This window comes from Bufo bufo, chromosome 2 (assembly GCF_905171765.1).
Source record: "Bufo bufo chromosome 2, aBufBuf1.1, whole genome shotgun sequence".
Lineage (NCBI taxonomy): Eukaryota > Metazoa > Chordata > Amphibia > Anura > Bufonidae > Bufo > Bufo bufo.
In genome coordinates this window covers 101,516,239-101,588,327 of record NC_053390.1, presented here as the reverse complement: position 1 = coordinate 101,588,327, position 72,089 = coordinate 101,516,239, and positions in this window count along the sequence as shown.

Sequence of the window (72,089 nt, the reverse complement as noted above, 5' to 3'; positions counted from 1 at the left end):
CTCAGAAGATTAAAGGGGTTTTCTGGGAGTATAATAATGATGACCTATCCTCTGGATAGATCATCAATATCTGATCATCGGACTCTGACTCCTGGCACCCCACTGATCAGCTGTTTGAATAGGTTTGAAGAGATGAGTCAATGTGCGAAAATTTGCTCACTCAGAGTTTCACCAATGAGGGAGCTAAAGGCCAGTTTCACACAGTCAGTATTTGGTCCGAATTTTACCAGTAGTGGTACCTACGGAAAAAAGGTATTATAGAAAAATGTATGCCCCTTCTGTGTTTTGGTCCCACTCCTAGTTTTAGCTTACAAATACTGATGCAAAAATACTGACCGTGTGAAAGAGGCCATAGTAGTTCTCAAATTAGACAACAGGGGCTCAAATATAAATCTGCATTTCATTATCAATCTTTTCTGTCTATGTGTCCTCTGGATTTTGCCTGCATAGCACACTGACCCACGCAGTGGAGCCATTATGACCAAGAGAGTGATGTGTTCCTGAAGAAAGGCACCTCAGATGCTGTGGTCGCAATTCACTATGACATCTGAGGGGTTTAATGTCTGTGATTAGCATTATTGCCAATCGCAGACATTAATACCGTGTGTCTGCTGTGTGAAACAGCAACCACCCATTGGCAACAGCATTCACTCTGCTCCAGAGAGGGTGCTATGATTAAAGATGACATTAGCCATGCACATATGGCGCATGTTCCTCAAGGAGATAAAGGTGGAACGGTGCCATTGTCCATTTTTCATCAAGTTGAATGGGTCTGGGAAAAATAACTGTTGTTATTCAAATGCCACAATCGGATTAGCCAACTTAATCTGACTGTATATGTGGGTCTGTAGTAGGACATTTTTCCCATAGGTGAAACACTGGTAAAGGTACTTTCACAGATTTGCTTATCTTTACTAGAGTTGAGCGAACACCTGGATGTTCGGGTTCGACGAGTTCGGCCGAACTTTCGAAAAATGTTCGGGTTCGGGATCCGAACTCGACCCGAACTTCATCCCGAACCCGAACCCCATAGAAGTCAATGGGGACCCGAACTTTTGGGCACTAAAAAGGCTGTAAAACACACCCGGAAAGGGCTAGAGGGCTGCAAAAGGCAGCAAAATGTAGTTAAATCCCCTGCAAACAAATGTAGATAGGGAAATGATGAGTTAACATAAAATAAATAAAAATTAAACAATATTAATTGGAGTGAGGTCCCATAGCACAGAATCAGGCTTCAAGTCACCCACCAATGGAGAAGGTCACTTACTATTATTTTGACCACAGCACCCAGACAAAGGAGAGAGGTCCCACAGCAGAGAACCAGGCATCATATCACCCACCACAGGAGTAGGCCACCATTTAGTTACTTTGACCCCTACACCCAGACGGAGGAGAGAGGTTACACAGCAGAGAATCAGGCATTTAGATCACCCACCACAGGAGTAGGCCACCATTGAATCAGACCCCGGCAACCATGTCAGATGGCACAAGCATAAGCTTTATATCAATCAGCACAGGAGAAGGCGACTTTGACAGACTTTGACCCCTACACCCGGACGGAGGAGAGAGGTTTCAAAGCAGAGAATCAGGCATTTAGATCACCCACCACAGGAGTAGGCCCCAATTTAATGGGACCCCGGCAACCATGTCAGATGGCACAACCATCAGCTTCATATCAATCAGCACAGGAGAAGGCGACTTTGAAAGACTTTGACCCCTACACCCAGACGGAGGAGAGAGGTTTCACAGCAGAGAATCAGGCATTTAGATCACCCACCACAGGAGTAGGCCCCCATTGAATCAGACCCTGGCAACCATGTCAGATGGCACAACCATCAGCTTTATATCAATCAGCACAGGAGAAGGCGACTTTGAAAGACTTTGACCCCTACACCCAGATGGAGGAGAGAGGTTTCACAGCAGAGAATCAGGCATCATATCAACCACCACAGGAGAAGCCACCATTTAGTTACTTTGACCCCTGCACCCAGGAAGAGGAGAGAGGCACCACAGCACATATTCTGGCATCATATCAGCCACCACAGGAGAAGCCACCATTGAGTTACTTTGACCCCCGCACCCAGGAAGAGGAGAGAGGCACCGCAGCACATATTCTGGCATCATATCAGCCACCACAGGAGAAGCCACCATTGAGTTACTTTGACCCCCGCACCCAGGAAGAGGAGAGAGGCACCACAGCACATATTCTGGCATCATATCAGCCACCACAGGAGAAGCCACCATTGAGTTACTTTGACCCCTGCACCCAGGAAGAGGAGAGAGGCCCCACAGCACATATTCTGGCATCATATCAGCCACCACAGGAGAAGCCACCATTTAGTTACTTTGACCCCTTCACCCAAACAGAGGAGAGAGGTTCCACATCAGAGAATCAGGCATCATATCAACCACCACAGGAGTAGGCCACAATTTAATGGGACCCCGGCAACCATGTCAGATGGCACAACCATCAGCTTCATATCAATCAGCACAGGAGAAGGCGACTTTGAAAGACTTTGACCCCTACACCCAGACGGAGGAGAGAGGTTTCACAGCAGAGAATCAGGCATTTAGATCACCCACCACAGGAGTAGGCCCCCATTGAATCAGACCCTGGCAACCATGTCAGATGGCACAACCATCAGCTTTATATCAATCAGCACAGGAGAAGCCACCATTGAGTTACTTTGACCCCTGCACCCAGGAAGAGGAGAGAGGCCCCACAGCACATATTCTGGCATCATATCAGCCACCACAGGAGAAGCCACCATTGAGTTACTTTGACCCCCGCACCCAGGAAGAGGAGAGAGGCACCACAGCACATATTCTGGCATCATATCAGCCACCACAGGAGAAGCCACCATTGAGTTACTTTGACCCCTGCACCCAGGAAGAGGAGAGAGGCCCCACAGCACATATTCTGGCATCATACTAACCACCACAGGAGAAGCCACCATTGAGTTACTTTGACCCCTGCACCCAGGAAGAGGAGAGAGGCCCCACAGCACATATTCTGGCATCATATCAGCCACCACAGGAGAAGCCACCATTGAGTTACTTTGACCCCCGCACCCAGGAAGAGGAGAGAGGCACCACAGCACATATTCTGGCATCATATCAGCCACCACAGGAGAAGCCACCATTGAGTTACTTTGACCCCTGCACCCAGGAAGAGGAGAGAGGCCCCACAGCACATATTCTGGCATCATACTAACCACCACAGGAGAAGCCACCATTGAGTTACTTTGACCCCTGCACCCAGGAAGAGGAGAGAGGCCCCACAGCACATATTCTGGCATCATATCAGCCACCACAGGAGAAGCCACCATTGAGTTACTTTGACCCCCGCACCCAGGAAGAGGAGAGAGGCACCACAGCACATATTGTGGCATCATATCAGCCACCACAGGAGAAGCCACCATTGAGTTACTTTGACCCCCGCACCCAGGAAGAGGAGAGAGGCACCACAGCACATATTCAGGCATCATATCACACACCACAGGAGAAGGCCTCTTTCAGTGATTTAGGCCTTTGGACCCAGACAGAGGAGAGAGGCACCACAGCACATATTCTGGCATCATATCAGCCACCACAGGAGAAGCCACCATTGAGTTACTTTGACCCCTGCACCCAGGAAGAGGAGAGAGGCCCCACAGCACATATTCTGGCATCATATCAGCCACCACAGGAGAAGCCACCATTTAGTTACTTTGACCCCTGCACCCAGGAAGAGGAGAGAGGCACCACAGCACATATTCTGGCATCATATCAGCCACCACAGGAGAAGCCACCATTTAGTTACTTTGACCCCTTCACCCAAACAGAGTAGAGAGGTTCCACATCAGAGAATCAGGCATCATATCAACCACCACAGGAGTAGGCCACAATTTAGTTTATTTGACCCCTGCACCCAGGAAGAGGAGAGAGGCCCCACAGCACATATTCTGGCATCATATCACACACCACAGGAGAAGGCCTCTTTCAGTGATTTAGGCCTTTGGACCCAGACAGAGGAGAGAGGTCAGAGATTAGCTTCATATCCCCCAGCACAGCAGAAGACCGCTTTATTTGACTTAGGCCTCAGCACCCAGACAGAAGACAGAGGTGGCATGGCAGAGGTTATGGCTTCATGTCACCCGTTAGTTTAACCGGCCACTTTCATCTGGTTAGGCCCCGGCGCCCAGACAGAGAAGAGTTTCATTCAACTGTGGGTTTCATAAAATTTGTATCAAATAAAGAAGTGGCCCGTAGCACAACAAGACATGTTTTAGGCAGTTAATAAGGACTATTCTGCACAAGGGAGGGACAGGTCCTGTGGGATCCATGCCTGGTTCATCTTTATGAAGGTATAAGAGAGAGAGAGAGAAAGTGTGAGGGTCAAACGGATCTCTTGGAATGGCTTTCCACTAGATCTGAAAGACTTGAGGCGCCTCGGGTGGATAGGAGCGGGGTGGAGAGAAAGTAGGGTGATAGATGCTAGAGGCTGCTCCGGGTTTGGTCAGGTCGACAAGGGAGTCTGCCTGTATAGGGTGAGGTAGTGAGCCAAAAAAAGGGGGAGTGGTGGGTGGGGATACCCTCCAAATCTCGCCTCTTATTTATATAAACCCTTGTGAGCGCCAATAGAGGATTAGTGTTGGGCTGCTGGAGTGTGTGATAGCTTGTTGTTGGGGTTATGTTATATTAATATGTAGAGGGATATCAATTGTGTAGGAAAAAATTGTACAGGAAAAAAGTTGTACATACATGTATGTAAAAAAAATTTTTTTTTTATTAAAACAAGCGAAATAAAACAAAATCTGCATACAAAGAGCGAGTGAAAAGTATACACGTATAAAATCTGCTGAGAGAATAAAAGGATAAAAATAAAAAATAGATTGTACGTAAAAGTGTGATCACTGCATACAGCCTCTATTGCCTAAGAGGCCGTGTTCTGCAGCGTCGTACACAATAGATGTGGTACAGTAGGATAGAGCAATGGATAAAAGGTTTTTTTGTTTAAAATACCGACATATATATTATAATATCGTGGTATCATAAGTAAGTTTACTCACTTCACGGGGGGGGCGGTTTACCAGGATAAGCATAATACACCTGTAAACCGAGTACCCCCCCAGCCTGGATCGCTTCTAGAGTTATAACGGATGAAGGCAGCCAAACAACACGGGTGCTTCTCTTCAAAGGTCTTTATTTGCAAGTAAAAAAATCCGGCTCAACGCGTTTCGGGACAGGCACGTCCCTTCTCCTGATTGCTCCTGATGAAGGGACGTGCCTGTCCCGAAACGCGTTGAGCCGGATTTTTTTACTTGCAAATAAAGACCTTTGAAGAGAAGCACCCGTGTTGTTTGGCTGCCTTCATCCGTTATAACTCTAGAAGCGATCCAGGCTGGGGGGGTACTCGGTTTACAGGTGTATTATGCTTATCCTGGTAAACCGCCCCCCCCGTGAAGTGAGTAAACTTACTTATGATACCACGATATTATAATATATATGTCGGTATTTTAAACAAAAAAACCTTTTATCCATTGCTCTATCCTACTGTACCACATCTATTGTGTACGACGCTGCAGAACACGGCCTCTTAGGCAATAGAGGCTGTATGCAGTGATCACACTTTTACGTACAATCTATTTTTTATTTTTATCCTTTTATTCTCTCAGCAGATTTTATACGTGTATACTTTTCACTCGCTCTTTGTATGCAGATTTTGTTTTATTTCGCTTGTTTTAATAAAAAAAAAAATTTTTTACATACATGTATGTACAACTTTTTTCCTGTACAATTTTTTCCTACACAATTGATATCCCTCTACATATTAATATAACATAACCCCAACAACAAGCTATCACACACTCCAGCAGCCCAACACTAATCCTCTATTGGCGCTCACAAGGGTTTATATAAATAAGAGGCGAGATTTGGAGGGTATCCCCACCCACCACTCCCCCTTTTTTTGGCTCACTACCTCATCTTTATGAAGGTCAGCTTGTCCACGTTGGCTGTGGACAGGCGGCTGCGCTTGTCAGTAATGACGCCCCCTGCCGTGCTGAATACGCGTTCAGATAAAACGCTGGCCGCCGGGCAGGAAAGCACCTCCAAGGCATAACATGCTAACTCTGGCCACGTGGACAATTTCGAAACCCAGTAGTTGAATGGGGCCGAACCATCCGTCAGGATGTGGAGGGGTGTGCAGACATACTGTTCAACCATGTTAGTGAAATGCTGCCTCCTGCTAACACGTTCCGTATCAGGTGTCGGTGCAGATAGCTGTGGCGTGGAGACAAAACTTTTCCACATTTCTGCCATGCTAACCCTGCCCTCAGATGAGCTGGCCGTGACACAGCTGCGTTGGCGACCTCTTGCCACTCCTCTGCCTTCACCTTCCACCTGTTCCCCTGTGACATGTGTGAATGCTCTCAAGAGCGCCTCTATCAGCGTGCGCTTGTACTCGCGCATCTTACGGTCGCGCTCCAGTTCAGGAATTAAAGTGGGCACATTGTCTTTATACCGGGGATCCAGCAGGGTGGCCACCCAGTAGTCTGCACACGTTAAAACGTGGGCAACTCTGCTGTCGTTGCGCAGGCATTGGAGCATATATTCGCTCATGTGGGCCAGGCTACCCATGGGTAAGGACAAGCTGTCCTCTGTGGGAGGCGTATCGTCATCGTCCACCGTATCCCCCCAGCCACGCACCAGTGATGGGCCTGGGCTGCCACCCCGCTGTGAACTTGCGTCATCCTCATCCCCCTCCACCTCCTCCTCCTCATCCTCCTCGTCCTCCAGTACAGTGCCTTGGCTGGCGACTTGTGAACCTGTCCTCTGCTGCTTAAACAAACCTCCCTCTGAGCCACTTCGAACAGACTGGCCCGAAAGTGTTAGAAACGAGCCCTCATCCTCCTCCTCCTCCTCCACCTGGGCCACCTCCTCTAACATCATTGCCCTAAGTGTTTTCTCAAGGAGACATAGAAGTGGTATTGTAACGCTGATAACAGTGTCATCGCCACTGGCCATGTTGGTGGAGTACTCGAAACAGCGCAGCAGGGCACACAGGTCTCGCATGGAGGCCCAATCATTGGTGGTGAAGTGGTGCTGTTCGGCAGTACGACTGACGCGAGCGTGCTGCAGCTGAAACTCCACTATGGCCTGCTGCTGCTCGCACAGTCTCTCCAGCATGTGCAAGGTGGAGTTCCACCGGGTGGGCACGTCGCATATGAGGCGGTGAGCGGGAAGGCCGAAGTTCCGCTGTAGCGCAGACAGGCGAGCAGCGGCAGGATGTGAACGGCGGAAGCGCGCACAGACGGCCCGCACTTTATGCAGCAGCTCTGACATGTTGGGGTAGTGGTGAATGAACCTCTGCACCACCAAGTTCAGCACATGCGCCAGGCAAGGGATGTGCGTCAAACCGGCTAGTCCCAGAGCTGCCACGAGATTTCGCCCATTATCGCATACCACCAGGCCTGGCTTGAGGCCCACCGGCAGAAACCACTCGTCGGTCTGTTGTTCAATACCCCGCCACAACTCCTTTGCGCTGTGGGGCCTGTCCCCCAAACATATGAGTTTCAGAATGGCCTGCTGACGTTTACCCCGGGCTGTGCTGAAGTTGGTGGTGAAGGTGTGTGGCTGACCGGATGAGCTGGTGGAAGCAGTGGAGGAGGAAGCCGAGTAGGAGGAGGAGGCTACAGGAGGCAGAGAATGATGCCCTGCGATCCTAGGGGGCGGAAGGACGTGCGCCAAGGAACTGTCCGCCGGGGGCCCAGCCGCCACTACATTCATCCAGTGTGCAGTTAGTGAGATATAGCGTCCCTGGCCGTGCTTACTGGTCCACGTATCTGTGGTTAGGTGGACCTTGCCACAAATGGCGTTGCGCAGTGCACACTTGATTTTATCGGACACTTGCATGTGCAGGGAAGGCACGGCTGTCTTGGAGAAGTAGTGGCGGCTGGGAACCACATACTGCGGGACAGCCATGGCCATCAGCTGTTTGAAGCTGTCTGTGTCCACCAGCCGGAATGACAGCATTTCAAAGGCCAGCAGTTTAGAAATGCTGGCGTTCAGGCCAAGGGCTCGAGGGTGACTCGGGGGGAATTTGCGCTTCCTCTCTAAGGTTTGAGATATTGAGAGCTGAACGCTGCTGTGTGATATAGTGGAGACGCTAGTTGACGGTGGCGGTGGTGGTGGTGTCGGTGGCACATCCTCTGTTTGCTGCTCGGCAGGTGGCAACATTCCTCTCGAGGCGGAAGCCGAGGCAGCAGCGGTAGAGGGAGCAGGGGGAGCCTCAGCGAGTGCCTGGTTTTTAAGGTGTGTACCCCACTGCAGTTCATGCTTTGCATGTAGATGCCTGGTCATGCAGGTTGTGCTGAGGTTCAGAACGTTAATGCCTCGCCTCAGGCTCTGATGGCAGAGCGTGCAAGTCACTCGGGTCTTGTCGGTAGGACATTGTTTAAAGAAGTGCCATGCCAGGGAACTCTTTGAAGCTGCCTTTGTGGGGCTGGGTCCCTGTTGGCGATGTCCAGTAGCAGGCGAACTCTGGGGGCGGCGGCTCGTCTGCTTTGGCCCCCTGCTCCCTCTTTGGCTTCGCTGTTGTCTCGGTCTCACCACTACCTCTTCCTCTGAACTGTGAAAGTCATCGCCACGACCTTCAGTCCATGTGGGGTCTAAGACCTCATCGTCCTCTGCATCGTCTTCCACCCAGTCTCCCTCCCTGACCTCCTCCTGTTCAGTCTGCACACTGCAAAAAGACGCGGCAGTGGGCACCTGTGTTTCGTCATCATCAGAGAGTCGGTGACTCTGCTGTGGTGGTATTCCCATGTCCTCTTCATCTGGAGACATAAGTGGTTGTGCGTCAGTGCATGGTATGTCTTCCTCCACTGGGGAAGGGCTAGGTGGACGCCCCTGGGAAACCCTGGAAGCAGAGTCTTCAAACAGAAGAAGAGACTGCTGCATAACTTGTGGCTCAGACCGTTTCCCTGATATGCTTGGGGGTGATGTGACAGACTGATGGGCTTGGTTTTCAGGTGCCACCTGTGCGCTTTCCGCAGAAGACTGGGTGGAAGACCATGTGGTGAACGTGCTGGAAGCACTGTCGGCCACCCAATCGATTAATGCCTGTACCTGCTCAGGCCTTACCATCCTAAGAGCGGCATTGGGCCCCACGAGATATTGCGGTACATTCTGCCGGCTAGTTGAGGGAGTTCGTTCCCTACTGTGTGCGCCTGGGGCCGAACGGCCACGTCCTCTACCAGCAACAGAGGCTCCACGGACACCACCACGACCGCGTCCTCGTCCCTTAATAGTATTTTTCTTCATTGTTGCAATTCAACTCGCACCACAATGAAATATATTATTTTTTATAAGCAAAATCCCCTCACTGGAATACTTTCAGTCTTTTGACTGTATGGATTACAGATGGAATGACTGTTATATGTGAGTACCGCTTTCTTTGACAGATTCTAGTATGGGTACATATATGTTTTCCCAACCCCAGCACATTAGTTTGCTAATTCCAGATGTATGAAACGCAGGCCTAACTGTATCTAGTATATTGAACGCCAGATAAACTAACTTGGCCTTTTTTAAATAAAAAAAATCCCCTCACTGGAATACTTTCAGTCTTTTGACTGTATGGATTACAGATGGAATGACTGTTATATGTGAGTACCGCTTTCTTTGACAGATTCTAGTATGGGTACATATATGTTTTCCCAACCCCAGCACATTAGTTTGCTAATTCCAGATGTATGAAACGCAGGCCTAACTGTATCTAGTATATTGAACGCCAGATAAACTAACTTGGCCTTTTTTAAATAAAAAAAAAAATTCCCTCACTGGAATACTTTCAGTCTTTTGACTGTATGGATTACAGATGGAATGACTGTTATATGTGAGTACCGCTTTCTTTGACAGATTCTAGTATGGGTACATATATGTTTTCCCAACCCCAGCACATTAGTTTGCTAATTCCAGATGTATGAAACGCAGGCCTAACTGTATCTAGTATATTGAACGCCAGATAAACTAACTTGGCCTTTTTTAAATAAAAAAAATTCCCTCACTGGAATACTTTCAGTCTTTTGACTGTATGGATTACAGATGGAATGACTGTTATATGTGAGTACCGCTTTCTTTGACAGATTCTAGTATGGGTACATATATGTTTTCCCAACCCCAGCACATTAGTTTGCTAATTCCAGATGTATGAAACGCAGGCCTAACTGTATCTAGTATATTGAACGCCAGATAAACTAACTTGGCCTTTTGTAAATAAAAAAAATCCCCTCACTGGAATACTTTCAGTCTTTTGACTGTATGGATTACAGATGGAATGACTGTTATATGTGAGTACCGCTTTCTTTGACAGATTCTAGTATGGGTACATATATGTTTTCCCAACCCCAGCACATTAGTTTGCTAATTCCAGATGTATGAAACGCAGGCCTAACTGTATCTAGTATATTGAACTCCAGATAAACTAACTTGGCCTTTTTTAAATAAAAAAAAAATTCCCTCACTGGAATACTTTATGGCTTTTCACTGTATGGATTACAGGTGGACTGGTATTAGTAGGGGTGACACAAGCACACCCAAGTCCCTGATGTAGGATTTCTATGGCACAGACCACTATTACAAGTGATTAATGGACGTTGGGAGAGATTGTGCTGCAGCACTAGTCCCAAGATGGCCGCCGCCTATCAGCCCAGTAACATGTGCCACAAAATGGTCTGCACAACCTTTAAAAAAAATAGCCTTGGACTGTGCTGCTAAATCGCTATTGGTCTGAATCCCAGGTGTAGATGTCTGACTTGTTTGGAGCTTTGGAATGCACACTGTGGCAGCTTCTGCTGCAGCACTACAAGTCGCAAAATGGCGGCCGGCGGTCAGCCCAGGTACATGTGGATGGAAAAATCACTCTGGCCACTCTAAAAATAGCCAATCCCTATCAAAAAAGCAGCTCAGCTGCAGTTGTTCAGATGAATCACAGGTGGAGGAGAGAAATTTGCTTCCAGTTATTCAATTATCCCTGCCTATTCTCGCCCTAGCATCAGCTGCGTCTATCCCTGTTCTATTCACATCGGGAGTGAGCACGTCCCGACGTGCGCACAAGCTTATAAAGAGGCTGAGTCACATGCTGCACTTGGCCAATCACAGCCTTGCCAATAGTAGGCATGGCTGCGATGGCATCTTAGGGCAAGTAGTATGATGCATGTTGATTGGCTGCTTTGCAGCCTTTCAAAATGCGCCAAAATACATGCCGAACGACGAACCCGAACCCGAACTTTTACGAAAAAGTTCGGGTTCGGGTCCGTGTCACGAACACCCCAAAATTCGGTACGGACCCGAACTATGCTCGAACTGTTCGCTCAACACTAATCTTTACTTGTAGTGAACATCAGCTATAAGAATGCTCCATGTTACATAGTTTTGCATTACTTCATTTCTTTTTGAATTACTCACTGTCATTTCCAAAGAGGATTTCACTGATCCCTCAGGACATGTGGGAGTTGTTATGTCGTACATCTCTTCTGTGTGAGGGTATCTAAGGGAAAACATTCATACATCTCATAACACATTCTTCTGCTATCCTAATACCATCCTAACATGAGTCAATATGAAGTTTAACTTACCCAACTCCAGAATAAATTTTTTGCTCCTCTCGGCCGCTGAAAATAGGGAACATTAAGATTAGGTAATGTAAAGTTTGTTAAAGAAGTCCTTATCTATTATAACAGAACATTTCCTCCAAGTGGTAAACACGGCTGCCAAAAAAACCCAAGGGAGGATTGCTTGCTTGCAAATGCTGTGTAAGCAAGTTTATTTTTGAAATTTGTGGTATTGTACCACTTAAACCACAGCTGTTAGAGCCATAATGACCATTTCATTCCTTGAATAGGAGCTGTAAATATATATTTCTATATACAAAGCAAGCAGCCTGTAACATGTATCCAACCGGCATTCCAGCCTACACATACTGTATGATTTACGCGAAGTCGCTGCAGAATCTGGGGTCATGCTCTGACATTGGCAAGCAATGAAGTCAAACAGTATGTGTTGTCATGAGCCAGGAACCATGTGGCCACTGTCATATACCATAAGCCGCAGTCTAATGGAAGGTGCTTGAAATCAATTAACCTTAGTCTGAGACGCATTTTCAAGTGAACAGCTGGAGCACAATTTGTGCAATGTTTGGTAAGGTTTGCCCGCCCTTCAGTTATAGGATTGCATTGGTCCATATTATTTTATAAATAAACAATACGATATTTATAAATCTCATGATATAGTATTACTGATTCCCTAGTCTGATGTGTCACATTTCCAATCACAGTATTATTCTTGTCCATTGGGTAGTAGGATATATAATGGTAGTGAAGCAATCCAGATGGGAGCAGTAGTTCTGGATCTGGTCGCAGTGTTCTGTGAGAGCTGGGCTGTCTCCACCAAATTCCATCAATCCCAGGGTTGCTGCAGTAAAGTAAGGAAATTGCAGTGGGACTGTTAAGAATACTAGTTTCCCCTATACTCTAGTCTCCTAGCTGGAGGATGGTGGGTATGCCTTTGATGTAGAGGTCTAAATGATAGGTAGGAGACCAAGATGAAGGTGAAACAAATAACATACGGTCTTTTACTGATGGAGGCATACAGTACTGGCTAAAAAGTTCCATAAAGGTTCTGGCTGAACAAGGTTCCAATGTCCTCTGATATGTAATTCCTCATATACTGTAGTTAATCCTTTCGATTTCAGCTGAGGATTGTACAACAAATCCAAATTGTAAAAAAGGACTGGTGGGAGACCATTAGAGCCTCGTTGCTGGAGTGGGTTTAGATTTAATTGTTAAACTTTCCCCAAAATCGACACTTTCATTATCATCTATCCATAGGATAGTTGATATGTGCCAGATTACTTGGGGTCTCATGTACCCTGTTTGAATAGAGTGGTGGTCAAGTGCAGCGAACCACTGAAGAGCAGGTGCGGAGGATGGGAGTGGTAGTAGCTCTGATAATAATGTGTGATGTTAGGAGAGTTAGTAATCAGGCCAGATTGAACTTTTTACTGTGCACAAAATAGGAGTTGTAGTATATCCAGCAGTTATCTGTACACAGTGCAAATTCTCCCCAGATGTCCAAGCATGAGCTAAGCAAATAGTTGGAAACAATGGCCCTCTGATTACTCTTTCTCTTGCTAAAGTGTCTAGTACTGGGATCTCTGATTAGCAACTTGTCACTACCAGAGCTTTGGGACGTTCTCACAGCTCTGTTTCTCCACCCCTGTGATGATGTCACTACTAGAGCTGGGAGGTGTTCTCACTACTCTGTTTACTTCTGGTTTCTTTCACCACAGCTGTCCTTCATGTGTTTGATTTCCCTCTCTTTATATCACCCCTCCTCCTATGATAGGATGTGGATTATAGTTCTCACTTCAGTTGTGGCTCTTGCTTTGGTTTCTTCACTTGTAGCTATCAGTCCACTGGACCTGTGTTCTGCTGCAGCTAGCACTCCGGATTTTGCCAGCCTGTCCTTGGATCCGTCTTCTCTGCGGCTACAACACCTTCAGCTAAGTCTGCAGACTTTGTTGTATTCCTGTTTGTTTTCTGACTGGATCTGAGGTGGCCACGGTTCCCTCCATATACTGAGTAGGGCACTGGTGGCCGTGCCCCTTCCACTATTGTAGGGGTTACAGTGGTCATTAGTCTTAGGCACGTGGGCATGCCTCGTTCCGCCTTTTGGATCCGGGCATGTGCTTTAGCAGAATAGGGAAAGCGTTGAGGGTCGGACAGGGGTCACCCTTTATCCTCCCTAGTTCTGGGTCCAGTCAGTTGCTCTGTACTGTGAATTACTATCGTTGCTCACACACACCCGTGACATTATAATCCACCAAAACCGTCCTTTTTTGACATGGATCCGCTTTCTGACCTGGTTGACCGCATGCAGGGTCTTTCTTTGGAAGTAGCGGATCTCCGTCAATCTATGACCCAGCTTCAAGCATTGGGCCCTGCTCCGGCTCATGGAGTCTGTTGCGAGCCAAAAGTCTCACTTCCGGAGACGTTCTCCGGGGGCAGTGAGAATTTTGTTCGTTTCAGAGAGGCATGCAAACTCCATTTTTGCTTGTGTCCTCACTCTTCTGGTAATCAAGAGCAGAGGGTGAGGATTGTCATCTCCCTGCTCAGGGGTAATGCTCAGACTTGGGCTTTTTCGCTGCCATCAGGGGATCCCTCCCTTCGATCCGTGGAGGGATTTTTTGTGGCCCTGGGGCAGATTTATGATGACCCGGATCGTGTTGCTCTGGCCGAATCTAACCTACGTGTTTCATGCCAGAACAAACGGTCTGCGGAGCTTTATTGTTCTGAATTTCGGAGATGGGCAGCTGATTCGGGTTGGAATGATGCTGCACTCCGGAGTCAGTTCTGTCATGGTCTCTCGGAGAGATTAAAAGATGCGTTTGCTTTCCATGAGAGACCAACGTCCTTAGAGTCTGCCATGTCATTGGCGGTACGCCTTGACAGGCGTCTAAGAGAAAGAAACGAGACCTCTCTGTCCAGCCATTGTCAGTCTAGGGGCAGTGGTGCGGACTCATTCAGTGTGCAGGGGCCTCATCCTGTCTCGCTCCCCTCTGAGGAGGAGCCCATGCAGCTAGCTCGACTTGCCCCTGATAAAAGAGGATTTAGTCCTCAGAGTATGGTCTGTTTTTGTTGTGGGGGCATAGGTCATTTGGCTAATGTTTGTCCGTCTAGGAGATTCTTGAACCGTACTAAGAGCGATAATAAGAGAAAAATCTCAAAAGGTAAATCATCAAGTTCTGCTTCATCTGCTACTTTGGGCAAAGTTGATGTAGGATTTGATGCTTTTCCTCTGACCTGCAGTTCCCGTTTTCTCCTGTCTGCCAGGGTGGCGCTAGAGAGCAAAGTCATTTCTTGCGAGATTTTTGTCGATAGTGGAGCGGCCGTCAATCTTATTGACACTCAATTTGTAGCCATGCATGGTTTTCAGGTTTGCACATTAGATAAAGATATACCTGTTTTTGCTATTGACTCTGCTCCACTCTCACAGAGATCTCTGAAGGGCATTGTTCACAATATCCGGCTAGCTGTAGGTGACACTCATGTGGAGGATATATCTTGTTTTGTCCTTAACGGATTGCCGTCTCCTCTAGTTTTGGGGTTACCCTGGCTCACTAGACATAACCCCACTATTGATTGGCAAGGAAGGCAAATAAATGAGTGGAGTGATTTTTGTAGAGAGAATTGTCTCACAGCGACTTTTGCAGAGGTGTCTACTAAAACGGTGCCATCATTTCTCTCTGATTTCTCGGACGTGTTTTCCGAGAGCGGTGTTCAGGAGCTACCTCCTCACCGGGAGTTTGACTGTCCCATTAACCTCATTCCCGGCGCCAAGCTGCCAAAAGCACGCCTCTACAATCTCTCACAACCGGAAAGAATCGCAATGCGAACTTACATCTCCGAGAGTCTCGAAAAGGGGCATATTCGTCCCTCAAAGTCACCTGTGGCCGCGGGTTTTTTTTTTGTTAAAAAGAAAGATGGCTCTCTGAGACCTTGCCTAGATTTTAGGGAGCTGAACCGTATCACGATTCGCGATCCCTATCCCCTTCCTCTGATCCCGGACCTCTTCAATCAAATTGTTGGGGCCAAGGTGTTTTCCAAATTGGATTTGAGAGGCGCGTACAACCTGGTCAGGGTCAGAGAGGGGGATGAATGGAAAACGGCCTTTAATACCCCTGACGGGCATTTCGAGAATCTCGTTATGCCTTTCGGCCTGATGAATGCTCCGGCCGTCTTTCAGCATTTTGTTAATAGTATTTTCTATCATTTAATGGGGAAATTCGTATTGGTATATCTTGATGATATTTTGATTTTTTCCCCTGATGTTCAGACCCATCAGGATCATCTTTTTCAGGTTCTGCAGATTCTGCGGAAAAAATAAATTGTACGCCAAGCTGGAGAAATGTCTTTTTATGGTATCGGAGATTCAATTTCTGGGTTTTCTCCTTTCTGCTTCTGGTTTTCGCATGGATCCCGAGAAGGTCCGTGCTGTACTTGAGTGGGAGCTTCCTGAGAATCAGAAGGCATTGATGCGCTTTCTGGGTTTTGCGAACTATTACAGAAAGTTCATTTTGAATTATTCCTCTGTTGTCAAACCCCTCACTGACATGACAAAAAAGGGGACGGATTTTTCCTCTTGGTCGGAGGAGGCGCTTGCAGCCTTTTCTAAGATTAAAGAGAATTTTGCGTCTGCTCCCGTCTTGGTGCATCCCGATGTTTCCTTACCTTTTATTGTTGAGGTGGATGCTTCTCAGGTGGGTGTGGGTGCGGTTTTGTCCCAGGGCCCTTCCCCTGCCAAGTGGCGACCCTGTGCCTTTTTCTCTAAAAAACTCTCCCCGGCAGAGAGAAACTATGATGTGGGAGATAGGGAGTTGTTGGCCATCAAGTTGGCTTTCGAGGAATGGCACCATTGGTTGGAGGGGGCCAGGCACCCTATCACCGTTTTTACCGACCATAAGAATCTGGCATACTTGGAGTCGGCCAGGCGTATGAATCCGAGACAGGCCAGATGGTCTCTGTTCTTCTCCAGATTCAATTTTGTTGTTACATTCCGACCTGGGATAAAAAATGTGAAGGCTGATGCTCTCTCTCGCTGTTTTCCGGGAGGAGTAAACTCCGAGGACCCGGGTCCCATTTTGGCGGAGGGGGTAGTTGTTTCTGCTCTATATTCCGATTTGGAGGCCGAGGTCCAGGCTGCCCAGACTGAGACACCTGCCTGTTGTCCTTCTGGGAAGTTGTTCGTGCCTCCTGAGCTACGTCACAAACTCTTTAAGGAGCATCATGATACGGTTCTTGCTGGTCACCCCGGGAGTAGAGCCACGGTGGATCTCATTGCTCGGAGATTTTGGTGGCCGGCTCTTCGTAAGTCGGTGGAGGGTTTTGTGGCTGCTTGTGAGACGTGCGCTCGCGCTAAGGTCCCTCGTTCACGGCCTTCAGGTTCCCTTCTCCCGTTACCCATTCCTTCCCGTCCTTGGACACACCTGTCCATGGACTTTATCACGGATCTTCCTCGTTCCTCGGGGAAGTCGGTGATCCTGGTGGTGGTGGACCGTTTTAGCAAGATGGCTCATTTCGTACCTTTCCCTGGTTTACCCAATGCTAAAACGTTGGCGCAAGCTTTTGTCGACCATATTGTTAAATTGCACGGCATTCCCTCTGATATTGTTTCCGATAGAGGCACGCAGTTTGTGTCCAGGTTCTGGAAGGCTTTCTGTTCTCGCCTGGGGGTTCGGCTGTCCTTCTCTTCTGCTTTTCATCCGCAGTCGAATGGTCAGACTGAGCGCCTCAATCAGAATCTGGAGACATATTTGCGCTGTTTTGTTTCAGAGAACCAGGAGGATTGGTGTTCATTTCTCCCTCTTGCTGAGTTTGCTCTGAACAACCGTCGTCAGGAATCTTCTGATAAGTCACCATTCTTTGGTGCATATGGGTTCCATCCGCAGTTTGGTACATTCTCGGGAGGGGCTCTTTCTGGTTTACCTGAGGAGGAGAGATTTTCCTCGTCTTTGTCTACCATTTGGCAAAAGATTCAGAGTAATCTTAAAAAGATGAGTGAGAGGTATAAGCGTGTGGCTGATAAGAGACGTGTGCCTGGTCCGGACCTGAATGTGGGTGATCTGGTGTGGTTGTCTACTAGAAACATTAAGTTGAAGGTTCCCTCCTGGAAATTGGGTCCCAAGTTTATTGGGCCTTATAAAATCTTGTCAGTCATCAATCCTGTTGCCTTCCGTCTTGATCTTCCACGGGTTTGGAAGATACATAATGTATTTCACAGATCTCTCTTAAAACCATATGTCCAGCCCACGGTACCCTCCTCTTTGCCTCCTCCTCCGATTTTGGTTGATGGCAATCTGGAGTTTGAGGTTTCCAGAATTGTGGACTCTCGCATGGTCCGCGGTTCTCTTCAGTACCTCGTTCATTGGAAGGGTTATGGTCCTGAGGAGAGGATGTGGGTTCCGGTGTCGGACATTAAAGCCACTCGCCTCATCAGGGCATTTCATAGGGCTCATCCTGAGAAGGTGGGTCCTGGGTGTCCGGAGTCCACCCGTAGAGGGGGGGTACTGTCACTACCAGAGCTTTGGGACTTTCTCACAGCTCTGTTTCTCCACCCCTGTGATGATGTCACTACTAGAGCTGGGAGGTGTTCTCACTACTCTGTTTACTTCTGGTTTCTTTCACCACAGCTGTCCTTCATGTGTTTGATTTCCCTCTCTTTATATCACCCCTCCTCCTATGATAGGATGTGGATTATAGTTCTCACTTCAGTTGTGGCTCTTGCTTTGGTTTCTTCACTTGTAGCTATCAGTCCACTGGACCTGTGTTCTGCTGCAGCTAGCACTCCGGATTTTGCCAGCCTGTCCTTGGATCCGTCTTCTCTGCGGCTACAACACCTTCAGCTAAGTCTGCAGACTTTGTTGTATTCCTGTTTGTTTTCTGACTGGATCTGAGGTGGCCACGGTTCCCTCCATATACTGAGTAGGGCACTGGTGGCCGTGCCCCTTCCACTATTGTAGGGGTTACAGTGGTCATTAGTCTTAGGCACGTGGGCATGCCTCGTTCCGCCATTTGGATCCGGGCATGTGCTTTAGCAGAATAGGGAAAGCGTTGAGGGTCGGACAGGGGTCACCCTTTATCCTCCCTAGTTCTGGGTCCAGTCAGTTGCTCTGTACTGTGAATTACTATCGTTGCTCACACACACCCGTGACACAACTGTATTCTGTCACAATGTCTGCAATTCACACTGTGGCGTATGGTTTATAATAATACGACTGGGCAAATTGTACCTGAAGTGTGCAGGGAGTCTTAACTCACTATCCCTCTACTGCAGCAGGGTCTAAAATTTTGCACACTGATCACCTTGCTGACTAAAATGTTGTAGCCCTTGAATCGACTAATCTGGGGTGCATCGAGTGTCTTAACTTGTTTCTCCAATGCAGCAGCAAAATCTGTAATGCTCTAGGCTGGTTACCTTTTTATCTCTCACACTGTAGACATGAAAATTCTACAATTCTTTCTTTCTCTCTCTCTAAAGGTAGCAGAAGACACACGGGGATCCTATGCTCCACTCCTATGTAGCTTATAAGCAAGAATCGTCCCTGAACCCAGAAAACCCTTTTAATTGGCAGCATGCACTTGCACAGTATCCCAATGGACAGGGGTATCTGTATTTTTTTGTTAATGTACTGTACTGTAATGTTATGCACTGCTATGTAATGTGACACACTCAGTAGATTCCAGCATAAGACAGGCACGGCCAGAGTTAACTATCCTGGTCCAGCCCTAATTGAAGCTTAGGGTGTGGGATGGCCACATTACCTAGGTACAGGAATTTGAATTCTGCTAGGAGTAGGCGGTGTGAGTATGGGCCTGGGGAAAGCATGGAACAAACAGCAGGTGCTCCTCTTCTCATGCATTCATCTTCAATGCTTCCAGAGCCTAACAGATCCCCAAGTGTCCTCCTCTACCATTAGAGAGAGAGAAAGAGAGAATTAGAGACCAGCCTAGAGCATTATAGGCTTTGCAGCTGCATTGGGGAAACAAATTAAGACACCCGATGCACCCCAGATTAGTGGATCTAAGGGCTACAACATTCAGCAAGGTGAATGTACACAGTCAGCAAGGTGATCAGTGTACAGCATTTTAGACCCTGCTGCAGTGGAGGGATAGTGAGTTAAGATACCCTGCGCACATCTGGTACAATTTGGCCAGTCATATGCAACTATGCAAATTGCAGACATTGTAACAGACTATAGTTGCTAATCAGCATCAGCACAAAACAAACAGATCCTTGCGATGCACGATACAGGGTGACAAGGGGCAGCATCGGAACAAGGAAACGCTCCTATTCTTCACTCATATGTATTCTTTAAAAATAGGGCAGCTTATAACCAAGAATTGGCCCTGAACCTGGAAAACCCCTTTAATTCAAAGTCTAAGGGACTGATTAAGAAAGCCATGCTCCATAGAATTTGAATGGAGCAGCAGTGTGGATGTTCGAGCATCACTGAATTCAAACAGGGGAAATGGGAACCCCATTTTGGTGATGCATAGGGATCCCATTAATTAGATCCCCAGTCATTAGGCACTTATGAGTCATGACCTATCCTGTGGATAGGTAATAATTGATTTAGGTAAGCCCCTTTCTTAGCTGTGAATTTTTTAATTCTACAGTATATCATTTCCTGCCACTAGTTTTATTTTTTTATGGGCTTAAAGGGAATGTGTCATCAGAAAATGATTATTACTTAAATCATGGTTTTGTGTTAAGCATATTTTTAAACAGTTTTTTTAATTTTCCATGCTTATATCTACTGTATAGTGAAAGCATCATCATGCCTGGCCCTGTCAATCAAAGTGGAGAGGGAGTGGCAGTTACAGAGACAGCAGAGCCTCTAGGTGTATGACAACACCCATGTTGCTGTAAACTGCAGAAACAGGGTAATAAATATTGAGGTTTGGTTGGCTGTTAACCTTTGCCGCCTTACAGGAAAAAATGTATTAAAATGTAAAATCTGTAAAAAAAAAAAGTGAAATTATGAAATTTTCCTTTAATCCTTGTGAAACATGTAAAGGGTTAACAATGTTTGTAAAGTCAGTTTTAAATAACTTGAGAGGTGTAGTTTGTAAAATGGGGTCATTTAGAGGTGGTTTTTGCTATGTAAGTCTTACAAAGTGACTTCAAAACTTAATTGGTCCTTTAAAAAAAATTCATTTTTCTGTCACTAACTTACCTGTCCAGACTCCAGCGCTGCCAGACCACGTCCCCTGTGACGAGCTGCATGAGCACGTCCCCTGGTGACAGCAACAGGATGAAATGCACTTTCTCCCAACAGTGGGCATGTGCTGGAGGAGACTAGCAGTGGGCTGATTGCTCAGCTGATCTATTCTTGTTTGCTAGTGTTCTGACTAATGGAGAGCTGAGTCTTGACCTATCAGGTTCTGATGCTGGGACTGGATGCTCTATTTAAACCCCTTCCTGGTCTTATATCAGGGCCAGTGATACTCTGTGACTTCCTACCTATGCTCCCTCTTCCAGTTCTGCCTGTGCATTTGAATTGCTTGTATTATTGACCTCGGCCTGCTTTTGACCACTCTCTGCCTTGTGATTTTGGTACTCTGTCTCCCGTCTGGTTCTAAACTCAGCTTGGTTATTTGACTACCCTGTGTCTCTCGATTTGTTACTGTATCATCCTTCTGGTTCTGACTCATTTCTGTGCGACTCTGCTTTTGTGTGATTTTGTCTCTGTGTTTCGTCTGTCTTGCACCTTAGTAGGGTAGGGAGCATCAACCAGTTGCAGACTTGCCTCCCAGGGCTTACACTGCAAGAATGCAGGGAAAGCAAGTGGGGTTCCAGTTAGGGCTCAAAGCATTCCATATCCTGAAGGGGTTAATAAAAACTACAATTGTCAGTAATCAATTGTACTTTAAAAAATATGAGAAGGCAAGAAGTAATATAAATATTGTAATCTATCTTTTCATCACAACACTCACATAATGAATGTGCTCTTCAGGCACTCTAGGATTACAACGATAGCTGCAGGCTTTTACAAAAAGAAGATTAACATGAGCTGTGTGTTCAGTTTTGAGCTGACAATCTGATGACCCGTCCAACAAGCCTTTACTCGAGCAACACTTCACACATACTTCTAGGAAACAAGTATCTTTTTAGATTCATAGAAATGGCCATTATTTACTGTACAGATGAAATAGCAAGTGGACTTAAAACACGTATGTAATCAGAAAATGGATGATTGTTTAACCCCTCAAAGGAGTGATCCCACAAGCATTACTCTGTAATACAGTGGGATGTAAAAGTTTGGGCAACCTTGTTAATCGTCATGATTTTCCTGTATAAATCATTGGTTGTTACAATAAAAAATGTCAGTTAAATATATCATATAGGAGACACACACAGTGATATTTGAGAAGTGAAATGAAGTTTATTGGATTTACAGAAAGTGTGCTATAATTGTTTCAACAAAATTAGGCAGGTGCATAAATTTGGGCACCACAAAAAAGAAATGAAATCAATATTTAGTAGATACTCCTTTTGCAGAAATTACAGCCTCTAAACGCTTCCTGTAGGTTCAAATGAGAGTCTGGATTCTGGTTGATGGTATTTTGGACCATTCCTCTTTACAAAACATCTTTAGTTCATTCAGGTTTGATGGCTTCCGAGCATGGACAGCTCTCTAAGTCACACCACAGATTTGCAATTATATTCAGGTCTGGGGACTGAGATGGCCATTCCAGAACGTTGTACTTGTTCCTCTGTATAAATGCCTTAGTGGATTTTGAGCAGTGTTTAGGGTCGTTGTCTTGTTGAAAGATCCAGCCTGACGCAGCTTCAGCTTTGTCACTGATTCCTGGACATTGGTCTCCAGAATCTGCTGATACTGAGTGGAATCCGTGCGTCCCCCAACTTTGACAAGATTCCCAGTCCCTGCACTGGCCACACAGCCCCACAGCATGATGGAACCACCACCATATTTTACTGTAGGTAGCAGGTGTTTTTCTTGGAATGCTGTGTTCTTTTTCCTCCATGCATAACGCCCCTTGTTATGGCCAAATAACAAAATTTTTGTTTCATCAGTCCACAGCACCTTATTCCAAAATGAAGCTGGCTTGTCCAAATGTGCTTTAGCCCTCCTCAAGCGGCACTTTTTGTGCTGTGGGCGAAGAAAAGGCTTCCTCTGCATCCCTCTCGCATACAGCATCTCCTTGTGTAAAGTGTGCCGAATGGTTGAACGATGCACAGTGACTCCATCTGCAGCAAGATGATGTTGTAGGTCTTTGGTGCTGGTCTGTGGGTTGACTCTGACTGTTCTCACCATTCGTCGCTTCTGTCTATCCGAGATTTTTCTTGGTCTGCCACTTCGAGCCTTAACTTGAACTGAGCCTGTGGTCTTCCATTTCCTCAATATGTTCCTAACTGTGGAAACAGACAGCTGAAATCTCTGAGACAGCTTTCTGTATCCTTCCCCCTAAACCATGATGGTGAACAATCTTTGTCTTCAGGTCATTTGAGAGTTGTTTTGAGACCCCCATGTTGCTACTCCAGAGAAAATTAAAAGAGGAGGGAAACTTACAATTGACCCCCTTAAATACTCTTTCTCATAATTGGATTCACCTGTGTATGTAGGTCAGGGGTCACTGAGCTTACCAAGCCAATTTGAGTTCCAATAATTAGTTCTAAAGGTTTTGGAATCAATAAAATGACAACAGTGCCCAAATGTATGCACCTGCCTAATTTTGTTTAAACAATTATAGCACACTTTCTGTAAATCCAATAAACTTCATTTCACTTCTCAAATATCACTGTGTGTGTCTCCTATATGATATATTTAACTGACATTTTTTTATCGTAACAACCAACGATTTATACAGGAAAATCATGACGATTAACAAGGTTGCCCAAACTTTAGCATCCCACTGTAACTAGGACACTCCAAGTGAAGCATTATTGAAATTTACACGCAATAAAAATATTGTTTGGTTTTCTAATATGGTTATTGGTTTTCTAAACCTAATATTTAAAGGGGTTGTCCGGGTTCAGAGCTGAACTCGGACATACCCACATTATCACCCAGGAAGCCCCCCTAGTATGTGCCTTTGCCCTGAGCTGAATCGTACCGGACAAAGGCATTTTCTTTTGGAGATCCAGTGACGTACAGAGCTCTACATAGGAACTGCTAGACGGAGGCCTCCGCCTAGCAGTCCATGCCCTGTGTGGGGCAAGGGAGAGCACCGAAGCATGAAATGCTGTGATGCTCATATTAGGGGGGGCTGCCTGGGTGAAAATGGGGGTATATCCAAGTTCAGCTCTGAACCCGGACAACCCCTTTAAGGTTAAATATTTGTTAGGAATAAAAACAAATTACTTATCTGTTTTAAACATTGTTTACTCTTTTACTGTTATTAGAGTGGCATTTTATTCATTATTAACAATGTTTAATAAATGGTGTATCAACTACTAAGAGAGACATGATTCCTGGAAGGGCTGTGGTCTTTCTTCTAAACACTCGATCCTGAAATGTGGTCTGGACAGTACATTCAAATGTGTTAGATGGAATAGTAGTGCATCTTGTGGATCATCTAGGATCTACTGTTCAGAGCTACACTAAAATTGGCAGCTGTCTCCTTCCTGTCCCAGTTCCTTCAACAGGAAGTAGTCCACTTCCATAGGACTGCTTTTCCAGAGGTTGATAACTGTCCCTTTCTAAGATCTCCCTGACCTTCAATCATAGTGAGTAAAGACAAGTCTAAGGTACACTTCTTTTAGAGTCAATATTAGTGTTGATCAAGCACCATAGTGCTCGGGATGAACACATCGGGATGCTTGGGTGCTCTACCGAGCACTTGAGTATAATGGAAGTCAAGGGGAGAACCTAAGCATTAAACCAGGCACCCCCTGCTTTGAAGAGAGAAGGGTGCCTGGTTCATAGTAAAAGGTCAGAAATTGATAGAAACACCACCAAAATGGTTTTGAAAAAGCATGGGCAGGACATCTGGATGCATTTTGGACTCCTATAATCTATGACATACAGTGGATATAAAAAGTCTACACACCCCTGTTAAAATGTCAGGTTTCTGTGATGTAAAAAAATGAGACAAAGATAAATCATTTCAGAACTTTTTCCACCTTTTATGTGACCTATAAACTGTACCACTCAATTGAAAAACAAACTGAAATCTTTTAGGTGGAGGGAAGAAAAAATATAAAAATAAAATAATATGGTTGCATAAGTGTGCACATCCTTAAACTAATACTTTGTTGAAGCACCTTTTGATTTTATTACAGCACTCAGTCTTTTTGGGTATGAGTCTATCAGCATGGCAAATTTTGACTTGGCAAGATTTGCCCACTCCTCTTTGCAAAAACATTCCAAATCTGTCAGATTGCGAGGGCATCTCCTGTGCACAGCCCTCTTCAGATCACCCCACGGATTTTCAATCGGATTCAGGTCTGGTCTCTGTCTGGGCCATTCCAAAACCTTAATCTTCTTCTGATGAAGCCATTCCTTTGTTGATTTGGATGTATGCTTTGGGTCGTTGTCATGCTGAAAGATGAAGTTCCTCTTCATGTTCAGCTTTCTAGCAGAAGCCTGAAGGTTTTGTGCCAATATTGACTGGTATTTGGAACTGTTCATAATTCCCTGTAGCTTAACTAAGGCCCCAGTTCCAGCTGAAGAAAAACAGCCCCAAAGCATGATGCTGCCACCACCATGCTTCACTGTGGGTATGGTGTTCTTTTGGTGATGTGCAGTGTTGTTTTTGGGCCAAACATATCTTTTGGAATTATGGCCATAAAGTTCAACCTTGGTTTCATCAGACCATAACACCTTTTCCCACATGCTTTTGGGAGACTTCAGATGTGTTTTTGCAAAATGTAGCCTGGCTTGGATGTTTTTCTTTGTAAGAAAAGGCTTTCGTCTTGCCACTCTTCCCCTTAGACCAGACATATAAAGAATACGGGAGATTTTTGTCACATGTACCACACAGCCAGTACTTGCCAGATATTCCTGCAGCTCCTTTAATGTTGCTGTAGGCCTCTTGTTAGCCTCCCAGACCAGTTTTCTTCTCGTCTTTTCATCAATTTTGGAAGGACGTCCAGTTCTTGGTAATGTCACTGTTGTGCCATATTTTCTCCCCTTGATGATGACTGTCTTCACTGTGTTCCATGATATATCTAATGCCTTGGAAATTCTTTTGTACCCTTCTCCTAACTGATACCTTTTAACAATGAGATCCCTCTGATGCTTTGGAAGCTCTCTGTGGACCATGGCTTTTGCTGTGGGATGCGACTAAGGGTGGGTTCACACTAGCGTTATGGAGTCCATTATGGCTTTCTGTTATAACAGGGTTATAACAGAACATAATGGAATCCATAGGATGGAATACAAAACGGAAACCTTTAAGAGGCATTCCGTGTTGCTCCGTTCTAATAGAAGTCTATGGGAAAACATAACGGATCCATCTGGGTCCCGTTTTGCAAGACTGAAAACAAAGTCCTGTCAACAGGACTTTGTTTTCTGTCTTGCATAACGGGACACAGACGGATCCGTTATGTTTTCAAATAGACTTCTATTAGGATGGAGCAGATGAAGGGGGGGGGGAAGGGAGAAGGCCGGGAGAGCACCCACATAGTACATCCAAATCTAGAAACACCTTAAATTATATCATTGCCCACATTGCAAACCCTAATGGGAGCATACATTTGTATAAGGATTACCCCATCATGGCTTTATTATGTAATAATGGATCTCTTCCGATCCGATACAGAAAAGCATGGCATTAATTTCAAATATTGGGATCCCTACTTGAAAGCTGACAACAAAGGAAGGGGGAATTGGAGAAAACTCCAGAGGGGGAATTGGAGTACATAACTAGTATATAGAAGAACATATCTAAGGGAGTGAGGAGGGAGGAGCATATTCATTCACTAGAGAAAGCAACCAAACAATAATTGTTCATTTAGGCCATCAGGAGAAGATGTTTTTAATCTGTAGATCCATTGACATTCTTTTTGTAATATCCTTCTGTCCCAATCACCCTTTCGTGGTGAGGGCGGTATCACCTCAATAATCTGAAAGCCTAGGGAATTGGCATTTCCTTTATGAAACTCATGAATATGGTTGGCCACTGGTTTGTCACGTCTGTGTTTAATGTCTCTCCTCCTCAGTTCTCTCTTTGTCTTCCCCACATAGTTTAGGGGGCATTGACAGGTAATAAGATATACCACCCCACACGTTCTGCAGCTGGCAAAGTCCCTCATTTCAAAGCCTCTCCCAGTTGAGACACTTCTAAGGCCCCTTTCACACGGGCGAGTTTTCCGCGCGTGTGCAATGCGTGAGGTGAACGCATTGCACCCGCACTGAATCCGGACCCATTCATTTCTATGGGGCTGTGCACATGAACGGTGATTTTCACACATCACTTGTGCGTTGCGTGAAAATCACAGCAAGCTCTATTTTATGCGTTTTTCACGCAACGCAGGCCCCATAGAAGTGAATGGGGCTGCGTGAAAATCGCAAGCATCCGCAAGCAAGTGCGGATGCGGTGCGATTTTCACGCACGGTTGCTAGGAGACGATCGGGATGGGGACCCGATCATTATTATTTCCCCTTATAACATGGTAATAAAGGGGAAAGTACAATAGGGCTGAAGGGGTTAAAAAAAATAAAAAAAATTTAACTGACCTTAATCCACTTGATCGCGCAGCCCGGCTTCTCTTCTGTCTTCTTCTTTGCTGTGTACAGGAAAAGAACCTTTGATGACGTCACTGCGATCATCACATAGTCCGTCACATGATCCATCACCATGGTAAAATATCATGTGATGGACCATGTGATGAGTGCAGTGACGTCATCAAAGGTCCTATTCCTCAAAGAAGAAGACAGAAGAGATGCCGGCAGCTCGAACAAGTGGATTAAGGTGAGTTAAATTATTATTATTATATTTTTTTTAACCCCTCCAGCCCTATTGTACTATGCATTATGTATTAAGAATGCTATTATTTTCCCTTATAACCATGTTATAAGGGGAAATAATACAATCTACACAACCTTGAACCCAAACCTGACTTCTGTGAAGAAGTTCGGGTCTGGGTACCACATTCAGTTTTTTATCACGCGCGTGCAAAATGCATTGCACCCTTATCCGGACATGCTCGTGTGAAAGAGGCCTAAATGATTTTAATGTGGTGATAAAAGGACAAGCAACACACCCACTGCATCTAAACATTCCCATCGGTCTTCTTTCTAGCCACGTTCCTTCAGTCTTTAGTGTAGTGTATCGGTCACTGATGATTTTCCCCCTTCTAAAGGTAATACCCGGTCTCAATGGGAGAACATAAACTAAGTCCCTATCAGTACGTAAAATACCCCAATATCTCTTGAGAATTTTGAATATTCTATCATTGGAATTATCATATGTCCCAATCAATCTTATTACCTTGTCATGCGATTCTTTTTGTTTTTTTTGGGGCCCCAGGAATAGGTTTCTATCCGTGGCCATAGAATTCTTTAAAACTTTTTTAACTGTCTCATCCGGGTATCCTCTCCTCAAAAATCTGTCCCTAAGATCTCTTGATTGCGTAACAAAGGTAGATGTGTTTGTACAGTTCCTTCTAACTCGGATATACTGGCCCTTTGGAATACCCTTTTTCACCAGATTTGGGTTAAAAGTCCCCCAGTGTAAAAGGCTGTTAGTGGCCGTGGGCTTCCTGAAAGTTTCAGTGCATAGCATACCCTCCTTTTTTGAGATTTTCACATCTAAGAACGAAATTTCCTTGTTACTGATTTCACATGTAAAGCTTAGTCCAATGGGGTTTTGATTCAACGATGTAACAAATGACCTGAAGGAGACCTCTGGACCATCCCACAGTATAAAGATATTGTCAATATATCTTCCCCAGAAGATAATGTGAGTGGTCCAGGGCTCCTCCACGTCACTAAAAACCAGATGGTCCTCCCACCAGCCCAGGATCAAATTTGCGTAAGTCGGTGCACATGGGCTACCCATCGCGGTGCCCCTGAGCTGGTGGTAGAACACATTCTTAAACAAGAAGAAATTATGAGTAAGAACGAATCTGAGGAGGGACAGAATAAATGAGTTATGAGCTCTATTGGATACCCCTGGTCTCTAGGAAAGAAAGCACCGCTTTGATCCCCCATTCATGAGGTATACTGCTGTAGAGGGCCTCAACATCTATAGATTACAAAAAACAAAATGGCTGCACACCATTATATATACAAACAATAGAGCTAAGAAATGGGAGTCATTCTAGATAAAAGTGGTACAATACCGACTATAAATGTATAATGGAAGCTCTTAGCGCACATACGTGTCGGGCCCACGTATGTGCAATATATTGAGGGTAGCACCTCTTTTAGACTGAACACGCCCATCTACCCTGGACTTCTGAGCAGAGTACGTTTGTAGCTGGTTCCTACACTGCCCTGAATATTGTAGGCTTAAGTAAGTCCAAAGTGAGGCAGTATATTTAGTGATAGGGATCCATCTGCGGAAGCCACCTTGACGCCTGGTAGATTGGCCCGACACGTATGTGCGCTAAGAGCTTCCATTATTCATTTATAGTCGGTATTGTACCACCTTTATCTAGAATGACCCCCATTTCTTAGCTCTATTGTTTGTATATATAACGGTGTGCAGCCATTTTGTTTTTTGTAATTCTGTTTGCTTCATGGATATGCACCTGTGATTCTGAAGGTTCTAGTCTAAATTTTCTTACAATATATTGAGGGTAGCACCTCTTTTAGACTGAACACGCCAATCTACCCTGGACTTCTGAGCAGAGTACGTTTGTAGCTGGTTCCTAGACTGCCCCTAATATATTGTAGGCTTAAGTAAGTCCAAAGTGAGGCAGTATATTTAGTGATAGGGACCTATCTGCGGAAGCCACCTTGATGCCTGGTAGATGGGCCTGACACATATGTGCGCTAAGAGCTTCCATTATTCATTTATAGTTTGTATTGTACCACTTTTATCTAGAATGACCCCGATTTCTTAGCTCTATTGTTTGTATATATAACTGTGTGCAGCCATTTAGTTTTTTGTAATTATGTTTGCTTCATGGATATGCACCTGTGATTCTGAAGGTTCTAGTCTAAATTTTCTATCTATAGAGGCCAACAACGTACTCTCCTCTACAGCAGTATCCTGAATCCTTAGTAATAGATCCATTGTATCCCTGATGTAAGAGGGCAACGAGGAGACAAAGGGTCTAAGGACTTTATCTATATAGATACTTGTGTTTTTGGAAAGTGAGTCTACCCCCGACACTATTGGTCTCCCTTTTAGTGGGTCTCTTACCTTATGGATTTTCGGGAGTGCATAAAATGTTGGGATTTGTGGGGTTTTTGGAGTCATAAACTTCAGTTCCTCAGAGGAGATCAATTTCTGCTCAAAGGCCTCGAAATAGCATTTGGTATCATTAAGGAGGGAGCCACAACTTCCACTGTAAAGGGAGTGATCCATTATGACTATATTTCCCCCTTTGTCTGAGAGTTTTACAATAATACTGTTATCCCTCTGTAGTTTATTCAGGGCTTCCCTCTCTCCCCCTGTCAGGTTCAATTCCTGATCTCACTGCGGACGTATTTTTTCTATTTCTTGAGACACTAACCTTGAGAAGATATCAATTGTTGAATTTTCCTGTGGTGGGGGGGCATCCTTTTACTTTTGGGACGTAGATCTGTAAAGGGACCCAAACCATCTTGTTGGGTTAATCCTTCATTTAGAGCTAACAGGAGTCTCGTATCTTTGAGGCAATCCATTGAGTTACCAAGTCAAGTGCACTCTTCCCTATCATTATTTTTATAAAACTTATGCCACTTTAGTTTTCGTGTGAAAGGCTTAGATCTTTTATCCATGAGAATGTATCAAAACTCACAGTCGGTACAAAGGATAGTCCTTTAGAAAGGACCTGTAATTCATAAGGTGCCAAAATTTTACTTGTCAGATTAATAATAAATTTTTAATCTATTTGCGCTTTTCCTCCTTCTGTGTAGGGTCTCTGTCCCTCAAGTGGTAGGGTGGGCCTACTTGGTCCTCCCCTCCTTTCTCTAAAAATCCCATAGATGCCCCCCCTACCAGCAACAACAGTATCTGATGAGGAAGATGCATATCCCCTGCCATTTCTTTGCCATCCCCTTCCTCCTCTCGGCCGAAAACCACCTCTACTCCGTCCTCTATACGGTACCTTCTCCCTTGTGAGCCTCTCATTGTCAGAGGAGTCGATATCTGTGCTAGAATCCTCAATACCTTTAACTTCTGATTTCTCTTTTAAAAAGGCAAATGCTCTTTTCTCCCTGAATGTAGTTAGGTCAGTGATGAACTGTGTGTGTTTTCTTTCTTTCAGCTGTGTCTGAAAGTGTTCGACCGAGATTTGTAGAGTGGCCTCCCTCCTATTAAAGTCAGGATCACTTTTAAATGTTAGTGCTAGTTCTATTTATTTATTCAGTTTAATACAGGTATTGTTGAGGATTTCATTCTCCTCTTCTAAAAGTACTCTCATAAATCTAATAGAACTCTCGATAGATTCCTTTTCCCACTTCTCCAATAATCGTGGGGAGCTAGATCTAAAAGCTGGAACTATTCGGATCCTCAGACCCTTTGGTATGATCCTGTTCTTGATATAGTTCTCTAAAGTTCGTGTCTCCCACCAAGACTTCAGATTTTCTTTGTAATCAGCATATAAATCCTTAAATATCGTTTTAAGGCGACAGATGACCACTCCTATCATGTGTACCCTCCTGCTCTGAAAAAAACTCCTCCTCCAACCAGCTATCTGTATTAATAGCCCGCGGTCTGGGTGTTGTGTCAACCGCAGCTGGGGGCACTTAGTTGTTTGCCTCAAGTGCGGTTGCCGCGGACAACAGGTATGCGTGCGGTTGCCTCTGGTTTTGTGTGTGTGTTTGTGTGCACTTTCCTTGTTTGGTGTGCACTGTGTCATTTCCCTTCACTGGTGGCTGTCCGTGGCAGCGTGTGGTGTGGTGTGTTACATGTGGTGGCAGTGTCTCGGCCTTCTGGCTGTTTCCCAAGACATAGTTGCCACGCATGTCGTTGCCTGCGGTAACAGCTGCAGTGTAAGGTTTGTTTGGACATTTCTCCTTTAAGTTGCAGTATTTCAGTGTCTGGTGTAGGAAGGGTTAACTTCCTTCTTTGTGTGTGTACACTGGGTGTGTCTGTGTGTGGGTGTGGCAACTTTGGGCTATAAAGCCTCAGTAATGACCTGTAGTCTGAGGGGTACTCCAGCTTTGTTTGTAAGCTGGAGTCATCCTCCTGGTTATTACCATCTGCCAGTGTGGGCCACCCTTGTGGTCATAAGTTTTTACGTGATGTCAAATGTTTATATGTGATGTTAAGTTAATGTTGTTTTCTTTTCATGTTTAATGCAGCTATGGATCTGGGTTCCTGTGTGTGTATGTGTGTTTGCTGTGTCCATTTATTTATAGTGTGGACATCAGCTGTGAGCACGGGATCCAGTCAGCAAGGCTGTGGCAGGTAGGTGTGAACTAGTGTAGTTCTCCTGCCATATCCATAGGCTGTTCTTGTTCCTATCCCCTTGCAGCTTGGCCACTTTAGACTCCTGTTTCTCCGCGTCCAGGAGGAACGGGCTGTCTACCCAGCTCCTAGCTCAGGGATCTGCGGAGGGTTACTAGGGATCCGAGGTTCCGGAGCATGAGCCCTCCTACCATCAAGGTCGGCTCATGCAGCTAGGAGTCAGGGTCAGATTAGGTATGCGATAGGAGGTGACCTGCTCCCTGATTCTGTGGTCCTGGCCAAGTAGCGACCTACCATCTCCTGGCATCGCACGGCTGAGGGTTTCCCCCATCCTCAGCCATGACAACCTGCCATGCTAAATTACCATAAACTATAGTAGGGAGGCCACTCTACAAATCTCGGTCGAACACTTTCAGACACAGCTGAAAGAAAGAAAACACAGACAGTTCATCACTGACCTAACTACCTTCAGGGAGAAAAGAGCATTTGACTTTTTAAAAGAGAAATCAGAAGTTAAAGGTATTGACGATTCTAGCACAGATATCGACTTCTCTGACACTGAGAGGCTCACAAGGGAGAAGGTACCGTATTGAGGACGGAATAGAGGTGGTTTTCGGCCGAGAGGAGGAAGGAGATGGCAAAGAAATGGCAGGGGATATGCATCTTGCTCATTGGATACTGTTGTTGCTGGTGGGGGGGGAAGGACATCTATGGGTTTTTTAGAGAAAGGAGGGGAGGACCAAGTAGGCCCACACTACCACTTGAGGGACAGAGACCCTACACAGAAGGAGGAAAAGCGCAAATAGATGAAAAATGTATCATTAATCTCACAAGTAAAATTTTGACACCTTATGAACTACAGGTCCTTTCTTTTTCTTTTTTTAAATATCCATTTTATTTCATTTTCTTCTCTATACAAAACAACACATAATATGATAGAAAAAACAGCCAACACAGGATAGTTACTATAAAACAGTAGCAAACTACCCTATCGCATAACACAAAATCCTACACAGATTATAAATATGACTGTAAATTCACCAATGATATAAAAAATAAACCTATAACCTCCCACCCCATCCCCCCTAATTGGCTGGCGTCACTACAGCTCTAGTACGCACAGACATAATTACACTAGTAGCTATGTCTGAACAGTCACACGTGCCGCTCTCCGTTTCCTTTCCATATCCTCATAGACTTTAATTTGTTGGAGGTACAAGATCCATTCGCTTAACGAGGGTGGGGAGACAGACCCCCAATATTTGACCAGAATAACTTTTGCCACCATCAAACCCCTCATCCAGCTCTGTCTGACCCGAGCCGGAACTTCCATGTCTATAGCATAATTTCCAGGTATCACTGTCAGCGTCCCAGGGCTATATGTTGAAGAAGACTCCTTTTGTAGAGCTGCAAAGATCTGTTCCCAATACCTTTTTATTTTACTACATTCCCACAGTAAATGCCTAAAATCCACGTTCACATACCCACATTTAAGACAGCCACAGTCTCGACCTATATTTTGGGGGAATTTCGCTTGGGTTTTTGGGGTATAGTACAGCCGATGCAAGATCTTAAATTGAATTAATCTGTGAGCATTAGAGATTGTGGCCTTTCTTACGTTCCTATAAATACTAGTCCATTGTAATGGTTGGCAATGCAACTCTTGCTCCCATTTATTTGGGCTTTTAAATAGAGTTACAGTTGCCAGTGCCGTTCGAAGTTTACTATATAGACTGGCTATCTTAACCCTCTGATCTGTCTGGGCATAACAATAATCAAAAAATACATTCTCCCGTGGAAAAATATACCCATTATTCCTAGAAGCCTCATAAACGTGTTTTAAACGTGCATACATAAACACATCTAATGATGTGCTAACAGTGGATTTATAATCCGAAAAGGATTTAAGGTGTCCAAAAACAAAAAGGTGACACACACGTATCCAATATTCATAATCTGTGATTTTGAAGAATTCCACCAGATTCCTATTCTCCCACAAAGGGGAAAAAGCAAAAGAGTAGGAGACTTTCAAAATGCTCTTAAACTTATTCCAAACCTTCTGTAGAGTCCAAGGGATCAATAGGGACTTCCTCACTCCCAAATGACCCGATTCCAAACATGTAAAAACCAAAATCAATTGGTTTTTCCATAACCTGCGTCAAATATTGTGCTAGTAAACTCTCTTTAAATTTACAACGTTGAACCTGTGCACATAAATAATAACCTTGAAAAAAAGGAAATGATAGTCCACCATCTGAGTCTGACAGCCATAAATAACTCTGTTTAATCCTCACCCTCTTCCTTCCTCATATTAGATCATTAATGAGCGTCTCCAATCTGTAAAAAAAAATATCATCGATCCAAACAGGGGAGGCACACATCGGGTACATCACAATAGGCAGAATAATCATTTTGACCAGCGCTATTCGATCCGTCTGTGCCAATATCAGTTTCTGCCAAGCGCATATTTTAGACTTAACTTTGTTCAACACCGGTGCCAAATTAAGCTCATAAAACCTGTTTATGGGAACCCCAATCTTCACCCCCAAGTAGTCCAAGGTTTCGTTGGGAGCCAGGACCCGGACTCCACTCCCCTCATCTACGGCCTTGCGGTTCATCGGGAGGAGCGATGACTTGGTCCAATTAATCAGATAGCCCGATAATTTACCAAAGTCCTCTATTGTTGCCATCACATAGGGGAGGATTTTCCATCCCTGGTCCAAAAACAAAATAACATCATCGGCATAGAGACTTATTTTATCGCTCACTCCTGCCACCCCAAAGCCGTCTATGAGGTTATCTGAACGAATCTTACAGGCCAATGGTTCAATAAATAAAGCAAAAAGAAGGGGAGAGAGAGAGGGCATCCCTGTCTCTTCCCCCGCCGCATCATAATGGAAGAAGAGCCAATGCCATTAATATTAATACGTGCTAACGGCTGTTCATATAACATTTGAGTCATTTCTATATATGCAGTCCCCAAACCAAAATGAGACATAGTGGACCACAGAAAAGACCACTCAATTTTGTCAAACGCCTTTGCGGCATCTAAAGACAGATACACCCTATAGAGACTCATCTGTATTTGCCGGCCCGGGATGAATCCCGTCTGATTGGAATGTACCAGAGAGGCAATGACTACAGGTCCTTTCTAAAGGACTATCCTTTGTACCGACTGTGAGTTTTGATACATTCTCATAGATAAAAGATCTAAGCCTCTTCACACGAAAACTAAAGTGGCATATGTTTAAAAAAAATTATGATAGGGAAGAGTGCACTCGACTTGGTATCCCAATGGATTGCCTCGAAGATAGGAGACTCCTGTTATCTCTAAATGAAGGATTAACCCAACAAGATGGTTTGGACCCCTTCACAGATCTACGTCCCAAAAGTAAAAGGATGCCCCCCCCACAGGAAAATTCAGCAATTGATATCTTCTCAAGGTTAGTGTCTCAAGAAATAGAAAAAATACGTCCGCAGAGAGATCAGGAATTGAACCTGACAGGGGGAGAGAGGAAAGCCCTGAATGATCTACAGAAGGATAACAGTATTATTGTAAAACCCTCAGACAGGGGGGGGGGGATATAGTCATAATGGATCACTCCCTTTACAGTGGAATGTGTGGCTCCCTCCTTAATGATACCAAATGCTATGGCCGATTGCAGGGGGATCCCTCGGACACGTTCATGGATGAATTGAACCGAATCCTGATCAAGGCTTTTGAGGAGAAATTGATCTCCTCTGAGGAACTGAAGTTTAAGACTCCAAAAAAACACAAATCCCAACATTTTATGCACTCCCGAAAATCCATAAGGTAAAAGACCCACTAAAAGAAAGACCAATAGTGTCGGGGGTAGACTCACTTTCCCAAAACACAAGTATCTATATAGATAAAGTCCTTAGACCCTTTGTCTCCTCGTTGCCCTCTTACATCAGGGATACAACAGATCTATTGCTAAGGATTCAGGATACTGCTGTAGAGGAGAGTACGTTGTTGGCCTCTATAGATGTTGAGGCCCTCTACAGCAGTATACCTCATGAATGGGGGATCAAAGCGGTGCTTTCTTTCCTAGAGACCAGGGGTATCCAATATAGAGCTCATTACTCATTTATTCTGTCCCTCCTCAGATTCGTTCTTACTCATAATTTCTTCTTGTTTAATAATGTGTTCTACCACCAGCTCAGTGGCACCGCCCATGGGTAGCCCATGTGCACCGACTTACGCGAATTTGCTCCTGGGCTGGTGGGAGGACCGTCTGGTAGTGACATGGAGGAGCCCTGGACCACCCACATTATCTTCTGGGGAAGATATATTGACAATATCTTTATACTGTGGGATGGTCCAGAGGTCTCCTTCAGGTCATTTGTTACATCGTTGAATCAAAACCCCATTGGACTAAGCTTTACATGTGAAATCAGTAACAAGGAAATTTTGTTCTTAGATGTGAAAATCTCAAAAAAGAAGGGTATGCTATGCACTGAAACTTTCAGGAAGCCCACGGCCACTAACAGCCTTTTACACTGGGGGAGTTTTTACCCAAATCCGGTGAAAAAGGGTATTCCAAAGGGCCAGTATATCCAAGTTAGAAGGAACTGTACAAACACATCTACCTTTGTTACGCAATCAAGAGATCTTAGGGACAGATTTTTGAGGAGAGGATACCCGGATGAGACACTTTAAAAAGCTTTTAAGCATTCTATGGCCACGGATAGAAACCTATTCCTGGGGCCCCAAAAAAACCAAAAAGAATCGCAGGACAAGGTAATAAGATTGATTGGGACATATGATAATTCCCACGATAGAATATTCGAAATTCTCAAGAGATATTGGGGTATTTTACGTACTGATAGGGACTTAGTTTATGTACTCCCACTGAGACCGGGTATTACCTTTAGAAGGGGGAAATTCATCAGGGACCGATTGGTACACAGTCTATACACTACACCAAAGACTGAAGAAATGTGGATAGAAAGGAGACCGATGGGAATGTTTAGATGCAGTGGGTGTGTTGCTTGTCTGTTAATCACCACATTTAGAAGTGTCTCAACCGGGAGAGTCTTTGAAATGACGGACTTTGCCAACTGCAGAACGTGTGGGGTGGTATATCTTATTACCTGTCAATGCCCCCTGAACTATGTGGGGAAGACAAAGAGAGAACTGAGGAGGAGAGTTGGGGAACATCTAGGAGACATTAAACACAGACGTGACAAACCAGTGGCCAACCATATTCATGAGTTTCATAAGGGAAATGCCAATTCCCTAGGCTTTCAGATTATTGAGGTGATCCCGCCCTCACCACGAAAAAGTGATTGGGACAGAAGGATATTACAAAAAGAATGTCAATGGATCTACAGATTAAAAACATCTACTCCTGATGGCCTAAATGAACAATTATTGTTTGGTTGCTTTCTCTAGTGAATGAATATGCTCCTCCCTCCTCACTCCCATAGATATGTTCTTCTATATACTAGTTATGAACTCCGCTTCCCCCTCTGGAGTTTTCTCTAATTCCCCCTTCCTTTGTTGTCAGCTTTCAAGTAGGGATCCCAATATTTGAAATTAATGCCATGCTTTTCTGTATCGGATCGGAAGAGATCCATTATTACATAATAAAGCCATGATGGGGTCATCCTTATACAAATGGATGCTCCCATTAGGGTTTGCAATGTGGGCAATGATATAATTTAAGGTGTTTCTAGATTTGGATGTACTATGTTGGTGCTCTCCCGGCCTTCTCCCTCCCCCCCCCCTTCATCTGGTACTTTTTTTCACCTCTATTTTCTGGCCTTCTTCCTAAATTAATCCTTAACAATGGGGTTCCGATTGCTGGAACGCAGTAGTAATTAAAAGATGCTGTGGGCATGACATTTCCTGTCCTTGGAACGCACGGATGTGATGTAAGTTCCGGTCTCTGTGCCCGGCGATGAGGTAAGTTCCGCTCTGTGGAACGCATGTGCATCCCAGAGCGGCGTCCTTAGTCTATGTTTCCGGCTCTGAGGCGCCTTTTTTTGACATAATATCCTCTTTATGGAAAGCATATGCGTTCCAAAATGGCGTCTTTTAGTCTTTTAATAACTATAGGTACATGCATCATATACTACTGGTAATCTACAACACAGATAAGATGAACAATTGATATTTGCCATTTAAAATTTGGAGAAGTATGTAGACAGGTTGAGGGGCTGGTTGGTGTGGGTGTGTATGTGGAAGGGAAAGGAAATGGGAGGAGAGTATTTAAGGCGCCAGTTTTGAATCAGAACTGAGACACCTAACATCCCAAAATGCCTGCATCCTGGCTCTAGTCTCCCAGAGGGTCCTGATTGAGGGGCACTGAGTGATAGTCTCCATTGTGAGACTGAAAGTTAAGTATTATCTTTCCTCTGACGAACCGGTCGTGATATTTTCCGACTGGGGAAACGCAGCGTCGGGAAATTGTTTGTTTTTGTTACTTTGTTTGTCCTTTAGTGGGATGCTTATGTGTACTCAGTAATTCTTACTCATATTTATCTTCTCTGTTTAGGGTAGGGTCTAATAGGGGTATTCAGAAAATGTATGAGGGCAGGGAACCCCTACCATCAAGGGGTGTCCCTGGGTTGAGGCCTAGGAAGGGACACATAGGGAGTAATAGGATCTTATTGTTTATCCGTATGTTGCGTTGCCCTGGAATTCCTACCAGTGATATCGTCATCAAATCCCTCCTAACTACGTACCTCATATGAGTCCCCTGTAATCCTCAATTAAGGGACATTGGGCTATTTCAGCAAACCGTGAGTAATTCTGGAGATTTTTTTCTTGATCTGCGATATTAAGCATTCCAATTTGTATACATGTTGTCTTTAACCATGGGATATGAGCTTGCTCTGAGCTAATGTTTTAATAGAATATTAAAAGGTATATTTTAGATTTATGGGAAGTTGTCCTGGATGTTTCTGATTTATACTTCCCTTTGTCGCTATATACTGCTGAGGCAGTTTTTGTGTTGACGAGTTTATGGTACAGATTATAGGTTACATTAAAGGTGGATAAAGTTCTGAAATGGTTTATCTTTGTCTCATTTTTTTACATCACAGAAACCTGACCTTTTAACAGGGGTGTGTAGACTTTTTATATCCACTGTACAATAGACAACCACACAAATGCTATATGCCAAAAGCCAGGTATGTGCAAGCCAACAATCTATCCATGAGACAGTCAGCACACCTTACAATGGTAGCCTTGTGCACTATGAGACACTCAAACCCAACTCTCATCTGACTGAGAACCAGTAAGCCTCAAAGTTGCTTCATATCTGTTGGATGGCTTGGGTGGACCTGTGCACCTAGATCATTATCATTAGGGTGACAAAAGTTTTCTGATTGTCCTAGTATAATATTCAATAACCTTTCTCTACAGTTGTCATGTAAACTCATTTGCATAAACATGGGCATATGGGAAAAACATGCAAATGAGCAGAATCTGCTTTGTTTTTCAGCTGAAAAACCATTTGCATGGAAAATTTGCGATAAAAATTAATGATTACAATATTTGCGATCTACACTACTCATGAACAGTGCCATCTATTGGATTCATGGTCTTGTCAGAAGACTATGAAATCAATAGATGGCGGTGTTCATGAGTCATGAACAGCACCATCTATTGGATTCATAGTCTTGTTATATGACTATGAAACCAATAACATATAAAGCATCATCAATCCCTACATAAAGAAGCACTACCATGAGACTAAACGACAATAAATCCACATGAACTCCGAAATGAGACACTGTACACCTCCAGGAATACCTATAATAAAAAGAAAACTTTAAACTACATCACCTGTATAGAAGGGGGGAGGGTTAGGAAGGGGGGGGAAATGTTTAGTGAAAGGATTATTGCACTGTTTATATGTGTTTTATCTTTGTTTTCATTGCACATATCTTTAAAAAAAGAATATGACCTGTAATTTGATCCAATATGTACCTTTGAATATAAATGTGCAAATTATATCAAAACCTTATAAATGTATATAAAAAAAAAAGACTATGAAACCAATAGATGGCACTGAGTCATGAACAGTGCCAGCTATTGGATTCATAGTCTTTTCACAAGACTATGAATCCAATAAATGGTGCTGTTTATGAGTAGGGTTGATCGCGAATATTCTAATCGCTAATTGTTATCGTGAATTTTCAATGCAAATGGTGTTTCAGTTGAAAAACACACATTCAGCTATTTTGCATATGCCCACAACTATGCAAATGAGTTTCAATGACAAAACTGTATAGAAAGGTTATTGAATATTATGCTAGGACAATCAGAAAACTTTTTTCACCCTAATGATAATGATCTAGGTGCGCAGGTCCACCCAAGCCATCCAACAGTTATGAAGCAACTTTGAGGCTTACTGGCTCTCAGTCATTTGAGAGATAGTTTTGAATGCTGTCATTGTTAGGTATGTAGGGTTGAGCGAACCCGAACTGTAAAGTTCGGGTTTGTACCGAACTTTACGGTGTTCGGCACCCGAACCCGATCCTGAACATTTCAGTAAAAGTTCGGGTTGAGGTTCGTTGTTTGGGTAATATTAATATACCATTGGATCTGAGTTTTCTCCAATCCGATGGTATATTTAAACTTGAAGCGTCCCCATCACCATGGGAACGCCTCTATGTTAGAATATACCATCGGATTTGAGTTAGATCGTGAAAACTCAGATCCAACAGTATATTCTAACACAGAGGCGTTCCCATAGTGATGGGGACGCTTCAAGTTAGAATATACAGAGAACTGTCGACATAACGGCCCCCTGCTGCCTGGCAGCACCTGATCTCTTACAGGGGGCTGTGATCCGCACAATTAACCCCTCAGGGGACGCTACTGCAGTCCTGGCTGCCATGAATACTTAGCACTTTTAGCAGCATTATACTTACATGCACTGTCTGTGGCCGGCCGGGCGCTCCTCCTAGTGGTAAGTGAAAGGTCTGTGCGGCGCATTGCTTATAGCACAGACCTGTCACTTACCAGTAGGAGGAGCGCCCTCTCCAATCCGATGGTATATTTTAACTTGAAGTGTCCCCATCACCATGGGAACGCCTCTATGTTATAATATACCATCGGATTTGAGTTAGATCGTGAAACTCAGATCCGACAGTATATTTTAACACAGAGGCGTTCCCATAGTGATGGGGACGCTTCAAGTTAGAATATACTAAGAACTGTGTACATAACTGCTCCCTGCTGCCTGGCAGCACCTGATCTTACAGGGGGCTGTGATCCGCACAATTAACCCCTTAATTGTGCGGATCACAGCCCCCTGTAAGAGATCAGGTGCTTCCAGGCAGCAGGGGGCCAGACCACCCTCCATCCTCAGTATTAAAATCATTAGTGGCCAGTGCGGCCCCCCCTCCCTCCCCAGTATTAAAATCATTGGTGGCCAGTGCGCCCCCTCCTATTAAAATCATTGGTGGCTAGGAGGGGGGTTGTTAACCAATGATTTTAATTAGGGGGGGAGAGGGGAGGCCACACTGGACACCAATGATTTTAATAGGGGGGGCCGCACTAACCACCAATGATTTTAATAGGGGGGGTGGGGGTGGGGGGCCTCACTGGCCACCAATGATTTTAATACTGGGGAGGGAGGGAGGGGGGGTCACACTGGCCACCAATGATTTTAATACTGGGGAGGGAGGGGGGTCTGGCCCCTGCTGCCTGGCAGCACCCGATCTCTTCCAGGGGGCTGAGATCCGCACAATTAACCCCTCAGGTGCGGCACCTGAGGGGTTAATTGTGCGGATCACAGCCCCCTGGAAGAGATCGGGTGCTGCCAGGCAGCAGGGGGCAGTTATGTACACAGTTCTTAGTATATTCTAACTTGAAGCGTCCCCATCACCATGGGAACGCCTCTGTGTTAGAATATACTGTCGGATCTGAGTTTTCACGATCGTGAAAACTCAGATCTGAAAAAGCTAATTCTATTTTCCATTATAACCATGTTATAACGGAAAATAATAAAGTGAAGTTCGGGTCCCTATTGACTTTAATGGGGTTTGAGTTCGGATCAAGTTCGGGTCCCGAACCCGAACTTTTTTTTAAAGTTCGGCCAAACTCCCCGAACATCTAGGTGTTCGCTCAACTCTATAGGTATGCTAACTGTATATGTCTCATGGATAGATTGTTGGCTTGCACATATCCAGCTTTTGGCATATAGCCTTTGTGTGGTTGTCTATTGTATGTCATAGGTAATGGGAGTCCAAGATGCATCTAGACATCTTTCCCATGCTGTTTTCAAACCATTTCGGTGGTATTACCATGAATTCTAATCTTTTTCTGTGAACCAGACACCCTCTATTCTTCAGAGCAGGGAGCGGCTGGTTTAATCCTTGGGTCTTCCATAGATTTTTATTGTGCTCGAGCATACACAGTATTAAGCTGAACACTGGAATGTGCCTAGCATAGCTATACTTGAGCCGAACTCCTGTTCGGCTGAACATGCTCGCTCAACACTAGTCAATATGTAAAATTTATTTCATGACATCATGTGGTAAAAGGTGACACTTTGTGCCTTGGATGCATCTGTACTGTATATCAGGTTAAATAACATTTCCAGTTGTCACTTTCCAAAAAATTAAGGTGCGTAGTTCCACCCTTGCCTGACTCAATCATAGTGAACCTGCCCATTTCTCTCATTATGCAGACATGATTAATTGAAACTGTGTATGCAAAAAGTGAGATATGACCTGTAGAGTTGAGTGAACCCAAACTGTAAAGTTCGGGTTCGTACAGAACTTTTGGTTTTTCGGCACCCGTACCGGAACCCGAACATTTCCGTAAAAGTTTGGGTTCGGTGTTCGCCGCTTTCTTGGCGCTTTTTTAAAGGCTGCACAGCAGCCAATCAACAAGCGTCATACTACTTGCCCCAAAAGGCCATCACAGCCATGCCTACTATTGGCATGGCTGTGATTGGCCAACTGCAGCATGTGACCCCGCCTCTATTTAAGCTGGAGTCACGTAGCGCCACCCGTCACTCTGCTCGGATTAGTGTAGGGAGAGGCTGCAGCTGCTGTGAGGGAGAGATCAGGGAGAAATCTTATGAAGAACTGCTTCTTTACTAACTTTTTTTCCTTCAGTTAGTCAATATCAATACATAATCATATAGTGCACATCTAGGATTAGACATGCATAAGTGAGTGTCACATTTAGGCCAGAAATACAGCTTTTTGCTTACTGGGGTGAAAAAAAACCCATCTGTTTCATATAGTGCACATCTGGGATTAGACATGCATAAGTGAGTGTCACATTTAGGCCGGAAATACAGCTTTTTGCTTACTGGGGTGAAAAAAAAACATCTGTTTCATATAGTGAACATCTAGGATTAGACGTGCATAAGTAAGTGTCACATTTAGGCCAGAAATACAGCTTTTTGCTTACTGGGGTGAAAAAAACCCTCTGATATACTGCACATCTGGGATTAGACGTGCATAAGTGGCTGTGAAATTTAGGCCACAAATACGGCTTTCTCATACTGGGGCATACTGGGGTGAAAAAAAAACATCTGTTTCATATAGTGTACATCTAGGATTAGACGTGCATAAGTGAGTATCACATTTAGGCCAGAAATACAGCTTTTTGCTTACTGGGGTGAAAAAAAAACCATCTGTTTCATATAGTGCACATCTGGGATTAGACATGCATAAGTGAGTGTCACATTTAGGCCGGAAATACAGCTTTTTGCTTACTGGGGTGAAAAAAAACCCATCTGTTTCATATAGTGCACATCTGGGATTAGACATGCATAAGTGAGTGTCACATTTAGGCCGGAAATACAGCTTTTTGCTTACTGGGGTGAAAAAAAAACATCTGTTTCATATAGTGAACATCTAGGATTAGACGTGCATAAGTAAGTGTCACATTTAGGCCAGAAATACAGCTTTTTGCTTACTGGGGTGAAAAAAACCCTCTGATATACTGCACATCTGGGATTAGACGTGCATAAGTGGCTGTGAAATTTAGGCCACAAATACGGCTTTCTCATACTGGGGCATACTGGGGTGAAAAAAAAACATCTGTTTCATATAGTGTACATCTAGGATTAGACGTGCATAAGTGAGTATCACATTTAGGCCAGAAATACAGCTTTTTGCTTACTGGGGTGAAAAAAAACCCATCTGTTTCATATAGTGCACATCTGGGATTAGACATGCATAAGTGAGTGTCACATTTAGGCCGGAAATACAGCTTTTTGCTTACTGGGGTGAAAAAAAAACCCATCTGTTTCATATAGTGCACATCTGGGATTAGACATGCATAAGTGAGTGTCACATTTAGGCCGGAAATACAGCTTTTTGCTTACTGGGGTGAAAAAAAAACATCTGTTTCATATAGTGAACATCTAGGATTAGACGTGCATAAGTAAGTGTCACATTTAGGCCAGAAATACAGCTTTTTGCTTACTGGGGTGAAAAAAACCCTCTGATATACTGCACATCTGGGATTAGACGTGCATAAGTGGCTGTGAAATTTAGGCCACAAATACGGCTTTCTCATACTGGGGCATACTGGGGTGAAAAAAAAACATCTGTTTCATATAGTGTACATCTAGGATTAGACGTGCATAAGTGAGTATCACATTTAGGCCAGAAATACAGCTTTTTGCTTACTGGGGTGAAAAAAAAACCATCTGTTTCATATAGTGCACATCTGGGATTAGACATGCATAAGTGAGTGTCACATTTAGGCCGGAAATACAGCTTTTTGCTTACTGGGGTGAAAAAAAACCCATCTGTTTCATATAGTGCACATCTGGGATTAGACATGCATAAGTGAGTGTCACATTTAGGCCGGAAATACAGCTTTTTGCTTACTGGGGTGAAAAAAAAACATCTGTTTCATATAGTGAACATCTAGGATTAGACGTGCATAAGTAAGTGTCACATTTAGGCCAGAAATACAGCTTTTTGCTTACTGGGGTGAAAAAAACCCTCTGATATACTGCACATCTGGGATTAGACGTGCATAAGTGGCTGTGAAATTTAGGCCACAAATACGGCTTTCTCATACTGGGGCATACTGGGGTGAAAAAAAAACATCTGTTTCATATAGTGTACATCTAGGATTAGACGTGCATAAGTGAGTATCACATTTAGGCCAGAAATACAGCTTTTTGCTTACTGGGGTGAAAAAAAACCCATCTGTTTCATATAGTGCACATCTGGGATTAGACATGCATAAGTGAGTGTCACATTTAGGCCGGAAATACAGCTTTTTGCTTACTGGGGTGAAAAAAAACCCATCTGTTTCATATAGTGCACATCTGGGATTAGACATGCATAAGTGAGTGTCACATTTAGGCCGGAAATACAGCTTTTTGCTTACTGGGGTGAAAAAAAAACATCTGTTTCATATAGTGAACATCTAGGATTAGACGTGCATAAGTAAGTGTCACATTTAGGCCAGAAATACAGCTTTTTGCTTACTGGGGTGAAAAAAACCCTCTGATATACTGCACATCTGGGATTAGACGTGCATAAGTGGCTGTGAAATTTAGGCCACAAATACGGCTTTCTCATACTGGGGCATACTGGGGTGAAAAAAAAACATCTGTTTCATATAGTGTACATCTAGGATTAGACGTGCATAAGTGAGTATCACATTTAGGCCAGAAATACAGCTTTTTGCTTACTGGGGTGAAAAAAAAACATCTGTTTCATATAGTGCACATCTAGGATTAGACGTGCATAAGTGAGTGTCACATTTAGGCCAGAAATACGGATTTTTGCTTACTGGGGTTAAAAAACCCTCTGATATACTGCATATCTGGGATTAGACGTGCATAAGTGACTGTGAAATTTAGGCCACAAATATGGCTTTCTCATACTGGGGCATACTGGGGTGAAAAAAACCCATCTGTTTCATATAGTGCACATCTAGGATTAGACGTGCATAAGTGAGTGTCACATTTCGGCCAGAAATACAGCTTTTTGCTTACTGGGGTGAAAAAAAACCCATCTGTTTCATATAGTGCACATCTAGGATTAGACGTGCATAAGTGAGTGTCACATTTAGGCCGGAAATACAACTTTTTGCTTACTGGGGTGAAAAAACCCTCTGATATACTGCACATCTGGAATTAGACGTGCATAAGTGAGTGTCACATTTAGGCCACAAATACGGCTTTTTGGTTACTGGGGTCAAAAAACCCTCTGATATTGTAATGACCGACGACACGCACAGGGAGGAAAACAGGGAAAGCCCTGCCCAAGGGAGAGGGAAAGGTGGTGACCCCTAACTCACCTTGCGGCTGGCACCTGACTGCCCTGACGTCCCTAGACGGGTTCCTCACCCGTGCGGCGATCACGTGCCTAAACCCTGGCTTTCCCTAATATGAGCCCTGGATAGTGAACAGGCCGGTGGGATCGCTAGTCCACACCACTATCACTAAGAGGGAAACACCAGGGAGAGGACAGACAAAACATACAAACACATACACCCAGGTGGGCGACCACAATAAACCAAAAAGGTCCAACAGGGATCTGGAGGGTAGCGTACTGGACCAACTACCAGCGAACGCAGCAACACAGCTCCAGAAGGTCAGAATAGATGTCCAGGCAGGAAGCTCTATCTCTGGCAACCAGAGAAGTGTGAGAGGGAAATATAAGGAGGTCTGGGAGTGCTGGACAAGGAACAGCTGAGGAGAAGGAGCTATGGATCCCTGAGTGAGCCAAAAGGGTTTGCTAAGCAAACCCAGAAAGCTACCATAAGGAAAACAGCCCTATCTTAAATAGAGCGTGCAGCCAACCGCTGCGACTTCCTGACCCCGGGTATAACTGAGTCAGGCGTGGTCCTCGACACCCTCGTGACAGATATACTGCACATCTGGGATTAGACGTGCATAAGTGAGTGTCACATTTAGGCCACAAATACGGCTTTTCGGTTACTGGGGTGAAAAAACCCTCTAATATACTGCACATCTGCGATTAGACGTGCATAAGTGAGTGTCACATTTAGGCCACAAATACGGCTTTTTGGTTACTGGGGTGAAAAAACCCTCTGATATACTGCACATTTGGGATTAGACGTGCATAAGTGACTGTCACATTTAGGCCAGAAATATGGCTTTTTGGTTACTGGGGTTATAAAAACCCTCTGATATACTGCACATCTGGGATTAGACGTGCATAAGTGAGTGTCACATTTAGGCCAGAAATACGGCTTTTTGGTTACTGCAGTTATAAAAACCCTCTGATATACTGCATATCTGGGATTAGACGTTTATAAGTGAGTGTCACATTTAGGCCAGAAATACGGATTTTTGCTTACTGGGGTTAAAAAACCCTCTGATATACTGCACATCTGGGATTAGACGTGCATAAGTGACTGTGAAATTTAGGCCACAAATATGGCTTTCTCATACTGGGGCATACTGGGGTGAAAAAAAACCATCTGTTTGATATAGTGCACATCTAGGATTAGACGTGCATAAGTGAGTGTCACATTTAGGCCGGAAATACAACTTTTTGCTTACTGGGGTGAAAAAACCCTCTGATATACTGCACATCTGGAATTAGACGTGCATAAGTGAGTGTCACATTTAGGCCACAAATACGGCTTATTGGTTACTGGGGTGAAAAAAACCTCTGATATACTGCACATCTGGCATTAGACGTGCATAAGTGACTGTCACATTTAGGCCAGAAATACAGCATTTTGGTTATTGGGGTTATAAAAACCCTCTGATATACTGCACATCTGGGATTAGACGTGCATAAGTGAGTGTCACATTTAGGCCAGAAATACGGCTTTTTGGTTACTGCAGTTATAAAAACCCTCTGATATACTGCATATCTGGGATTGGACGTGCATAAGTGAGTGTCACATTTAGGCCAGAAATATGGATTTTTGCTTACTGGGGTTAAAAAACCCTCTGATATACTGCACATCTGGGATTAGACGTGCATAAGTTACTGTGAAATTTAGGCCACAAATGCCGCTGTCATATAGAGTTTAAATTTTTTTTTTGTGAAATACCCTACATCAGGGTTTTTATTGGCGGTAAATAATTTTTAACAGACTTAACCACTTTTTACTTTGCTTGGTGAACGCTAACTATCAGGCAAACATCTAATAAGGGACGCGGTCATGGTCGTGATAGTGGTGTTGGTGGAGCCTCTTGTGCAGGGAGAGGACGTGGCCGTTCTGCCACAGCTACACGTCCTACTGAACCTACTACCTCAGGTCCCAGTAGCCACCAGAATCTACAGCGATATTTGGTCGGGCCTAATGCCATTCTAAGGATGGTAAGGCCTGAGCAAGTACAGGCGCTAGTCAATTGGGTGGCCGACAGTGGATCCAGCACGTTCACATTATCTCCCACCCAGTCTTCTGCAGAAAGCGCACAGGTGGCGCCTGAAACCCATGCCCATCAGTCTGTCACATAACCCCTGTGCATATCGGGGAACCTGTCTGAGCCTCAAGTCATGCAGCAGTCTCTTATGCTGTTTGAAGACTCTGCTGGCAGGGTTTTCCAAGGGCATCCACCTAACCCTTCCCCAGGAGTGGAAGACATAGATTGCACTGACGCAAAACCACTGACCGTATGTTTCCTGATGAGGACATGGGAATACCACCTCAGCACGTCTCTGATTATGACGAAACACAGGTGCCAACTGCTGCGTCTTTCTGCAGTATGCAGACCGAAAAGGAGGTCAGGGAGGAAGAATGGGTGGAAGACGATGCAGGGGACGATGAGGTCCTAGACCCCACATGGAATGAAGGTCGTGCCACTGACTTTCAAAGTTCGGAGGAAGAGGCAGTGGTGAGACTGAGCCAACAGCGTAGCAAAAGAGGGAGCAGGGTGCAAAAGCAGAGCAGCCGTCGCCAAAACAGTTCGCCTGCTACTGGCCACCGTCACCAGGGACCGAGCACACCAAAGGCAGCTTCAAGGAGTTCCCTGGCATGGCACTTCTTCACACAATGTGCTGACGACAAAACCCGAGTGGTTTGCATGCTGTGCCATCAGAGCCTGAAGCGAGGCATTAACGTTCTGAACCTTAGCACAACCTGCATGACCAGGCATATACATGCGAGACACGGGCTGCAGTGGAGTAAGCACCTTCAAAACCAAGAAAGGGCTCAGGCCCCTCCTGCTCCCTCTTCTGCTGCTGCCTCGGCCTCTTCCTCCGCCTCTGGAGGAACGTTGGCACCTGCCGCCCAGCAAACAGAGGATGTGCCACCAACAACACCAACCCCGTCACCAAGCATCTACATCATGTCACACGGAAGCGTTCAGATCTCCATCTCACAAACCATTGAGAGAAAGCGTAAATTCCCACCTAGCCACCCTCGATCCCTGGCCCTGAATGCCAGCATTTCTGAAATACTGGCCTTTGAAATGCTGTCATTCAGGCTGGTGGAGACGGACAGCTTCAAACAGCTCATGTCGCTTGCTGTCCCACAGTACCTAGTTCCCAGCCGCCACTACTTCTCCAGGAGAGCCGTGCCCTCCCTGCACAAACAAGTATCGGATAAAATCCAGTGTGCACTGCGCAACGCCATCTGTGGCAAGGTCCACCTAACCACAGATACGTGGACCAGTAAGCAAGGCCAGGGATGCTATTTCTCCCTAACTGCACACTGGGTAAATGTAGTGGCGGCTGGGCCCCAGGCGGAGAGCTGTTTGGCGCACGTCCTTCCGCCGCCAAGGATCGCAGGGCAACATTCTTTGCCTCCTGTCTCCTCCTCCTCCTACTCAGCTTCCTCCTCCTCTTCTTCAACCTGCTCATCCAGTCAGCCACACACCTTCACCACCAACTTCAGCACAGCCCGGGGTAAACGTCAGCAGGCCGTTCTGAAACTCATATGTTTAAGGGACAGGCCCCACACCGCGCAGGAGTTGTAGCGGGGTATAGAACAACAGACCGACGAGTGGTTGCTGCTGGTGAGCCTCAAGCCTGGCCTGGTGGTGTGCGATAATGGGCGAAATCTCGTTGCAGCTCTGGGACTAGCCGGTTTGACGCACATCCCTTGCCTGGCGCATGTGCTGAATTTGGTGGTGCAGAAATTTATTCACAACTACCCCGACATGTCAGAGCTGCTGCATAAAGTGCGGGCCGTCTGTGCGCGCTTCCGGCGTTCTCATCCTGCCGCCGCTCGGCTGTCTGCTCTACAGCGTATCTTTGGCCTTCCCGCTCACCGCCTCATATGCGACGTGCCCACCAGGTGGAACTCCACCTTGCACATTCTGGAGAGACTGTGCGAGCAGCAGCAGGCCATAGTGGAGTTTCAGCTGCAGCACGCACGGGTGAGTCGCACTGCGGAACAGCCTCACTTCACCACCAATGACTGGGCCTCCATGCGAGACCTGTGTGCCCTGTTGTGCTGTATCGAGTACTCCACCAACATGGCCAGTGGCGTTGACGCCGTTATCAGCGTTACAATACTACTTCTATGTCTCCTTGAGAAAACACTTAGGGCGATGATGGAAGAGGATGTGGCCCAGGACGAGGAGGAGGAAGATGGGTCATCTCTAAGGCTGGGTTCACACGGGCGTTGCGGGAAAAGGTTTGGGTGCGTTGCAGGAACATGAGCGATTTTTCCTCGCGAGTTCAAATCATTCTAATGCGTTTTACACACGCGTGAGAAAAATCGGCATGTTTGGTACCCAAGCCCGAACTTCTTCACAGAAGAAGTTCGACCTCACTCCAGTCATCACATGGTCCATCACATGATCCATCACCGTGGTGAAAGATCATGTGATGGACCATGTGATGACCGGAGTGACGTCACCACAGGTCCTTTTCCTGTACACAGCAAAGAAGAAGACAGAAGAGATGCCGGCTGCGCAAGCAAGTGGATTAAGGTGAGTTAAATTATTTTTTATTTTTTTCTAACCCCTCCAGCGCTATTGTACTATGCATTCTGTATTAAGAATGCTATTATTTTCCCTTATAACCATGTTATAATAATGATCGGGTCTCCATCCCGATCATCTCCTAGCAACCGTGCATGAAAATCGCACCGCATCCGCACTTGCTTGCGGATGCTTGCGATTTTTACTCAGCCCCATTCAATTCTATGGGGCCTGCATTGCGTGATTAACGCACAATATAGAGCATGCTGCGATTTTCACACAACGCATGAGTGATGCGTGAAAATTACAGCTCATGTGCACAGCCCCATAGAAATAAATGGGTCCGGATTCAGTGCGGGTGCAATGCGTTCACCTCCCGCATTACACCCGCGCGGAAATCTCGCCCGTGTGACTTTCAGGCCAGTCTTTTAGAAGTGTCTCAGAAAGAGGATTTTTGCAACAGCAGAGGCCAGGTACAAATTTTGGCCAGCCAGGGCCCACTACTGGAGGACGAGGAGGAGGAGGATGGGGATGAAGCATGTTCACAGCGGGGTGGCATCCAACGCAGCTCGTGCCCATCACTGGTGCGTGGCTGGGGGGATACGGAGGATGCAGACGATACGCCTCCCACAGAGGACAGCTTGTCCTTCCCTCTGGGCAGCCTGGCACACATGAGCGACTACATGCTGCAGTGCCTGCGCAACGACAGCAGAGTTGCCCACATTTTAACGTGTGCTGACTACTGGGTGGCCACCCTGCTGGATCCCTGTTACAAAGACAAGGTGCCGTTCTTAATTCCCTCACTGGAGCGTGATCGGAAGATGCGCGACTACAGGCGCACGCTGGTAGACGCGCTCCTGAGAGCATTCCCGACTGATGCCGGGGGACAAGTGGAAGCACAAGGCAAAGGCAGGGGAGGAGGAAGAGGTCGCCAACGCAGCTGTGTCAGCGCCAGCACCTCAGAAGGCAGGGTTAGCATGGCCGACATGTGGAAAAGCTTTGTTACCTCGCCGCAACAACCGGCCCCAACTGCTGATATGGAGCATGTTAGCAGTAGGCAGCATTTGAACAACATGGTGGAACAGTACCTGTGCACACGCCTACACGTACTGACTGATGGTTCTGCCCCATTCAACTTCTGGGTCTCCAAATTGTCCAAATGGCCAAAGCTTGCCCTGTATGCCTTGGAGGTGCTGGCCTGCCCTGCAGCCAGTGTACTCTCTGAACGTGTATTTAGCACGGCAGGAGGCGTCATTACAGACAGACGCAGCCGCCTGTCTACAGCCAACGTGGACAAGCTCACGTTCATTATAATGAACCAGGCCTGGATCCCACAAGACTTGTCTGTACCTTGTGCAGAATAGACAGTTCTAACAGCCTCAACCATCCATCCTTGTACTCAAGTGCACTTATTCCTTTTTTTTTTTTACATATGTCCCAATATTTTGAGGGATACCCCTATGTAAAAATGCAAAATAACACACATCTGTGTTGGCTACCTATCCCTCCTTCGCCGCGGCTTCCACCTAGACCGCCACGTGAGCCTACACGGCCACATCCACCCATTCACCGCCTCCTCAACCTCTTCCTCCTACATCATTCCTAATTTTTATTTTTTTAAGGAATTTTATGTTTTTTTAATTCATTTCTCTATCCACATTTGTTCGGGTCCCCATTGACTTCAATAGGGTTCGGGTTCGGGGTCAAGTTCGGGTCCCGAACCCGAACTTTTTTTTCAAGTTCGGCCGAACCTGCCGAACCCGAACATCCAGGTGTCCGCTCAACTCTAATGACCTGGTGTCCTATATTAACTGTTTGTTTATTTGTCCATAAGAACAGAATAGGATCTGACAGACCAGACCCTAATTTTTAGTTTACCCATCATTATTTTAATTGGCTAAAAAGCAAGGAATGCTGGTATAGAAGAATTGCAGTGGTCTCTTCTTGGTTTCATTAACATCAATTTAGCTTATATTCTTCAGTTGTATGAAGATTCACTATAATATGGTTTCAAGTTGAATAAAAACGACAAATGTCAGCAATCAATGGTACAGTACTTTAAAAATATGAGAAGGCAAGTTATAATATAAATAACGTAATCTCTTTTAATCTCAACACTCACGTAATGAATGTGCTCTTCATGTACTCTACGATTACAATGATAGCTGGGGGCTTTTTCAAAAAGGATCTCAACAGCAGTGGTTGATCTGCGTGTTCACTTAAGAGCTGACAGTCTAATGACCCATCCAACAAGCCTTTACTCGAGCAATACTTCACATACAGTACTTCTAGGAAACAAGTGTCTTTTTAGATGCTTAGAAATGGCTATAATTTACTGTATGAATGAAATGGCAAGTAGGCTTAAAACGCGGCGTATGTAATCTATCATCAGAAGATGGACAACTGTTTAACCCCTTAAAGGTGTGATCCCACAAAAAGCATTACCCATCAATAAATAGGGCACTCCAAATGAAGTATTATTGCAATATACACGCAATAAAAAAATAAAATTATATATATATATATATATATATTACAGTACAGACCAAAAGTTTGGACACACCTTCTCATTCAAAGAATTTTCTTTATTTCATGACTATGAAGGCATCAAAACTATAAATTAACACATGTGGAATTATATACATAACAAACAAGTGTGAAACAACTGAAAATATGTCATATTCTAGGTTCTTCAAAGTAGCCACCTTTTGCTTTGATTACTGCTTTGCACACTCTTGGCATTCTCTTGATGACCTTCAAGAGGTAGTCCCCTAAAATGGTCTTCCAACAGTCTTGAAGGAGTTCCCAGAGATGCTTAGCACTTGTTGGCCCTTTTGCCTTCACTCTGCGGTCCAGCTCACCCCAAACCATCTCGATTGGGTTCAGGTCCGGTGACTGTGGAGGCCAGGTCATCTGGCGCAGCACCCCATCACTCTCCTTCATGGTCAAATAGCCCTTACTTTCAAAGTTTTCCCAATTTTTCGGCTGACTGACCGACCTTCATTTCTTAAAGTAATGATGGCCACTCATTTTTCTTTACTTAGCTGCTTTTTTCTTGCCATAATACAAATTCTAACAGTCTATTCAGTAGGACTATCAGCTGTGTATCCACCGGACTTCTCCTCAACGCAACTAATGGTCCCAACCCCATTTATAAGGCAAGAAATCCCACTTATTAAACCTGACAGGGCACACCTATGAAGTGAAAACCATTTCAGGGGACTACCTCTTGAAGCTCATCAAGAGAATGCCAAGAGTGTGCAAAGTAGTAATCAAAGCAAAATGTGGCTACTTTGAAGAACCTAGAATATGACATATTTTCAGTTGTTTCACACTTGTTTATTATGTATATAATTCCACATGTGTTAATTCATAGTTTTGATGCCTTCAGTGTGAATCTACAATTTTCATAGTCATGGAAATAAAGAAAACTCTTTGAATGAGAAGGTGTGTCCAAACTTTTGGTCTGTACTGTATATATATATATATATATATATATATATATATATATATATTTATATTAATATGGTTATTGGTTTTCTCAACCTAATATGTTAAGTTAAAATGTTGTTAGGAACAGTTAGAACTATTCTCTCCTTGGTGCATGCACAGACTAGGGAGGAATAGTTCTGGCCCCATCCACATTGGAAGTGACACCTTTTCCATAGCCCAGGCCGGAAATCTGTTAAAGGATGTGACTTCTGCAGAACCTGGACTTTCAGAAGAGAAGCATCATGTGACTATAACTTTGCAAGCTTTCTCCTACACTTGTGTACTGTGTAATTAATGTGGCTTTGCAAGACCTGCTGAGTCCTGGAAAACACCTTTAATATTGGTCCTGATTTCTTTCTGACTTTTGTGAGCTGTAGCTAGACTTTCCTTCAACTGGAATCAGTTTGCTGCATAAGCCTGACCAAGGTTGAGTGACGTGTTGCCACCTCTTCTAGAACCCAGGGCACATGCTGTGTCAGCCCCTTGGCCACACCAATATTATTGCCTCTGTGCCCCATGCAGAAACTTATATTACCCATGTCACCCTGCACCCAAGTGTTGGGTCAAAGACATCTCATCAGCCAACCAACACCCTGAAGCAGCTGTCTACAGAAAGGTGTCTGTTTACTTTTGAAATAGTATCTAGTTTTGCTAGTTTTCTTCCTTGTGGAGGTTACTTTGCCTATAACTTTGTCTCTGTACACCAGCTGGCTTTCTTAGATGAGAACCAGGCCCCTCTATCTCTAGAACATGTTAAGGCCACATTCAAACTTCAGTTGTTTGGTCAGTTATTTCCATCAATTATTGTGAGCCGAAACCAGTAGTGAAGCCTACACAGAGATCAGGTATAATGGAAAGATCTGCACCTACTCTGTGTTTTTTACCCACACCTGGTTTTGGCTCCCAATAACTGAGGGCTTGTGCAGCTAGTAGATATTGATGACCAATCCTCAGGATAAGTCATCAGCAGTGGCGTACATAGAGAAGTAAGGGCCCCATAGCAAGGATCAAACCAGGCCCCCCCCACACAGGATAGAACGGTTTCTGCCTAAACCATTTTCAATGACCCTTGGGCCATTTTTCCACTGCTTCATTTGCTAAAGGTTGCTCCTTTAGAGGGTAGAGTACTGACCAAGTTTTCACCTCCAGTAGGAGATAATTCCAACTTGCCCTTGGCCCCATAGCAGTCGCATGGTCTGCCGCTATGGTAGTTACGCCCCTGGTCATCAGTATCTAATCGGTGGGGATCCGACTCCTGGCACCTCTACCGATCAATGATTTAAAGAGGAGGCGGCAATCGTGCAGGCACTACTTCTTTTTCAAGATTACACATTGCATCGTATCGGAAGTCTTCGTGGCACAGTGTAATTACAAAAGCTTGTTCCATACACTTGCTGCAGACGAGGCAACATGCTGTGTAATCTTGAAGAAGAAGCAGTGCACACAGCACACACAGTGGGCCGCCGCGCAGAGAGAAGGAAGGAGAGCATTCCTTCCTTCCAACTGTTATGCCGGCCAGCCACTGTCACCAATGAGGAGAGAGTGGGCGGAGGAGGGGAGAGACTGTGGCCACTGTGCCACCAATGATAATTAACCAGAGGACCTTTCATGGGTCCGAACTTTATTAACTAAGTAGCAGGGCATGTAGGGAGCCACCCAGGGATCTCCCAGCACTTACTATTAAGTCCTAAGCGCCGCTACGTTCGCCCATTGCGGCTCCCGTTACCGTCTCCCGCGCTGTATGCTAATTACTACTATAGGAACACCAGGGAGGAGACATCAGCATTGGGATGTGCTGACCAACCCCTTTTGAGCCTCTCTCTCTCTAGGCGTTCCTTCTCCCTGGCTGTAGCGCTGTCCAATCACTGCGCAGAGCGTCACAGCCAGGGAGAAAAAAAAACTCACCTTCTCCCTGGCTGTGACGCTCTGCGATTGGACAGCGCTACAGCCAGGGAGAAGGAACGCCCAGGGAGAAAAGCTGATGTCTCCGCCATGGTGTAATGGGGGGCCACAGCGGGAGAACGGAGCGGCGCCCAGATATAATAGTAAGTGCAGGGAGATCCCTGGGTGCCGCTTTACATGTCCTGCTACTTGGTTAATAAAGTATGGACCCATGAAAGGTCCTCTTACAGATACAGGAGGCGGGTGCGGCACCTGAAAGGGTTAACTGCCGCTGATCGCAGCTCCCTGTCAGAGGTCAGGTGCCGGCTATGTGATTCTGCCGCACCCACCTCCTGTATCTGTATTAAAGGTTAATTATCATTGGTAGTGCAGTGTTAAAACATCAAAAACAAAGTTCCAGCACTCACTTTTTCTTTATTCAGGCAGTAGAAACAATGTACTGTACAGGACACGCACCCACTAGTGTCGCAACATTGACGCGTTTCGAACAAAGTTCTTATTCTTAACTGTGACCAGTGTCTTCTCCAAGAATTAAATACTGAACTGGAAACAAATGGTTCCACCACTACCTGGAGAAGTGGGGAAAGGGATAAGAAGGAAAAGGGCCGAAGCTTCTATTCCCTGTATAAGGCACTGTTCACATTGTCAAGCAATGTAGTTGCAAGTAGCATCTATCTAAATTAGATGCTTCTATATATAAAGTGACAATTCCCATAACCAGCATATAAAATTACATATACAACATAATAAGGACTGTCATATTTAAAAACATTGGTGGCAGTGGCCACAAGGTCCCCTCCCCTCCTCCTCATTGGTGGCAGTGGCAGCTTCTGATTGGAGCCCCAGCAGTGTAATCCTGGGGCTCTGATCGGTTACCATGGCAGCCAGGACGCTGCTAAAGTTCCGGCTGCCATGGTAATCTCCCTGCTGCTGTGTGTACTATGCACAGGGCAGCAGGGACAGTGTAAAGTCCTATTCACCCTAATAGAGCTCTATCAGGGTGAATAGGACAAGGGATGAAAAGATCCCAGGTTCTAGCCCCTAAGGGGGGAAATTGTTATTAAATAAAAAGTAAAAAAAAAAAGTATAAATCACCCCGTTTCCCAAAAAATAAATAAACATATTACATATTGCCACATCTGAAAAGTCCAAACTATTAAATTATCAAAAGAACAGAAAAAAAGCCCCGCCCACTCCCTAAGAATTATAACATGTTAACAGGTACATACAGCCAAACTGCAGCAAAAGCTACTTTTCCTTTAAAAAAAAAGTTACTTCTTATTTCTTGTTTCTTTGACTTAAAAAATTGTACTTTTCTAGTATGTTCAACCACGGATCTAAAATAGAATGGCAGTCGATCACATACCGCATATCTCATATATATGTGTGCAAATGCCTGACTTATTTCACAATGATAAGTCTTAGATTAGCTAGCAGCAATATTCTTCTACTATAGTCATCACATGATACTTAGTGTTGATCGCGAATATTCTAATCGGGAATTTTTATCGCAAATATTGGCACTTCGAGAATTCTCGAATATCTAGAATATAGTGCTATATCTTCGTAATCGCGAATATTCTAGATTTTTTTTCATCAGTATTCTTGATCCCTCACTGCTTCTTGCTGGTGGGCCAATGAGAAGACTGCAATATCTTTGACTTTAGGAGTAGTGTTGTTGATCGCAAATTTCCGTATCGCAAATTTTTCCGATTGGCGATTTTTGCAATCAAGAAAATAATGACTGGAGATCACGAATTCTCGAATTCGTGAATATATGACGAATATTTGCCCAAATATTCTCGAAAATTCAAATATTCCAAGCCTTCACAGTGAGATTGGGTCACCAAGTGGGATGCAAATGATTAGTAGGGTTGATCGCGAATATTCTAATCGCAAATTTTTATCGCAAATATCGGCAGATGTAGAATATAATGCTATATATTCGTAATCGTGAATATTCTAGATTTTTTTTTCATCAGTAAACTCCCTTCTTGCTTATGGGCCAATGAGAAGGCTGCAATGTCTTTGTCTGAGCTTAGTAACATCCCTAGCAACCAATAGGAAAGTTGCCTACCCCTTACTATATAAGAAACTCCCCAGCAGCCATTTTCTGCTGTTTTTTTTGCAGTTCTGAGAGAGAGAGAGCAGTGACATTGCTGTGCTCTGTGCTTTCATCTGGATCCTATTCCTTATCCAATTGCATTAGATAGTTAGCTCATATATAAAATACAGATAGTTAGTGGGAGATAGTCAGTGTAGGGTAGATAGTGATATAGTGTAGTTGATTCCAGTGCAGGGTGTTAGGTAGTGTGATAGGTTCTGCTGTCCATACATACATGCTACAGACATAGTGCTGTGATGTCACCAATCAGTAATATCTACTCAGACCTGATAAAATGTGAAGTTGCATGTATTACGCAAAAAATATGCACATCATTAGTGCCGATTTGCGCAATCGCGAAAATAAAGACTGGAGATCACGAATTCTAGAATTCTCTAATTTATTGCAAATATTATGCAAAAATTCGTGAAATATTGCGAAAACAAATATTGCCTATGCCGCTCATCACTAATGATTAGGCAGAGTGGCCTGGGTATACCAGGTTTATCTTGATTTGTGACAAATTTATTTGGAACGAGTCAAATTTCTTGAAGAACTTCGGCAAATCGTCCGGAACTTTGCTCATCTCTAGTCGTGTGCATGAGCCCTTACCCTGAGAGTCCTGGAATCTATTGTATTACACTGACAGCATTATGCCAGTATAATTCAGTAGATTCCAGGACTCTCAGGGGAGATGCAGTGCGGAAGCACGGATCGGAACCCCACAGAAGCACTACGGAGTGCTTCCATTGTTTTTCTGGCCGTGCCTCCACACCGCAAAAAAGTAGTGCATGCACTACTTTTTTGCGGTGCGGGCCATCGGATGTGGATCGCGGACCCTATTCAAGTGAATGGGTCCGCAATCCACATGCGGCTGCCCCACAGTTCATGCCCTGCATTGCGGACTGCAATTTGCGGTCCATAGAACTGGCACAAAGCCCTTACGTTCGTGGGCATGAGCCCTTACACAATATTATAAATTAGTATGGTGCTGTGAGATCCTGTCAGAGGAGCCAAGGCCAGAATGGGACCTCTCATGGACACACTGCAAGTTTATCACATTCAAATTGCTCATGTGTGTTAGGCCTTAGACTTTATTTTTTCTGGACAACCACTTGAAACTTTGCACTATCCTGGTTGTCACCCAGTATCTGTGAGGGCTGCTTCATTGTATACGTGTATCACTCTTTCTCCCTTTCTGGGCCCTGGGGCTAATAATGTCAATCGCATACATTTAACCCCTAAGATGCCATGATCAAATATGAACACGCATCTGAGAGGTCAAAAGCCACGAGCATGCACTCTCGGCCGTGCATTGGGTCCCCCTATCAAGGTTCGGGGGAGCTGGAGTGTGTGTGCAGCTGTCTCTGTATTCCTGAGAGATACAAGGCTGCTGCACACTAGTGCCTATGGAGATCCTGCCTGTGGCAGAGCTCCATAAGAACATATGTAGTCATTTACTAAGGCCAGCGTTTTTAACCCTTTCTACCCCGGGACAGTTTTCACCTTCCTGGCCAGGCCATTTTTTGCAAATCTGACATGTGTCACTTTATGTGGTAATAACTTTGGTACACTTTTATTTATCCAAGCCATTCTGAGATTGTTTTCTCGTGACACATTGTACTTCATAGCAGTGGTAAATTTTAGTCAATATATTTTTCCTTTATTTATAAAAAAAATCACAAATTTACCAAAAATTTGGAAAAATTCACAATTTTCTAAATTTGAATTTCTCTACTTTTAAGACAGATAGTAATGCCTCATAAAATAGTTCAGTCATCATTTCCCATATGTCTGCTTGACATTGGCATAATTTTGTAAATGTCATTTCATTCTTTTAGGACGTTAGAAGTTTAGAAGCCAATTTTCAAATTTTCAACAAAATTTCCAAAACCCTTTTTTAAGCACCAATTCAGATATAAAGTGATTTTGAGGGGCTTACGTAATGGAAATCACCCATAAATGACCCCATTTTAGAAACTACTCAAATTATTTAAACCTGATGTTGCAAACTTTTTTAACCCTTTAAGTGTTCCACAAGAATAAAGGAAAATGGAGGCGAAATTTCAAAATTTCATTTTTTATGCAGATTTTTCATGTTAATACATTTTTTTACTGCAACACAGCAAGGGTTAACAGCAAAATAAACCTCAATATATATTACTATCATTCTGAAGTTTACAGAAATACCCCATATGGGGCGGTATACTGCTCTATGGGCACGTGGCACTTGTAGAGGCGTCAGCCCATTCACTACAATGGGACTGAGTTGCACCTAGACCATATGACCGACAAATGTGTGCTCACCAGAGTGCCATGACCTCTTGAAAAAGCTGATTGGAAGGGGTGCTGGGAGTCGGACCCACCACCAATCAGATATTAATAGGTCATCAATTTATTTTACCCCTAGAAAACACATTTAATAGTCTATAGTTTAGAATCTATCTGCTTTAATACGAATTAATTCCGGTTGAGTTTGTGCTGGGCTTGTGCTTATTAGTGTTGAGCGCGAATATTCGAAAAGCAAATTTTTATCTCGAATATCGCAAATTCGAGAATTCGCGAATATTTAAAATATAGTGCTATATATTCGTTTTTCCATCTGAACACATGATTCCTCCCTGCTTCTTGCTTGTGGGCCAATGAGTCATTGGCCCAAAAGCAATTTAAGCAGGGAGGAATCATGACTAGAGTTGAGCGAACACCTGGATGTTCGGGTTCGAGAAGTTCGGCCGAACTTCCCGGAAATGTTCGTCCCGAACCCGAACCCGAACCCCATTGAAGTCAATGGGGACCCGAACTTTTCGGCACTAAAAAGGCTGTAAAAAAGCCCAGGAAAGAGCTAGAGGGCTGCAAAAGGCAGCAACATGTAGGTAAATCCCCTGCAAACAAATGTGGATAGGGAAATTAATAAAAATAAAACTAAAATAAATAAAAAATTAACCAATATCAATTGGAGAGAGGTCCCATAGCAGAGAATCTGGCTTCACATCAGCAGAGAATCAGTCTCTTCATGCCATAGCAGAGAATCTGGCTTCACGTCACCCACTACTGGAACAGTCCATTGTCATATATTTAGGCCCCGGCACCCAGGCAGAGGAGAGAGGTCCCGTAACAGAGAATCTGGCTTCATGTCAGCAGAGAATCAGTCTGCATATCCTAGCAGAGAATCATGCTTTACGTCACCCAACACTGGAACAGTCCATTGTCAGATATTTAGGCCCAGGCAGAGGAGAGAGGTCCCGTAACAGAGAATCTGGCTTCATGTCAGCAGAGAATCAGTCTGCATGTCCTAGCAGAGAATCATGCTTTACGTCACCCAACACTGGAACAGTCCATTGTCAGATATTTAGACCCAGGCAGAGGAGAGAGGTCCCATAACAGAGATTCAGGCTTCATGTCAGCAGAGAATCAGTCTTCATGTCATAGCAGAGAATCAGGCTTCACATCACCCACCACTGGAACAGGCCATTGTCAGATATTTAGGCCCAGGCACCCAGGCAGAGGAGAGAGGTCCCATAAAAGAGAATCTGGCTTCATGTCAGCAGAGAATCAGTCTTCATGTCATAGCAGAGAATCAGGCTTCACGTCACCCACCACTGGAACAGGCCACTGTCAGATATTTTTAGGCCCCGGCACCCAGGCAGAGGAGAGAGGTCCCATAACAGAGATTCAGGCTTCATGTCAGCAAAGAATCAGTCTGCATGTCATAGCAGAGAATCATGCTTTACGTCACCCAACACTGGAACAGTCCATTGTCAGATATTTAGGCCCAGGCAGAGGAGAGAGGTCCCATAACAGAGATTCAGGCTTCATGTCAGCAGAGAATCAGTCTTCATGTCATAGCAGAGAATCAGGCTTCACGTCACCCACCACTGGAACAGGCCACTGTCACATATTTAAGCCCAGGCACCCAGGCAGAGGAGAGAGGTCCCATAACAGATATTCAGGCTTCATGTCAGCAGAGAATCAGTCTTCATGTCATAGCAGAGAATCAGGCTTCACGTCACCCACCACTGGAACAGTCCATTGTCACATATTTAGGCCCAGGCACCCAGGCAGAGGAGAGAGGTCCCATAACAGAGATTCAGGCTTCATGTCAGCAGAGAATCAGTCTTCATGTCATAGCAGAGAATCAGGCTTCATGTCACCCACCACTTGAACAGGCCGCTGTCAGATATTTTTAGGCCCCGGCACCCAGACAGAGGAGAGGTTCATGAATTGAATGAGGAAGTGCCCTGGAGTACAATAATATATTGTTAAGGGGAGGTAGTTAATGTCAAATCTGCACAAGGGATGGACAGGTCCTGTGGGATCCATGCCTGGTTCATTTTTATAAACGTCAGCTTGTCCACATTGGCTGTAGACAGGCGGCTGCGTTTGTCTGTAATGACGCCCCCTGCCGTGCTGAATACACGTTCAGACAAAACGCTGGCCGCCGGGCAGGCCAGCACCTCGAAGGCATAAAAGGCTAGCTCTGGCCACGTGGACAATTTGGAGACCCAGAAGTTGAATGGGGCCGAACCATCAGTCAGTACATGGAGGGGTGTGCACAGGTACTGTTCCACCATGTTATTGAAATGTTGCCTCCTGCTAACACGTTCCGTATCAGGTGGTGGTGCAGTTAGCTGTGGCGTGGTGACAAAACTTTTCCACATCTCTGCCATGCTAACCCTGCCCTCAGAGGAGCTGGCCGTAACACAGCTGCGTTGGCTCCGTCCCAGATGGCGGCGGTCAGTAGCAGGCGGAGTCTCTTGGCGGCGGGTGTACTGCTTTTGCCCACTGCTCCCTCTTTGTCTTTTGCTACGCTGTTGGCTCGGTCTCACCACTGCCTCTTCCTCCGAACTGTGAAAGTCAGTGGCACGACCTTCATTCCATGTGGGCTCTAGGACCTCATCGTCCCCTGAATCGTCTTCCACCCAGTCTTGATTCCTGACCTCCTGTTCAGTCTGCACACTGCAGAAAGACGCAGCAGTTGGCACCTGTGTTTCGTCATCATCAGAGACGTGCTGAGGTGGTATTCCCATGTCCTCATCATCAGGAAACATAAGTGGTTGTGCGTTAGTGCATTCTATCTCTTCCACCCCTGGGGAAGGGCTAGGTGGATGCCCTTGGGAAACCCTGGCAGCAGAGTCTTCAAACAGCATAAGAGACTGCTGCATAACTTGAGGCTCAGACAGTTTCCCTGATATGCATGGGTGTGATGTGACAGACTGATGGGCTTGGTTTTCATGCGCCATCTGTGCGCTTTCTGCAGAAGACTGGGTGGGAGATAATGTGAACGTGCTGGATGCACTGTCGGCCACCCAATTGACTAATGCCTGTACCTGCTCAGGCCTTACCATCCTTAGAACGGCAATTGGGCCCCACCAAATATGGCTGTAAATTCTGGCGGCTACTGGGACCTGAGGTAGTTGGTACACTAGGACGTGTGGCTGTGGCAGAACGGCCACGTCCTCTCCCAGCACAAGAGGGTCCACTAACACCACCACGACCATGTCCGCGTCCGCAACCGCGTCCCTTTCTAGATGTTTTCCTCATTGTTACTGTTCACCACAATAAGAAAAATATTATTCGGGCCAATGTATTGAATTAAAATTCAGGTCTTTTTTTACAGACACCTAACACTAAGTCTATCTGGCTATCTATTTAGGTACCATATTACACTAATACACGCACACCAGTAATGACAGATTTAGCTGAATATAAAATTGAGGCCTATTATTTAGGCGCTGGGTGACAGGTATACGTTTACGGACAGAATTAGACTTGGATCTGCACTGTAGCGTGTGTGTGAAGTTCTTGAGAATTACCCTATCAGCACCTTGAATCTAATATACCCTTTTAGGGATAGATTTAAAGTAGGACTGATACAGCAGAAACCACTAATTTTGAGAATTGCAAATTTGGGAATTGTTTTTCAACCCAGAACAAAAACTGTGCTTTGACGGACAGTAAAAATGACTTGACCAGCTAAAACAGTACAGATTTGGATGAATATTAATGTGAGGCCTATTTTTTAGGCGCTGGGTGACAGGTATACGTTTAATCACAGAATTAGACTTGGATCTGCACTGTAGCGTGTGTGTTAAGTTTTTGAGAATTACCCTATCAGCACCTTGAATCTAATATACCCTTTTAGGGATAGATTTAAAGTAGGCCTGATACAGCAGAAACCACTAATTTTGAGAATTGCAAATTTGGGAATTGTTTTTCCACCCAGATACCCAAAAATGACGAATATTCTAAAAAACTAATATATAGCACTATATTGAATATAGTACTATATATTTGTTTTTTAGAATATTCATCATTTTCAATTCAATGACTCATTGGCCCACAAGCAAGACGCAGGGAGGAATCATGTGTTCAGAAGGAAAAAATGATGAATATTCTAAAAAAGAATTATGATCACTTGCCATGATCACTTTTTTTAGTGACAATGGCATGAACAGTTCAAAACATGTTTTGATGTCACTTACTCTCGTCACAGCAAACCTTGTGATCCCAGGGGTCATTTTGATTACATCTGCAGCAGCTGCCCTGCCATGTAAGTCAGGAGGTTCTGAACTCCAACAGATCTTACCACTTTTGGATTTGAATGTTTCAGCAGGAACAGCAGCAGGTTCAGCACTGGTGGCCTCCTCATCAGACTCATCAGATGTGTCTGTGTATTCTGGTTGATACTCTACTTCATCTTCTGCCTCAAACTGCTCATCCATATCGCTATGCTGCTCTGTGTCCTCTGCCTCATTTTCATCCAAGATATAATCCAGTATTTGGCTTCCTGTAAATCTTCTCACTCTTGCATGCTGCATATTGGAGATGATTACTCTGCAAGTCAGCAACTCTGAAATGTATTGGTCCTATGTTTCTTTACTTTATTTAGAGAAGCAGACAAGCAGGCAAAGAGATCGGCCCCTCCCTAACTACAGCTCACAGGGCTGAGAGGTGATTGGCTGTCAGTGTTACTAAGCAGAGAGAGTGTTTAGGATTTATTAGTGTCCTATAATCCTATATTATAACTGGGTCAGAATTGACCCTAACACCATAAACGTCTTAATTTTCACCACAGTATTTTATAATTTTGTGAAAAGGATTCTTTTTCTATTACATTGTTTAAATATAGGTCCCTGACAAAGTAAAAAAATCTTGATGCAATAAACAAATTTATGTGATACTTATAGACATTCAAAACCTGAAAACGGGTCGGTTCTGACCCTAACACAAGAGGAGGGTTAAGATAAGTTTTAGTCACTGATTAGAGCTCTATCCTAACACAGCAGCATAGTTGGATTCCCTATTAGTGTAAACAGAGACCACAAAGGAGCGTCCTACTGTAGATCTTGGAAGACCGTTACATGAATTAAATCAATTGGCATCCTGCAGTACTTCTAAGGGTATGGTCATATGACATAGCTGGCTGCATTGCGCCAAGCCACACCCACCCTCAACAACCAATGGCTGCATAGTTTTATTTCAAAATTATGATATCATTGGCTGCCATAGTTTGGTGTGGCTTGCTGTGTGCGGCCACCTGCTTGAGCAGAGGTTTGGCAATGAGCTGCATATATCAGCTGATCATTGGGGAATTGGACAAGTAATTGGACCCCGTTTAGTCAAGTTCCTGAACAGGTAAATTAATTAAAATATTCAAAATATCAGTAATGGAACACTACTGACCACCTGATTGGAAAGGGAGACTTGTTCCAAAACTACTTATTATTGCTGGCAGGGCAGATGCTTAATGTATTTTCAGTGGTAATAGCTAAGTAAAATACATTTTATACGGCTATTAGTACCAGCACACTCTCCAAGACATACAACATTGCAAAAGTAATTAATTCAACTTTTAATTTTTTTTCCTTTGAGTGACCTATTCGCTCTTGGGAAGATCAGTAGGGAAGCCAAGTTCAAATTAGATATGTATTTTCCACATCCCCTACTGTTTCTTTTTCTCAGCTTGGCAGGAACACTCTGAACTGGAAGAGATGTGGCATTATCTTTTTTGCCAAACTGGAAAATAGTGAGAAAAGGAATTACTTTTCAAAAGTATCCAAGCATAAGGCACGAATTCTGAGATTTGATATACCCCAGGCACCTTAGACTTTTTTGATATCTGTCACTTATGATGCAATGTTTATTAACTTTCATTTATGTTGTTTGTCATCATTTTCTGTATATTTACTGTCAAGTTTAAAATCATTTGGTGGTTCCTAATCCTGAATTGTCATTTGTCACAAGTCACAAGTTAATTTAAAAATTGTGGAGTGAGTCTTTCCTTCGGGCGTCATGAACATGGTGAATAGCGTTGCTGGAAAATAGGGAGGATGCAAAGGTTATATTGTGGCAGGCGTTGTGTTCTGTTGCATTAGAAGAATTCTGATATCTCTCACTTTTAGTCTAACCAGACTGTCTGTTACTCTGTAATTCCTCTAGCGCCGTGCTATGGAAACAGTAGGTTCAAAGATCACACCAACTGCTTGAAATAACTTATTTATTAACTTCAACTTTTCTTCATATAACACTGCGGCCTCCGCAGCAGATAGTCCATGTACAAAACACGTGTTGAATAAAGATTCAGAAAATGGTAGTATGCATAAGATGGTGGTTCAACTATTCAATCTTGTCATTCAACATAAAATGGTAGATATATTTCTCTCTTCAGTATCTGTACACTCACTTTAAGTAATTTAAGCACTTTATGATCTCTCTGAGAGGTATATCTGAGGTTAACCAATAGTTCACTTGCTCTACTTGGTTTGCAGTTTGATCTGTATAATTGCTTATGTTCGCATTTGTATTGGATTTGTTTGGATTGTATGATTGTATGGCTCAATAGTTCGTTTGTATACAATTGAATTTGGTGGAACTGTAAGTAAACACACATATAACTGGTTCAGTATACAGTTCTAATCACTACATTAACAGTAGGAATATTGTATAAATGTTTTAAATACCTATTTTGGCCTATCTGATTCCATAAAACACAGCTCTTAGTGGGGTGAATGTCTGTTCAGATTCTCTCTCTGGTGAATAATGATTCCAGCAGCTCCTGCTAGGGGAATTTCTTACACAGTCTGTGTGTGAGGCTGGCTGTGATTGGTCAAAACTCTTCCTGTGTGTGAGGCTGTCTGTGATTGGTCTAGACTCATGCCCAGCAACAACAGTTTAACTCTATGCTTTCTGTTGTTTCTTTTGTGTCATTGAGCTTATCTTACATTATATAATGAATCTTGGATGTATGACATCCAAACATGAAGTCACTGTAAATAACTCTGCTTTTGTCTTTAACACACGAACATAGGAACTGTAGGACAGGTCTTAGCTGACCAGCTACATATATGTGTCACGGAACCATGAACCAGACGTACAACAAGAGATAAATGAAAATAAGAAGGCTTTATTGAAAATAAAGCTGTAAAGCAAAAGTCCAAACGGATGGTGAAACCGAGCAGAGTCTTTGCGAAGCCAGAGGTCAGGAACCAGAAGGGTAGTCAGACGAAGCCAGGATCAGGAACCAGCAGGGTAGTCAGACGAAGCCAGGATCAGGAACCAGCAGGGTAGTCAGACGAAGCCAGGATCAGGAACCAGCAGGGTAGTCAGACGAAGCCAGGATCAGGAACCAGAAGCAGCAGCAGTCTAGAAGCATGTGAACACAAGAGGACCAAGCAAGGAACTGAAGCCACAGACCTCCTATATATATGAGCTAGGCATCCAGCTCCTCCCAGGGGAAGGAGGAGCCGCAGGGTGGAAGGCTACAAGAAACCCAGGACCCAAGATGGCCGCCAGCACATGTCAAACGAAGGAGAGCAGCAAGCAGGTAAGACCATGACAGTACCTCCCCCTCAAGGGCCCCTCCTCCGCGGAGCACAAAACGGTTTCTGAGGGAAGCGTGCGTGGAAGGCTCGGAGCAAGGCAGGAGCATGGACATCTGCGGAGGGAACCCAGGAACGCTCCTCTGGACCATAACCACGCCAATGGACCAAAAACTGCAACCGACCGCGGACCAGGCGTGAGTCCAGGATATTGCTCACCTCATATTCCTCACGATTGCCCACTTGGACCGGACGAGGCCGAGGAACCGAGGAAGTGAAACGATTACACACCAGTGGCTTCAACAGGGAGACATGAAACACGTTGGAGATCCGCATGCCAGGAGGAAGCGCAAGGGCATAGGCTACCGGGTTTACCCTGCGAAGCACTCGGAAGGGACCAACAAAGCGAGGCGCCAGCTTGGGAGTGGGCACTCGAAGGTTGAGGTTGCGGGTGGACAACCATACACGGTCTCCGACCTGGTAGGAAGGAGCAGGCGCTCGTCTGCGATCAGCCTGGAATCTCTGGCGCTGCGCAGAGACCTCAAGGGACTTCTGGATCTGTACCCAAGAAGCACGTAGGACGGAAAGGTGATCCTCCACAGCCGGAATATCCTGGCGAGAGAATACCTCCGGTAACACGGCAGGTTGGAACCCATAATTGGCCATGAAGGGAGACGTCCCAGAGGAAGAGTTCACCGCCGTGTTCCTGGCAAACTCAGCCCAAGGCAGGAGGTCAACCCAATTGTCTTGGTGATCGGAGACATAGCAACGAAGGAATTGCTCCAAGGCCTGATTGGACCGTTCTGCGGCCCCATTGGACTGAGGGTGGTAGGCCGAGGAGAAGGAGAGATGAATCCCCAACTGGGAGCAAAAGGCGCGCCAGAACCTGGACACAAACTGACTCCCCCGATCCGACACAATCTCCTTAGGCAAACCGTGCAACCGGAAGACCTCCCTGGCAAAAATCGTGGCCAACTCTTGTGCAGAGGGTAACTTCTTGAGAGGAACACAGTGGCACATTTTGGAAAACCGATCCACAATCATGAGAATGACCGTATGGCCTCGGGATGCAGGGAGGTCCACAATGAAATCCATCCCCAGGTGTGACCATGGGCGCTCCCCGGTGGCTATGGGTTGCAGAAGGCCCAACGGAAGGTGCCGAGGGGACTTACTCTGGGCACAAACGGAGCATGCCGCTACATATGCGGCGATGTCGGAACGTAGGGAAGGCCACCAGAACAGACGTGAAACAGCCCAGGACAGCTGATTCTTTCCAGGATGCCCCGCGGTCTTGGAGTTATGGTAGGTTCGCAACAACCGAGTGCGCAACTCCTCAGGCACAAAACATCTGCCGTTGGGTCTCCCAGAGGGAGCACCAGATTGAGCCGCCAAAATCTGCTCACCCAGGGGAGAGGTCAGGCTGGTGCGAATGGCGGCCAGGATCTGATTCGGAGGTATGACCGAAGTCGGAATCGACTCCTCCCTGGACAGCTCGGAGTACTGCCGTGATAAGGCATCCGCCCTGATGTTCTTGGAACCGGGTAGGTAGGAGACCACGTAATTAAAACGTGACAAGAACAGAGCCCATCTGGCCTGACGTGGTGTCAATCTCTTGGCCTCAGAAAGGTAGGTCAGATTCTTGTGGTCCGTCAGGATGAGAACCGGAACCACCGAACCCTCGAGCAAGTGCCTCCATTCTTTAAGGGCCTGCACGATGGCCAATAACTCCCTGTCACCAATCTGATAGTTGCACTCCGCGGAAGACAGTTTCCGGGAGTAAAACCCACAAGGAAGCAGAGGACCCTCTGGTGTTCTACGCTGAGACAGAAGGGCGCCTACTCCCGTCTCAGACGCGTCCACCTCGAGGACAAAGGGCAACCCAGGGTTGGGATGCGACAGAATCGGAGCCGACACAAAGGCGGACTTTAGGGCCTCAAAAGCTCGGATGGCCTCGAGCGGCCAGACCTGGGAATTACTGCCCTTCCTGGTCAGATCCGTGAGAGGCTTGGCCAGCATGGAAAAGTCCCTGATGAACTTCCGATAATAATTGGCGAAGCCCAAAAAGCGCTGCAGGGAACGAAGACCACTGGGCTGGGGCCACTGTAAGACAGCCGAAACCTTCTCAGGATCCATGGAGAACCCCTCAGCGGAAATGATGTAACCTAAGAAGGTTACCTGGGATCGGTGAAATTCGCATTTCTCAAGCTTACCGAACAGCTTGTTCTCTCGTAACCGTTGCAACACTCGTCTGACATCCAGAATGTGGGCCTCCATGGATTCAGAATATACCAAGATGTCATCCAAATAGACTACCACACACTGCTGCAACAGGTCACGGAAAACATCGTTGATGAATTCCTGAAAGACTGCGGGCGCATTGCACAACCCAAAGGGCATAACCAAGGATTCGTAATGACCGGTCCTGGTGTTAAACGCGGTCTTCCACTCATCGCCCGCCTTGATCCTTACCAGGTTATATGCCGCCCTCAGGTCAAGTTTGGTAAAGACCGTGGCCCCTTTAAGGCGATCGAACAGCTCGGAAATCAAGGGTATCGGGTAAGCGTTCTTGATCGTGATGCGATTGAGACCCCTGTAATCGATGCAAGGCCTCAACTCACCTCCCTTCTTTTTCACAAAGAAAAATCCAGCCCCTGCCGGGGACGAAGATTTGCGAATGTGTCCGCGTGAAAGCGCCTCCCTCACGTACTCCTCCATGGCCTCATTCTCCGCTACCGACAGTGGATAGACTTTGCCACGAGGAGGAACGGCACCAGATTGTAACTCTATGGCACAATCGTATGGGCGGTGCGGAGGTAGGGCAACCGCGCGCACCTTATCGAATACATCCCGGTACTCCTCGTATTCAGGAGGCAACAGAGAGTCCGAGGAAGTACACAGCAACTTGACAGACCCATGGATGCAACTAGCCCCACACTGCGGTGACCACGAGAGGATCTCGACCGATCTCCAATCGAAAGTCGGATTATGCTTCTGGAGCCAGGGGTACCCCAAGACCACCGAGTAGTGTGGAGACGAAATAACCTGGAGGCAGACCGACTCTCTGTGAACGGCACCAATGGCTATCCCCACTGGAAGGGTCTCATGAGTCACGTGTGGCGGCAGAAGGGGTCTGCCGTCTATCGCCTCATGAGCCAGTGGGGAACCTCGAGCCTGCAGAGGAATGGAATTGGCGGCAGCGAACACACTATCAATGAACAAACCACCAGCACCAGAGTCCACCAACGCCTGGGTCGTCACCGAGCCCCCGACCCAGGAGAGGACAACAGTGATCAGTGGTTTGTCAACACGGGAAACCGGGGACGAGGAGACTCCACCCAAGATCTGCCCCCGACAGGATCTCAGGGTACGAGCGTTTCCCGGACGGTTCGGACATGCCAACCGAAAATGCCCACCGAGACCACAGTACATGCATCGGCCCTCGCGTCTTCGGAGTGCCCTCTCCCCCTCGGACAGGCGAGCAAACCCCAGCTGCATGGGTTCACCCCCAGACAAGTCATCCCCAGGAGGCGTGGGAGGAGAGGGAGGCACGGGTGGGACAGCAAACGTAGGCACCAATCTGTTAGAAGACCTCCGCAGGTTCTCCTTAAAGGAAGGTCTCTCCCTGAGTCTGGTGTCAATCAAAATCAGGAAAGAAATAAGAGACTCGAGCTCAACTGGTAGGTCCTTAGCTGCAACCTCATCCTTCAAGGCATCCGAGAGACCATGAGAGAAAGCAGCGACCAGAGCCTCATTATTCCAGCCCACCTCTGCTGCCAGGGTACGAAACTCAATGGCGTATTCAGCTACGGATCGTGAACCCTGTCTGATGGACATAAGGAGCTTCGCAGCAGAGGCAGCACGAGCCGGCACATCGAATACC